Source organism: Sander vitreus, chromosome 5, assembly GCF_031162955.1.
Source record: "Sander vitreus isolate 19-12246 chromosome 5, sanVit1, whole genome shotgun sequence".
NCBI classification, from domain to species: Eukaryota; Metazoa; Chordata; class Actinopteri; order Perciformes; family Percidae; genus Sander; species Sander vitreus.
The window spans coordinates 14,154,495-14,223,824 of record NC_135859.1 but is presented as its reverse complement, the minus strand read 5'-3'; the positions used below and the strand labels follow the sequence as shown (position 1 = coordinate 14,223,824).

Here is a 69,330-nt window from a genome sequence, read left to right as displayed (position 1 = left end):
ACTCAAGAAGCACCATAATTATACGTGCAGGCCCTGTCCCACACACCTAGATGTCTGGAAGGTATTTTTTTATTAAATTTATTTGTGGTATGGCCAGGCAAGTTGTGTTGTTGTTGGCACAGTGATGTTGCTTTTTTATCGCAGTTCACAGTATTCCGTTTATTCATGCAGTTTCATTTCCATTTGTTTATACATCCAGGATGGTTTGGTGTTCCGCATCCATGTGGCATACCATCGTGAGCCTCAGGTGCTAAGGGAGAGTGTGAATGCCGAGGGCCTGCTGGTTGTAAGGGACAACGAGGAGGCTCACGCTCTGGAGATGGCCACCATTCACAAGCCTCTACTTACCAGCACATTGCATGGGTAAAATAAAAACCGTAACACAAAGTAGTATTTGTCTGTTTGTGTGGGAAAGCAGGGTCGTAGGGTTCCTACTGGTTCCCTCAGTCTGGTCAACACTACACATTGCTGTGAGAAACATTAAAAAGTTATTTTTGGTTATATGTTTTCATTTTCTTCAACCTTTGTCCTACTTTTCGTCCTTTCTGTCACCATATTTTGGTCTCTTTCCTGTTTCTTTTTTTTTTTTGCCCTGAATGCGCCATTTTCTCACTTTTTTGACCCATCTTATACATTTCACTCTGTTGTTGATAGGCTCCAGCAGCAGCACCCATGTTTTGGGGCGGTGTGTCGCCTCGCCAAACGCTGGCTGGGGGCTCAGCTCTTCAGTGATGACATCACAGAGGACACAGCAGACCTGCTGGTGGCGTCGCTTTTCCTGCAGCCTGCACCCTTTACTCCACCAGGGTAGCTACCGCTTCTACTTTTTACCTTTTTTTGTTTGGTCCACCACACAGTCTTTCACAATTTTTTTTTGTCACTTCCCTTCGTTCGTTCAGTAGGTCATAGGAATGAATTTCTGTCTTCTTCAGTTCTCCTCAGGTCGGCTTCCTTCGTTTCCTTCATCTGCTCTCCTCCTTTGACTGGAGGAACAACCCGCTGGTTGTCAACCTCAATAACCAGCTCGCAGGCAAGCTCTCTCTCTCTCTCACACACATACACACACGCACACACACACACACACACACACACACACCTTTTTACTCTGTGTCATACAAACAAATCCCCCTATGATCTTTTTTCTATATACACACTACTTAACATCCTGCTCATGAGCATTGCTGTTTCAACGCCAACTTTGATTGTTGTTCACCTCTCTGTCACATGCAGCCACCGACTACACGGAGATCAAGAATGACTTCACTGCCACCAGGGAGTCTCTGCCTGTCTTGTTTATAGCTACACCTAAAGACAAAAAACAATCCATTTGGACCAAGCGAGCACCTAGTGTACAGGTCAGTGGACACAAATAAAAGTACGCAACTCCCACAACAGCACATTTAATGGATTGGCACTCAATGCTGAATTAAATATTACAATAGGACAAAAAGACAAAAATGGAATCAGATGGATAATACCATCAGATAGATCACAGGCTTATAAGTTATTTTTTTACTGTTTTTTTTGTTTTGTTAGACTTGTAACACAGAGAGAATCACAAACAACGGTGTAGAAAAGAGTTGCATGTTCTCGGCAGAGAGCAGTCACATAGTTTTCCGATCCTGGAGCCTTTTCTTAGTGCACACTGGTCTCCTGGATCACACTGACAAGATATGACACCAAATTAAAGTAAGATATTGATCCATGGACAGATCATAAGTGTATTACACTGAACATATTGACCAGATTGATTTCAGGAGTTGAGAGCATTCCAGATGGACTGTGTTGTTGCATTACATACCACAGGCAGGTAGCCGTGCTTTTTTCTTAGAGCTGGAAATTGATTGTTCTGAAGTCTTTGCAAAATTCCATGTAAAACATAGATCTGGAAAAGCAGAAATATTAGGTATCACTTTTAATACACATCAGAATACCACTAGAATATCAGATAATGAACAACATTCTGAAGAATGTCTACGAGCACTGCTTACGTAGCTCACCAGTTGCTTTTCATCGCTGTACTCTGTCGTAGTGAAATAAGTTAAGTATTTAGCTTTGTATTCCTCTGTTTGAATGTGACCGTGGCTGTAAAAGAGTAAAACTGTAAAACAGTAATGTACGGAAAAGGTAAAAACACCAGCTCCCCATAGTGCGTAGCTGACCCAGATAAGCTTCCTGTGGTATCCCACCTCACTTCCCCCTACCAGCCCAGCATTAACACTGAGCCTCTCCCAGCAGTCTCCTTTATAACGTCTGTGGAGAACAGGAACTTTGTGCTCTGTGAGTCCTGACAGAGACGTCACTGTTGCCTCATCGCAATGTTTAGGATGATTTCCATTTTACCTTGTCTGGGTGCCTGGGTTGTATAGATCAGTTTCTTGTTGAATTCACATGCCCACCTTTGCGGACTACCAAAACTTTCAGAACAAATAACTGAGGTGAGTGACTGATCCTGGCTCAGTGTGTTGTTTGGAGTTGTCTCAATGCCTCTGAATGACCACTAGAGAGCAAAGTGGGATGGAGTGAATCCGTTCATAGAATACTTTTGATGTTATAACGTTTCTCTCAGAACACACAAGATGCTTTGTATCAACAAAATACATACGTGACCTTAGAAAATGTTAATAAGCTTTGCACATATCATGATTTTATACTGAACCAGAAAGATATTTCAAGTTAGTTTTAAAGTACATTGTGTATTTCCCTAGTGAATGAATGGGGTTATAATCTGGTTACAAAGTGTACTTGTAGGGAAGATGAGGTCAAAACGCTGAAATAAATGGGTTTGAGGAGAGCCTTTCAGTAGGGAGAAAGTCACTTACTCTAAGTATCCTTAAAAGGAAAAAGTACTTCAAATTAGCAGATAATAGTACAAATGGGATGATAATGTGGTATGTTAATGGGACGATGATGAGGAACATTAATGGGACGATAATGTGGTACGTTAATGGGACAACCTCATGATCTTACATTCTCAAAATGAGAAGGAAACAAGGTTCAAGGCACTATTATGCAGTTATGCCATGAACGCCATAGAAGAGGAGATCCCAAGTACGAAACGCAAAGATTCATTGCGTGCATTTACTCCGTGACCCTTTGCACAAATACAAAAAAAAAAAAAAAACGTAAGGGTGTGCTTTCATCAGACAGGTTGAAACCAATCCATTTTTTTTTTTTGTATTTGTGTGTCATGGGAAATTGGTACTTGGAAATACCAGTGCTAATTGTTAGCTTTACAACCACAATGGGGATCTACAGTATACATTCATATTATGACATGTCAAAATGTTTTCAGCTAAAACACTTCAGAATGTCCAAAGCTGCCGTGTTTAACCATTTCATGTTATATTTTGGCTGTTTGTTTTCAGATGCTGCAGCGTGTAGTGATGGTGGCTGCCGAGAGTCTTAAGTTACTGGAAAATCAGCTGATGGACAGCAACCAGATACAAGATGTCAGGGTTAGTAAAAAAAAAGCACTCAAAAGCTCTCATTTAGTATTATCTCCACTATCTGAATGAATTAGGATTTAATAAATGTCAGCCTTGTGATGCACTCGTCTGTGTTTGTGCAGGTGGTCATGCGCCCTCCTCTGGATGCCTATGATGTGTTGATTCACCTGAACCCCAAGCAGGTTCCGCTGCTTGTTCAGGCAGTGGACCCCCCCACTGTCACCTTCAGCAGGGGCATCATGGCTGGCAATGTGACCCAGTCGGGAGGGGCCCTGCCCGTCATTGACTACAACCCCGTGTCCCTCTACATGGCAGAGCTCAGAGTGAGTTTTGTCTAAACCTACAGTTAAAAGGAAGGTGTGGTGTTAATAACGCATTGTTAACACTGGATGTGAGGAAAGCTGTGCAGCAGGATTTACGCATGCAAGTTGCAGCTAGTATGTGACGTCCAGCAGTTTCCTGACATTAAAAATGAATTACAAAGAAGAGAAACACCCAGGCTGTACTTACATTGTTCACAATGTAGGTAGATTTCCTTGAAACAATGTTTACATTTCTCGGCATTGCGCATAACCCGTATGCATAGGCATGTTTATCAGTCAAGATCTTGACTTGTTATTTAGCAATCTGAATATAGGAACTCTGTGTCTATTTTTCACTTAATTTAATTTATTTTCAGGAGGCTTTCGGAGACCTAGCCCTCTTCTTCTGTGATCCCCATGGTGGAACAGTAATCGCAGTTTTATGGAAGCCAAAGGCCTTCATCCCAATGCCCTTTAAGGTAAAGCCTAAGTCAAATCATATATCTAAAAGCATTAAAGGGGAACTATGAAGTTTTTTTTTTTTTTAAGCTTAATTTAGCTTAACTGAACAGCTTTGGAGTCATTGGAATGGGTATATGACTTTTTTCGGGTTGAATGGTGGTCGTCTCCCTCCCCCCTAGTGCCTGTGAGCGGAAAAACCACCCTTGCAAGTTTTGGCCGGCGAGCCGCCGGCCTCAGCATCAGGAAGTATTGCGTGATATCAGGTCTCGCGATGTAACGAATTGCTTTAGGCACTGCACAGATACACGCCCCCATCCAGGAACCGGCTAGCTATAAGAACAAGGTAGGGACTCACACTATCATCATGGCTGCGCCGGCAAAAAAGAAGCAGAAAGCTAGGAAAGCATTGCCGGAGGAACAGAGAAAGAGGAAACGGCAGACTGACTGACACTTACACAGTGTTGCCAAATATCTTTTCCGAAGCTGTAGGGGGAGCTCTATAGAGAAACCTGCGGGCAAAAAGTGAGAAAACAGCGAAGAAATTGCCAAAAATGCATAGCGCCCCTTTAATGTAGGAGAAATGCCTTTTGGACTGCCAACAGCTTGCTTTGTTGTGTCATGTGTCTCCTTCACCTCCATCATCCTCCATTCACTCACATTAACATCCACCACTCTGACCTGATGTGTTACACTTTTCTTCATCGCAGACGTCGCAGGTGTCTGCTCGGAGCGTGGTTGTGACTGGGGAGGAAGCAAATACAGTTCCCAACGTCGAAGCAATACTGGAGGACTTCCGGATCATGGGAAAGGGCTTGATCAAATCACTGGAAGCCAGGACTGAAAAATGGTCATTGTAGACAACACAGATGTGCACACACACACACACACCATTTCATTTTACCATTTGATATTTTGTACTAGAAACGGTGTATTGATACCTTTTTGTTTTGTTTGTGCCTGACTTGTAATACAGAACAATGGAAATGTGAATGCATTTTGGACATCTTGTTAACAATATTATGTGTTAATAATGTTGCTGTAAAAGACCAACCAAATGTTTGTTTTGGTGAAGCTCTATCTATCTAGCTCTAATAAATGCAAGTATTTTGATTTTATATTTGATTCCTCTTGCCTGCCTGCCTATATGCCTATCTATCAGTGGATGAAACTGTGAAACAACATGATTGGTACATAATCGGTAATTATGTTTATGAGTGGCCAAAATAATAATCAATAATAGTGGCAGCTTGCATGAATTCTGAATTCAGTTTTGTTGTTACAGTAGAGTTGAAATGATAGTCAATCCACAGAAAACGTATCTGCAACAATTTTGTTAATTGGTTAATCATGTAAGGCATTTTTCAAACATATTGACTGGCTCCAGCTTCTCAAATGTGATGATTTGCTGCACTGGGTTGCACAAAGGGGACAGTGGTGGCTTAAAGGTTCGAGATGCGAGCTTGTTACCGGGACGTCGTCGGTTCAATCCCCAGACTGACAGGATAAAATAAATCTGGGTGAGGAAAGTGAAAGAGCTACTGAAGTGCCCTTGAGCAAGGCCCTTAACCTCAAACTGTGGTTGTACTGGGCAGCGTGAATGTGAGGAGGGTGTTTCTGCAAAAGAGAGGCTGCCTCTCAGTGAACCTTCCCTGAATAAATCAAGGTGAAAAAAAAGCAGGAGGTTCCTGTGTGACTCCTTTATGAAAAGTAGTGGCAGTTTGAGACATATGTTGACTATTTGCCTTTAAAAAAATATATAGAAGAGCACTGTTTCACTACTTATTCTTCAGAAAACTGGCTGGGGCTTACTGCCATAGTCACGTATAATAATCATAATCACAGACATGGGGTGTCATAACTTACTTATATAGCAATAGACATACAGTTAAGTACACAGTTGTGTCAAAAGTATACTAAATATAAATTGACATATGCTAAACACCAAGAATCTGACATAAATTTGAAGTGCTGCTTTTCTCTTCTCTATAACTGAAAGTAGTGCTGCGGTGTCTCCAACACACACAATTCTTGGAATTGTCTCACCCGTCTGGTTTACCAGTACCTGGAGTACTAATGAATTGTCATTTGGTAGAGCGGGCCTTTGAGTTCACACAGTCATGTCTATACATATCATGTTTGGCTTTCACAATCTCAGTGACAACCAACAGGCAGTTGATGAAACAATAAAGCTTGTCATGGTAATCTTTAATGTCTTAATGCAGAGTATGGACAGAAAATATGTAGTTACTTTCATATACAGCAAAACTGTTGGCCCTCTGATAGGACCTGTGTGTTATATACCGTAGTAACTGGTATTTAAAGGTGTACAGTGTTTGAGACTGTTGCGTGACAATCTCTCTCACAATCTGCAAGGCTTGTTTTAAGATTTCAGTTGAACTTTCACTTACTGTTACTGAAAGAGCAATACATCTGTCTGAGATGCAGGTGAGGGTTGTGATTAGCACAAGTTTAAAATGTAGCTGAAGAGCAATGTGAAACTTGTCACTGTAACATTATGTTCTGAACACAGAATCCAGAATCTAGTATATATGCAAAACGTTTGGGCAAATCAAAATGCAAGAGGCTTATACAGTATATATACTGTATATTTGCTATGCATTATTGAAATTGGTTTGATGTGTTCAATTAAATGTAAAAACTTTTAAAAAGACAATTTGTTACTGACTATATTGAGTCTGAGGCATCAAATTATTAAATTATTATTAAACCACTAAAAACTGCCATAAAGTACATAATATAAGATGTGTTGCAATGTCTTACAGAAAACAAAATGTGCTCACGGTGCTTACAGGATTACAGCTGCCAGTGCTACTGCACAACTTAATATTCCGATTACGAATGGCGAGATGGTGATGCGTCACTTTAAATGTTGCTGCCGCAAGGAATTGTGAGAAAGTATTATCTCCTTTTCTTTCATAAAGGATGGTCCAGTGTATCATATGCTAAATGACATCTAGACATGAGCATTGAAGCATCTTTGCATATCACTTAGACAATTTGACGGGCTCTTATATGGCTGCCACTTAACTACTTCTGGCTCATTTCACTCCATTAGGAACCTAAGCAAATAAGACTATTTGACCACAGCCCTGGTGTTCTCTTGTTTCACTGTCTGATTGTCTGCTTGTTTCTGGCTCCCAGTGTTATTGTTCCAAGTGTTTACTTCTCCAATGTTTAATATTTCTTGTCTTTTTGGATTCAGCTTTTGCTATTAAAGCTTGCTTTTTTTGATCAATCTGCCTTACTCGTCTCCTGCATTTAGGTCCTCCTTTCAAACTCTGCTGCGTGACAGTACAATCAGACCAAGTATGGACCCAGCAGACTCTTTCAGTCAGGACCTGTTTTGTTTGTATGGGGAGTGGAAGAGAGCTCCTAGTAGGGAGTATAAGAGGGTTGCGCTAAAGATGGCACACCGGAAGGCTACCTCTGAGCCATGGCTCAGGAGCACTTTGCCTGAGTGGCTAAAGGACTTCTTAGGAACCCCTGATTCCCAGTCTGCTCATCCAGGCTGGTTCTCCATCAGCTAGCCACCAGTCTGCTGGCAACCAGGCTCCACGCAGGTCCATCAACCTTGGTATCTCGCTGGAAAGCTATAGAGCGTGAGTTTCCCAGTTGACATTCAGGCAGTCAGCCATCCTGCTCCAAAGCCAATGATTCCTCAGTCTCCCGAGCCTTCACTGCTGCCCAGCAATCCCAAGCCTCAGCTGCCCAGCGCCACAGAGACTCTGCTGACCAGCGACCCAGTCTCTGCAGCCCAGCTGTGTGATTGATGTCCAGCCCGGCCCTGAACCAGTGTCAAGGGTCACAGCCGTTGCTCGTCACTTCCAGAGTCGGTGTTCCCAGCCGACGTCTCGTCACTTCCAGAGCCGTGGTCCCCAGCAAAACTTCTCGTCACTTCCAAAATCGGGGGTCCCTGCGGAACATCTCGTCACTTCCAGAGTCGGGGGTCCCTGCAGAACCTACTCGTCTCGTCACACTCCCAAGTTTCTTTTGAGCTGCGGCAATCCCACGTTCCAGAGCCTCTGTAGTCATCCGTTCCTCTGCTTCAACAGTCATCAGTTCCTGTGCTTCAACAATCATGAGTTCCTGTGCTTCAACAGTCATCAGTTCCTGTGCTTCAACAATCATGAGTTCCTGTGCTTCAACAGTCATCCGTTTCTGTGCTTCAACAGTCATCCGTTTCTGTGCTTCAACAGTCATCCGTTCCTCTGCTTCAACAGTTCCTGTGCTAACATGTAACATGTAACATATAGCCCGCTCTTCATTTCTTGGGTGTGTATGAAAAATTAATTAGTATTTTAACTATTTTACCATCTTATTAACCTGCTGTATTAACGCCTCCCTCATGAGTGATGTAGCCTATTTCATGTTTTTATTACTGCTTGTTACTGCTTTGCATGGTTGAACGGTGCAAGAAGATGGCTCAGGTCTGTGTTGCTTGGCTGTGTTTTGATGCTTGCATGGCTTCTTATACTGAATGGGGATACTGTTGATGTGTAACTGTGCTAATGTTATGCTGCTTTCTGTAGTTCTGCATGGCTTATTGAGAAAGCTTATTTGTTGCTCTAGCTGTCTGTATGGTGTCTTGTTGACTTCTGTCTGTATAGTTTAAACTGTACTAATGTCTTGCTGTTTCCTGTTGCACTGGTCTAAAATCATCTGGCCAAAGGACTACAGTTGAAAATTAGCCGGCTGGCTAACACTGGCACATTTACAGAAATGTTGATTAATGTGTGCTGTCCTTTATAAAATAAAGAATAAGAATACGAATAAACAAAATATTAAAAGTGGTTAAAAAACCAGAACCTAACAAGAGATGAAAAAAGGGGGAGAGTTTCCAGTGCTACTTCTAGGACCCTACCCCTTCTCCATAACAATTAAATTAAATCATATTTATTATATATACAACTAGAACAACTATCCCAATGCTATCATGTACCACATGTCAAAATCATATGACTTAAACAATTACCTTATGCTCCCACCAACCCTTCCACGTCCCTATACCTCTTAAGAATATATTTTTGTAAATCTTTTCCTGTTATGTTGATTTCATTACTTTTGGGATCGAGGGTAGAGCTCAGGTTGAATCCTGGTGATGTTATCAGGACGCCATTTGTTGTCATAAGCATCTGAGCACAGTGGCGCAGTGGCGCTGCATCCTTTACTGAAGAGGACATTTAGCTCCATATCTATTACTGTTTCTTTGCAACTGTGAGACATACAGTATTTCACCACAATCACACACACACACACACACACACACACACAATACACTCACTCTATCATTTTTAACCGTGTGGCTGTGCCACATTGAACTGTATACTCAGGGGCCATCCACACGGAAACGCTTTTTGGTGTAAACACATGTTTTGCATCGTTTTGGCCAATCGTCCAAACAAATCCTGTAAACGCACTGCCTGAAGACGCGCTTTTTTTGAAACCTGGTCCCAGGTGAAAAAAATTCAAAAACGCCACCCTTGCGTCTTCATTTCGACGGCGAAGCCGCATACTTGCGTATCGACGATGTCATCGCCACACCCCTCGACCTCTAGCCTTCAACCTCTTATCCCGCAACGACGTCTCATAACAACAACAATGGCGGACCACATGCTTGTGTTCCTGCTGGAGAAGATATTGAGCCTATTAGGTTTACTAGGGCTGTTTGGTTTCTTCTTCTACTGTCTGTTTGTATACAGCGCACAAGCTTTATGCATAGACAGTAAAAGAAATGGAAAATGTGACGCCATAGATTTCCACGGAGACCAGTGATGGATATTAGAAGCATTTTTCCGGTGTTACTGCGCAGCCTCCAACAGAGCTTGAAGACGTATATGTGACGTGAGCAACCTGTCTGAAAGTTGTAAGTGTTCTGGTAGCTGTGCCAAGAGAAATCTCAATCATTCCCAATCTTGCAGAGACGGAGAGCGTAGGTGTATGTAAAATACAAGATCGTATTCCAAACGAGCCGCCATTATGGTCGGTTTTGAAATTCGGGAGAAGCCAGACCTACGTGACGTGTTCGTCCAATCAGCTGCCAGTTTCATTTTTTGGACGACAATACAGATTAGCGCTGCTGTTATGGAGACGTATTACGTCTCGCGCACGCGCAGAACGTACAGGACCTTATGCTTTTTAGTACCTTCCTGTAGCCCGTTTACATTCCAAGTCGCAATTTGTATTGTATTAGGAAGGTATTGAGCAATACTTTTATGAGCCATGAGTAATAAACTAATGGATAGTAAATTGATAAGACAAAAAACTAAGAAAGACACACACTTAAACATCCATTCATGCTCAAACACTCAGACATGTATTACTCTGCCCCCAAGAGATGTACATCATTCAGGTATATCAACTTAATGTACCTGATACCTTACATATACCTTAGCACATTTGGTTTTATGCAAATAAATCCCTATCCCAAACCCACACCTCCCACCCCTCCCCATCCCACTCACTCAGTAAACATGTTTCCCACCCACATATACACACAAAGGCACACACACCCTGCCCGTCACTCCAGGGAGAGAGAGAGAGAGAGGGAGAGAGAGAGAGAGAGAGGAGAGAGAGAGAGAGAGAGAGAGAGGGAGAGGGAGAGAGAGAGAGAGAGAGAGAGAGAGAGAGGGAGAGGGAGAGAGAGAGAGATTCCACAAATTCACAGCACAAATTGTAATACACATACTCTTCATAGTGGTACGAACACACTGTTTTTTTAAATTCAACTTTCTTCTTAAATTATAACCTCCTTCTTTGTCTAAGCAGCATTGTTTTTGTATGTTACCCTGAAGTGACTTGTTATATTTTGCCTTACATTTTAGCAGATCTATGAACTTCAGTTCAGAGCATCAGTATCAGTTCTTCAAATTGCAGTGTTTGTTGCTGACATCATCTCTGTCTGCCTTGAGGCAGTATGCCAACCTGTTCTGTTTATCTGAGAGATATTAATCTTTCTTCACCTGTCTGTGCCTATTCTGTCTCCTGCACCTGATGAAAAACAACTGAACACTGGCACTACTACGGGAGACAAACACATCTGGTATGCACATGGTACATATGTCCATCAATCACAAATATGAAAAAAACAATGATCACTGCTATTTCTGAAGGACTTCAGGGTTATGAAAAAAACAAATATGAGAAAACATTGTCTCAAAGAGCAAAGCCTAATTATTAGAACTTGTAATTGCAGAAAATTGACAGAAATTCATGTTGGTTTTACAGCTTTGTCTTAATGTTTGTGCGTACCGCCATTCTTTTCCCTTTCCCTGAGCCAAACAATTCCAGGAAAAATGGTTTAAAACCATGTGGTCCAAAAATGCAGCTCCTCTGGCTTCTAGATAGGATTCCTTCTGGAAGCCCGAAGAACTAAACTGAGTCAGAAAAACAAAAGAAAAGTAAAAAAAATCTATCTTTGTAGAAGATGGCAGCCCTGGTCAGGTTAAAATGTTTACGAGAAATATGCTAGTACAAATTTGACAAATGAGGATTAGGATTTTGAGATACATAAAGGGATAACAGTCCAGTATAACTGATAAAACTTTTAAAACAAACAAAAACAGTATATTTTAATATCTGCTTATCACTGAAGCCTATCGAGCATGCACTGGGTAAAGCAGGGAAACAACCTGGGAGGGTCAGACAGGCTAACACCAAAAGATGCCTTGCACTAAAAGTCCTACCTGTGGGAACTCTTCAATCCAGTTGACCTGCAGGTTACTCATGTATTCGCATATTATTTTCTCACTCCGCAATTTTTTTTTTTATAGGACATTTTTTAATGTGTAAAGCCTGTTTAAGTTCTCTACAGCAAGTAATCTAATGCTCGCCACTGTCAAAATGAAATAGGCATAGCAAAACAGAATAAAAGAAATTCAAACTGAGTAATGAAATAGTATACTGATTCCTTCTGATAAAGTCTGTGGGGTTTTAAAACTGGAAATATTCTCACACCTTGAACCATTGAAACCAGACAAAGAAGGTATAATATGTGGTATGTATGACAAAAGAACCGGTCACAGAAAACGAGGTGAGGGACAGAAAGGAAAGATGAGAAGGCCCAACATGTATGTGAAATAGGGGACATCTAGAGTCAGGGGTATTTTGGATTTATATTATGTTCATTTATAAAGTTTGCCGTTTGGTGGACTAAGGTGGATAGAGGCTACATTAGGTGTATACAGGATTTTGCAGTACAGGTACTCTATAAAGTATGTTTATCCATATATGATTCATTTGCATAATCTAAGACAGGTAGTGATTGCAAATGTATAGAGTAAGAGATTAAAGAAAGGGGAAATGTAGGATTCAGTAGATTAAGGACACTGAGTTTCTAATGATTAATGTTAGGGGCAAACAGATAAACTTGGATTTGGTTTTAGGTTAAGATCAGATCAGGCAACACTAGTCTACACTGTAAATCAGGTTTGACCATAGTAAGCGTGCAAAATCACAGTATGCCGTGCATGTGTGTGTGTGTGTGTGTGTGTGTGTGTGTGTGTGTGTGTGTGTGTGTGTGTGTGAGACAGAGGGTGAGAGAGGGAGTGGACCAATGAGAAAAACAGACTGAAACACCGTGAGTGTGTGTGTGTGTGTGTGTGTGTGTGTGTGTGTGTGTGTGTGTGTGTGTGTGTGTGTGTGAGAGACAGAGGGTGAGAGGGGGAATGGACCAGTGAGAAAAACAGACTGAAACTTACCGTGACAAGCAGGGAGGCGTGGTGCAGAGAGTGGAGGCGAGTCCAGGGTTGGCACCAGCCCAATCAAAGGCCATCCTGGCTCTATAAAAGGAGCCCAGTCCTCCCAGCTTCACAGCCACTCAGGAAAAAACTATCCAGCTACCGTGCCTGTCTTCTCACTGTCTCAGTCAGTAGCAAGAAAACATGGGCAGACATAAATTGTTTTTGGACAAACTGTCCCGGTCCTGCCAGATCCGAAACTTGCTGCTTCGCCAGGCCCTGGCAGAGTGTCTGGGCACCCTCATCCTTGTGGTAAGTGTTTGTGCAGTGTTTGTGTGTGTGTGTGTGTGTGTGTGTGTGTGTGTGTGTGTGTGTGTGTGTGTGGGCATGGAAATTACATTGCATCTCATGCTGAAACAGATAAGTTTAAAAAACAAAAAACATTTTATGAAGTGGTTACAACGCTCATACTTCGAAATATACTGTACGTTAATAATAATAATAGTTCAACCGTGTTCCCTCTCAGTGTTTTCTTTTCAATAAATAATAACTTCTAAACTTATTAAACTACAGACTGCACTTTTAAACTTAATATAAACTTAATAATTGCAAAGAGGAAATCTTAAATGGTAGCTCATCATCCAACTTTGCCCCAATCATAAATGAGGTTTCAGGTTAAAATGAAGAACATTGTTGCATGGCAGGAAAAATAGAATAGACAATTTTTTTGCTCATTGATTAAAAAAGATCCAGATGATGGGCTATCTACATATATAAACGTATTGTGTAAAATTTATTTTACAGTTAATAGTTTAAATACTAGTACAACGACCTGTTAGTGGGCAACCTAAATGCTCTTGTATTGGCTTAACATTCACAGGGAGGATGTGCTGAGTTTACTGACTCTGACTTCTGTGATTAACACATTTATTACGGCATAGAAGCATGCTAGTTTTAATTGAAGTGAACCCTCCAACAGAGCTTAGTCAGAATTTCAAGTCACTCAAATATAATGTATAAACAAGTAAATTATGTAAACACAGATATGTGGTTGAAAACTGCCTATTAACTACTACTTACATAAGAGCTTAGGACTGAAAAATTCAATAACTGTTATTAGTCAGACGTTACAGCATGTACTGTGACGACTGATGGAACAGAAAGGTCTCAAAGGTCATTTAGGTTTCACAATAGGTGAAAAATATCAATACCAGCACTGGGAGAGTTAGTGGCAGAATAATAGGCATCACATCACAGACATGACTGACATAATTTTCCTTCCTCTATCGGAGATTACAGAAGTTTCTCTTTGCTGACCATCCTTTTTCTCCAAATATCAGCCTGCCAATACATGTTTCCCTAGTAACAGAGCAAAGCAAACTATTATTAGTAATCAACTACTAGTGTAGGATGGCCTGGAGCGATAGGTGAGGTGTGTGTGTGTGTGTGTGTGTGTGTGTGTGTGTGTGTGTGTGTGTGTGTGTGTGTGTGTGTGTGTGTGTGTGTGTGTGTGCCTCTTGTATTGACATATGTCACTAGCTCTTTGCAACTTGTCAGGCTCATTAAACAGATTGTTTTTTGACTCAGTTCCTTCCCGAAGCTGTTTTGCAGAGGCGCTTTCATTGTGTCTGGTGCTTAGCACCGCCCAAGACAATTGTGATTGGTTTAAATAAATGCCAATAAACCAGAGCACATTTTTCTCCAATCCCGGAATGCTGTGTAGACTAGCCTGACCCTCCTCCGCAGCTCTGTGGAGATAGGTCTGGCAATGCGAGACTAATCTTACTGTAACTGTTTTGTTAACCCCTCAATGCACTTTCACAACATGCACTTCATTTTCCACCTCAAACCACTGTTCCCTGCTTTGAGTAGCCGTAGGGGAGCTTCTGAGGCTCCTCATCCTGAATTTGAAAAGATCACACAGGTAGTGATTTTAAGACAGCAGCAGATTTTTGCCTTCAGCTACTAAACAAATGTGTGTTTCACTAGGCTGACTGCTGTGGTTTTTTTTTATAAGCTTCCCGACTGTGCTAAAAGCTGGAAGTAGCTGCATGGATGCATTACCAGCTGAATCAGCCAATTTAATGTCGGTAGAGAAGGTGTTGGAGTGCAGTTGACTAATTACAACATTATGACAGCAACATAGCAAGTGGCTGGAATTCCTCACCGTAGTGAACACACATTCACTGGTGAATTTGAGCACTACAGAGTTAGGTAAAATACTCATTGCTCCCAGATTTAATGTCGGATTTAAATAAGACCTTTCAAGTGGAATATGATCTAAGTAAGGAATTTGGCACTCACAAGCTAATGGACCATCATTTCAAAACGTCCCAGTTAGATAATGAATGCCATAAATATATTCTTTGTAAATCTTTAGTTATTCACCTGAGGAACCGAGCATCTCTGCCGTATTGCACAATCCAAATATTCTTCAAAACTTGCCATATTCAGTGTGTGCTTGCCATTTCTGCCGCTTCGTCGGATGTCTTGCTTGTCAGGCTCATCCTGGCAATGTACTTCCGTCCATCCAGACTAGCTGGGCAGTAACAGCGACAGTTCTCCCCCAATCAAGGTCAACACAGTGACCTTTTTTGTAGATACAGTATACTGTACTCCTGTGAGCCATTACGAACACAATAGAGCTCAGTTAATTCTGAGTACAGCTCATTTAATGGGCTTTTGTTCCACTGGTTTCACTGATAATGTTCACAGTGCCTTATTTCACCCCTCACCTTGACAGTGATCGGCAGACAAAGCACTAAATGTATCCTGTAAAAAAGTATCCTTTTTTTATTTATACAACACTGAGATACTGAATACAGCTGGTGTGTGTGTTGCGCAAAACTTTGCACTGGGAAATTCAAAAGCCCTAAAGAATACAGATTTTCTGTCTTTTCTTGGTTTTTCTTTAAAATCACACATAAATATCCCACACATCACACATCACATCATCCGATAAGTTGTCTTGTGGCTCGGAGGTAGAGCGGCGCCCATCAACCATGCGATTGGTGGTTGGATCCCAAGCTCCTCCAGCCACATGTCAAAGTGTCCCTGGACAAGACACTTGAGAATAAAGTTTCGTTCTTACAACAGAAACAATCATAAAGCTGTTTTGCGCAGAAGAACGTATTGGGACCTAGCGTAAACATTTCTTCTCTCTCTCCAGATGTTTGGCTGTGGTGCTGTGGCCCAGCTGGTTTTGAGCAGTGGTTCCCATGGCATGTTCTTCACAGTCAACTTTGCATTCGGCTTCGCTGCCATGTTAGGCATCCTGGTCTGTGGCCAGATATCAGGTACACTAATACTACTAGTATTTTATTGAAGATTATAATACATGACTCATTGGTTTTAGTATAGGTGCATGGGAATTAATACTTTCTGAGCATTAGATTTTTCAGACAAATTCAAGTAGCAGGAAAACTATTTAACCAGCTTTGCCTTGATGTATTAATCTGGAGTCTGAGTCTATATTTAGATAATGTTCATATCTATAATATGTACTGACATACTGTCACCATGTACATCTGCAGGTGGCCATCTGAACCCTGCGGTGACCTTTGCCCTGTGCCTGCTAGGAAGAGAGCGCTGGAGAAAGTTCCCCATGTACTTCCTCTTTCAGACAATCGGTGCTTTCTTTGGTGCTAGCATCATTTTCAGCATGTACTTTGGTAAGAGATGACTCCAGATATGGAGCCAAATTCAAATAAATGATGTTGTTACAACCCTATATGAACCGATTTGTGTCTAAGTGCTTCATTTAAAAACCTGTCTAAACAAAACAAAACATTATGTTATACAGTATTTTGTTGTTTGCCTCTCTTTAGATGCCCTGATAAAACATCCTGGATGTTTCAATGTGACTGGTTCTGATGCAACAGCTGGGATCTTTGCTACCTACCCTGGAGAACATCTTACCCTTTTGAATGGCTTCTTTGATCAGGTACCCTTTTGAAATGTGGAAACAGCACCAGCATCATACACAAAATTTTTATTTTTACAAATATAGCCTAGGTGATGAAACTCCAACGATTTCCTTTTCGATGTACCTCTCTCGAACATAGATGATCGGCACAGCAGCGCTCATTGTTTGTATCCTGGCTATTGTGGATCCACACAACAACCCCATCCCCCAAGGGCTGGAGGCCTTCACTGTGGGATTTGTGGTTCTGGTCATTGGATTGTCTATGGGCTTTAACTCTGGCTATGCTGTCAATCCTGCCCGAGACTTCGGACCACGTCTTTTCACCGCTATGGCTGGGTGGGGCAGCGAAGTTTTCACGTAAGTGCACAGACTTTAAGCCATTTCCACATTGTTTATCTCCATGTAAACTTTCCTTCGCAACACTCTCATAGTGATGACCTTATACCCTCGGAACAAAGTAAAACCCTTTTTTTGATTATACATAATTAACTCAATTTTCATCACTCCTCAGGGCTGGACAAGGCTGGTTCCTGGTACCCATTAGCGCCCCATTCATTGGAAGCATCATCGGTACGTTAATCTACCAGCTGATGGTTGGCTTCCATACGGAGGGAGAAGCACGTGACCAGAAAGTCGCAATAGATGAGAGTGTCCGACTCACCAATGTCACCACCAACGATAAAACCAAAGACAATGCCAAAGAAATACACTGAGCGTGTTAGAGAGCTAATGACTCTAACGCATGCACATTCTGTAAATACCAACACACAGCAGCATTTCCCCTTCAAGCCACAACTATTTTTTTACAAACAATCTTTACAGCTGTTGGGGTATCCCCCAAGTTAGCTGTGTGTTTGTGAAAACAGGCCACTATCTTTACATTATAATGTAATTGGATTATATTGTAGAACTTCAGAAACCCAGAATGCCATTCATTATTTTAGGAGATGTACATTTGGATCTTAGAGTCTATAGCACTCCAGTTTGAACAGTATTGTATGCTTTATACCAATGTAGTTTTATATAACTTTTATGTTGACAGATGAACATCTTTCGCAAACAACGTCTATGTATTGTGTCAGTCCAGAACCTTTCACTGAATCTCACATTTAAATTTGGGGAAATTGGGAAACAAATAATTCTAAATTCAACGTAAAAGTTAAAATATTGCAGAATATTTTATTGTAACATCAACTAGCAAACTTGATCATTTACCCTTTGTATAGTCTTGCATTGCCAAATATATCTCCACAGCGCTGTGAAGTAAGGTCTCGCCCCCCCCACATATTCTTTGTAAATCTGTACAATCATTCCCTGAAAGAACTAACCAGGCCTGCCTTATTGCACGATGCAAATTTTCTTCAAAACCTGCCATTTTCAGCATGTAGCTTGCCAGGTCGAAGGTTCTGGTTGCTCTTTCTCGAAGCGACCAGAGTTTAGAATGGCAACACAAGGAAAGCGGAAGGTGATGAGGGGCATCTGGTGGAACTTCCGGCAGCGATCCAGACTACCCTTTGTATGAACTAAAATTATCAGGGCCTTCTAGCCTTCTAATTTCATGCTTGGAAAAATCTTCTGATCTCCATCCTCATAGATTTGTCACGTGTAGAGGTCAATTTTCCATAAGATTTAGGGGTACACAATTAGGGAATGGCTTTTTCTTTGCTAGCAAAAAATAATTCCTCTATTAAATGTTACAAAAAATGTAACTGCTGTTTTGTAACCACTTTTCCCCCATGTATTGTTGTCCACATTCATACATCATCTAAAACTCATATTTTCTGTTTTTATTTTTGATATATATTTTTTTTTACTTTATATATTTGTTTATTACTTTTTCATCACTATTATGTAGTCATATTCTGTTCAGTATGTACATGTTGTGTTCTTTATCACATTGTGAAATGTTAACAATATTTAGGTGGAGGCTTCAAATAAACTCATTGGGTTTTCTGCCTCTTCCTGCACTGTACTTCATGTTATGTTCGTTTCATTTGTCATTTTAAATTGTGCAAAATAAAAAACTGAACTAAAACTTCTCAGATGTGTGTTAACAAATGAAAATTATCTTCTATGTACAGCACAATATTAACTACCTGTCTTCAAATTGTTATTTAGGCCTTTTGGTGTGCTCATACCTGGACTCCAAGGTTGGGTGCTGAACTGGACTGTGTGAGCACCTTGGTCCATTGTACGTAGGTTGAGGGGAAATGTTTTTTAACTGATACAATAAACTTCTCTTTTTGATTGTTGCATGAATGTGGATGGTACGTTGTACATTTTTGTTACTGTTGATTCCCGTTTGTCACTAATGCTTTTCATTTTCAGAGGGGTTGGGCTGTAATCAGAGCACAATTCAATTGGATATACTAGAGAGTTACACTGAACTGTAAACAAGTGTGGTTCAAAACAGTTTGCAGTTGTTGCAGCAGTACAAATGTATGATATGTTAAAGTAATGGAACTAAGTGCTTGTCCATATTACAATAATAGAATATAGTGCAAGAGTCAATGTAACATATTAACATTATATTATGAAATAGAGACTAAAATGCAGGTGCAGTAGGGTAGCAATATAGTATAGAATAACATAACATAACACAAGACTATATGTTATATAATCTGCAGAATATCTGCAGATTGAAATAATTTTTTGATTCCATTTGGTCTTCACATTCAATAGTTTTTTTAAAAGAAAGTTGGGTCACAACACTGGTATCCAAAAGTGTTGTGCATTTACAGGAGAACTGACAAAATGTACCAGCATAGCTCAGTATCCACAGACCAGAACACGGCTATCCCAAATTTCTCTTCTCTTCAGAATTTGGATTCTGGCAGGCCAATGAATCAGTCAATCAAAACAAAACAGTTTTGGACAATAATTTCCAACAAGTCTTAACATGTCACCTTGCATGTGTGGAAGAGATTACCAGGGTAAGTCCCTGAAAAGCACTCAAACTGCATTCCTGTCGAATCAGACAGGTTTAAACACATTTGCTTTTAAAATAGAGACTAAGGCTGCATTTCATTAGTGGTTCAACATGCCTTAGTTCACTTCCACTCAGCACTTGCCTTTGGAGGAAATCCCCACCGTCATCATAAGTGTTGTTTTTTTTTTCAAGATTTTTTTGGGCATTTTCGGCCATTATTTTGACAAGACAGCTGAAGACCTGAAAGGGGAGAGAGAGTGGGGGGAATGACATGCAGCAAAGGGCCACAGGTCGGAGTCAAACCCGGGCCCGCTGCGTCGAGGAGTAAACCTCTATATATGTATGTGCGCCAGCTCTACCAACCAACCCAAACAACCAGCTATCCAGATGCCCCATGAGTGTTGTTTCATTTGTCTAAAAACCTAAAGTGAACTTGGTGATATCGACTGTCGATGGGCTGAGGAAGTGAGTGATCAACTGTGGTCACTCAAGAGGTTGATATCACCCACAATGCATTGCAGTATAGCATTTGGTGCAAGAAAACACATCCATGGTTCGGTGACAGTAATGTACAACCGGTAAATCTCTAATTTCTGACCACCCAAGAAGGAGAAGATGAATACATTGATTAAATACATTTCAACTTTTTAGTAGGTAGTTCCTAAAGAAAAGGTCATTGTTAGCTTGATATTTTATTTGTTCTAATTGTGTGATTTCTTGATTCTCAACATTATCGGTAAACACATGGTAGAAATTCTGTTTTTGCAAGATATTATAAACCCATAGCAATAATAGTTATGATTAATCATGATACATATCACAGTCCCTCCAGAAAAACGCGATTATGCGATCGCATAATTCAATGCATAATCAGCCAAAGTCCGCATATTTATGCGGGGGCCGCATTTTTTCAAATATGCCGCACTTTCGCCGCATAAATTGCCGGTTTCCATGCAAAATATGCGGGGCTTGCATGATTTCATAATCCCCGCATTTTTGTTGCAAAAAAGTCACATATATCTTAGCAGAAAGTTGAAAAAGGTTGCGTTTACTTCACACAAGAGCAGCCATTTTCCCCTGTTGCCATGGAAACGTTATGAAGTGACGTAATTACGCGACGTGAACATCATCGAAAAGCTGCAAACCCCGCGATGAAGCCATGATGAAACAGCAGTTTTTGCAAGTTCCCGCAATTTTATCACATACAATTTCATAAATATCCTGCATATTCCATTGCATTTTTTTTAAGAAAACGTGCCGCATAATCAAGGATTTTTGCCCGCAACAATCACAAAAAAACTCCTCTGGAACTTTTCTGAAAGGACTGATATCACAAACTTTCTAAGTCAGAAACTCATGCCGCTAATTGCCAAGCCTCATTGAAATAACTCTCTCAGGTATTTCTGATGATTTGTAGAAAGTAGTAATAATAATCTTAATAATAATAATAATAATAACTGTATAAATAGTATTTGTAAAGCACATTTAAGAACATACAAGAAATGCACCACAAAGTGTTTCACAATAAGGAAATTGCATGACATAGACAGAATGAACATAAAAACAGGGATAGAATGCCATAATGGCCTTAAAGGAAAATAAGAAGGAAAACACATTTGAAGCAGTGGTGCAAAGTCTAGAACTGGTGGTCGATCCGTATAGTTTGGGGCTGAAAGTGAACAAGGGCAAGTGCGTTTCATTTTAATCCCCCACTCCTGCCTTGCCCACTTTCCCTTTGAAAATGAAGGAAGTCGTTCCAAAATATCTAGATGTTTTGTAAGATTGTCAGGTGTACACAATCTGCAGTTCATGGACTAAAGTGTGCAAAACCACCAGTATAGTCCTTTAAAGAGCTGATCCAAGCAGCACATACCAACCTTGTGGCAGTGAACATGTGTTTTCTATCTTGAGCTCCCTTGCAATGTACAGTATGCTGCCTGAGGCCCTGATGGAATTCTACCATTAGATCAGATTTGATATATTATGGCTGTTTGCTATATATATATATATATATATATATATATATATATATATATATGTATATATATATATATATATATATGTATATATATGTATATATATATATATATATATGTATATATATATATATATGTATATATATATATATGTATATATATATATATATATCTTGAATTATTTTGAAGTCTGGATTTACTTCTAAGGTAAGTACTGATCATTGGCATGTGCGAAAAACAGTAACATCTACTGCATAGACCTTACTGGTGAATAAATGTCTGTAAATATACTATCCAGTGCTGCCAAAGCTTTGCCAAAAGATAAAATTAAGTTGTATAGCAACAAAAAAGAAATACTAAAGAAAACACTGATTATTTCAGAAGGTCCTCCTCAGCTTTATAAGAAAAGAAGAAAAGATGCGAGAGGAAGGCTGAATGTAAAAAAAAAAAAAGACCCCTTGAAGACAACGCTTTCATGCTAAACCTGTATCATACCCTCAATATAGCCTCTCACATACCAAGTATATTCCTTTTTACAGGATCTGGTCCCAAGTATACCTGTAAAACCTCCATGATATCCCTTAAGCCAGGTTGTTCATGCCAGAGTCTCATCAAAGCCATTTCACCTGGCTATATTTCAGTATTGTATAACACACTTTCACAGGAAAAACAAGCTGATGGATCTGTGGAAAACACCAGCAGTCTTCAACCTTTTATTACAATGTCTGGTATACAAAGAAAGAAAGAAAGAAAGAAAGAAAGAAAGAAAGAAAGAAAGAAAGAAAGAAAGAAAGAAACTGTATAAGAGGTGAACTACTCTGGTAAGTTCAAACAATTTTCACCACATATTTTACAGAGCAATAAAATGTATCTTACACAGTTGTATGGAGTGTCTGGTTCAGGCTGGGACACTAATGGCCTGTTTTGTTCCACATAGTATAAAACACCTGGGTGAAGAGTTAGTGCCATGTGCAGGCCATTTGATAACAGCAGTTTTTACTGTGAACCTGCAGTGAATCCAAATAAGAGACAGCTACAATGGGGCAAAAAAGTATTTAGTCAGCCACCAATTGTGCAAGTTCTCCCACTTAATAAGATGAGAGAGGCCTGTAATTTTCATCATAGGTACACTTCAACTATGAGAGACAAAATGAGAAAAAAATTCCAGAAAATCACATTGTAGGATTTTTAATGAATTTATTTGCAAATTATGGTGGAAAATAAGTATTTGGTCAATAACAAAAGTTCATCTCAATACTTTGTTATATACCCTTTGTTGGCAATGACAGAGGTCAAACGTTTTCTGTAAGTCTTCACAAGGTTTTCACACACTGTTGCTGGTATTTTGGCCCATTCCTCCATGCAGATCTCCTCTAGAGCAGTGAGGTTTTGGGACTGTCGCTGGGCAACACGGACTTTTAACTCCCTCCAAAGATTTTCTATGGGGTTGAGATCTGGAGACTGGCTAGGCCACTCCAGGACCTTGAGAAATGCTTTTTACTGAAGCCACTCCTTCATTGCCCGGGCGGTGTGTTTGGGATCATTGTCATGCTGAAAGACCCAGCCACGTTTCATCTTCAATGCCCTTGCTGATGGAAGGAGGTTTTCACTCAAAATCTCACGATACATGGCCCCATTCATTCTTTCCTTTACACGGATCAGTCGTCCTGGTCCCTTTGCAAAACAGCCCCAAAGCATGATGTTTCCACCCCCATGCTTCACAGTAGGTATGGTGTTCTTTGGATGCAACTCAGCATTCTTTCCCCTCCAAACACGACGAGTTGAGTTTTTACCAAAAAGTTTGTATTTTGGTTTCATCTGACCATATGACATTCTCCCAATCCTCTTCTGGATCATCCAAATGCTCTCTAGCAAACTCCAGACGGGCCTGGACATGTACTGGCTTAAGCAGGGGGACACGTCTGGCACTGCAGGATTTGAGTCCCTAGCGGCGTAGTGTGTTACTGATGGTAGCCTATGTTACTTTGGTCCCAGCTCTCTGCAGGTCATTCACTAGGTCCCCCCGTGTGGTTCTGGGATTTTTGCTCACCGTTCTTGTGATCATTTTGACCCCACGCGGTGAGATCTTGCGTGGAGTCCCGGATCGAGGGAGATTATTAGTGGTCTTGTATGTCTTACATTTTCTTATAATTTCTCCCACAGTTGATTTCTTCACACCAAGCTGCTTACCTATTGCAGATTCAGTCTTCCCAGCCTGGTGCAGGTCTACAATTTTGTTTCTGGTGTCCTTTGACAGCTCTTTGGTCTTGGCCATAGTGGAGTTTGGAGTGTGACTGTTTGAGGTTGTGGACAGGTGTCTTTTATACTGATAACAAGTTCAAACAGGTGCCATTAATACAGGTAACGAGTGGAGGACAGAGGAGCCTCTTAAAGAAGAAGTTACAGGTCTGTGAGAGCCAGAAATCTTGCTTGTTTGTAGGTGACCAAATACTTATTTTCCCGAGGAATTTGCAAATAAATTCATTAAAAATCCTACAATGTGATTTTCTGGATTTTTTTTCTCATTTTGTCTCTCATAGTTGAAGTGTACCTATGATGAAAATTACAGGCCTCTTTCATCTTTTTAAGTGGGAGAACTTGCACAATTGGTGGCTGACTAAATACTGTTTTGCTCCACTGTGCATCAACAAGTTCAATATGCCATCTTTGAGGAACTTCTTGATTCATATCCATTTACAATCCTTTTTTGGAAACAGAGTGGCACTAACAGCCAGATGTCATTTCCACAACCCCTATCATCACGTAGACCAGATGTTAAATTGGTCGATAATTGGCCATCAGTGACCATTTCCTCCCTATGCAGAGCTCTCAGGCAATAGGAGGACAGATAGAGGAAAGATGGCCTCATGTGTAAACTCTGAACATCCTGTCACGATGATAATTAGGCTGTAATCTAAACAGCAGTCCACGCCCATACCCACACATTGATGCTGTGATATGATATGGAAAACTTTTGACGACTGGAGATTTCTGCAAGAACTTTTCTGCGATTGGATGGCGAGCACTTTTGTTCTGGAAATTGCTCAGAAACCCCCTTGAAGGGTAACTACCTTTTTTTTTTCAACCTGGACCCCAAATCAGCATGCATTTGTGTCTACAATTGGGGTAAGCTGTACAATTGCTCCATTAGGTTACATTGCAGCTCGGTTTACGCCGGCCCATCACTGCGATCATGCTCAACATTGCAATACTGGACCAATTTCAAAGATTTTTGGTCACATCAGTCTATTAGACACGAATGCATGGGGAAATGGGGTCCAGGTTGAAAAAGTAGTACTACTAGTAGTAGTAGTAGTAGTACTACTAGTAGTGCTTCCTCTGAGTTTTCTCCATCGCTATCTCCATAAGAAAACAATGGCACAGCCAGTGCAGAGTGGCTTTACCGCAGATATCATGTGTAGGTGGCTTACAGGTTAACACTAGTCTGACACTGCGGGGCAAAAAGGTAGCTATGTCGCCCAGATGGCCAGTCCAGGCCTGCAGATACCCTTCAGTCAAGCATGTTGTCCACAGCCCTTGTGAAGAAAGCACAGCAGCAGCCGTTCTTTCTCAGGTCACTCAACAAAATCAACCTCCTCCAGAAGCTGCTTTTATCCTTTTACAACTGTTCTGTCCAAAGTATCATCTCGCACAACGTTCTGGTGTGGATTAGCAGCTGCACCACTGCTGACAAAAAGGCGCTGGACAGAGTCAGGAAATCAGCACAAAACATAATTCACACACAGCTCCCCTCACTCACTGACATATATCACATCAGATGCCTGCAGCGGGCAAAAAACATAATTAAAGACTGTTCCCACCCAGGGCACAACCTCTTCACTCTGCTGGAAGGCGTTAGAGATCTTTCCAGGGTCACACTTCCAAATTTTTGAATAGTTTTTATCCAAGTGCCATAAAACACATGAACTCATGACCCATATGGACTGCACTGCACTTCATGGACTATGTTTTCTTTTAGCTACTTATCAATTCATATAATGTATTTACTTATTTATTTATTACTGTGTTCATATTGCTTAGGTCTCTTTTTATTATGTCTTTATTCATGTTTTACTATGTTGTCTTGGCAGACTATGTGTCACCACCAGGGGAAGTGCAATTGAATTTTGTAATGTGCAATGGCAATAAAGGCATTCTAATTCTAATTGAGCAATAATACAATTTGCTTTGAACGTAAATGTAAATGAAATGTAATATTCAATGTGTCAATCGTCTTATTATTGTCTTCATTGTCTTATAAGCTGTGGCAAATTGTTTTTGTTTGTTTTTTGCCAATAAAACACAATAGCACACTAAAACGTATCAAAATTCATCAAACATTTTTAGTATCCCCATGCTGTGTTGGGTATTTCATACAACTATTAGCAAGATATCAATATTACTCTTACACCAAGATGCCTATTGTTACGTGCCGTAGTGTTTCGTTTGTGTTTTCCGCCTGTGTGATTCTCTTCAGGTGTGTGCTGGTTACGTCAGTCCCACAGCTGAAGCCGTTCAGCTGCATTTAGGGAGACGCATGAGTGGCCGAGCCGGTGACAAGGAAGAGAGCTTCAGTGGAAGCCAGAGTAAAACTCCAGATAGCAAACAGTCATTGAAACTATGTTAATTAACATTCCGTTAAGTCACCGAATCAACATGGACAGCGTGTTTGTGAAGCAATACTGCGGTTGTGTGAACCGCCTCTTTTTGTGTTGTGTCTTTGTTTAAAGACTTAGCTGTTCAGTTTCACCTTTGGTACTAAATATTTGTCTTCTTTTTGAAGTTAGTTTTCTGTCCATTATTACTGTAACAATATACCATGTCTGTTCTAAATTGAACTGTTTCCGCTTCTCCCTTGGTTTCCCCCGGGGTTTATTTCATTGTTAGTGTCTCCGCCCCTAGACACGATAGTGACATAACCATTATGTTTTTGGCTCAGTTTGCCTGTCTGTGTTTCCTGTTTTGGCATGGATCACAACAACTATCTTTAAACCAATGACATTTTTGCTCATAACTCCTGAAATGTGCAGTGCAGAATCCAATATTATTATTTTTTTTGGACCAACAATTATCTATCCAAATTTTTTTTACTTTCCTTCCAACAAATTTTGTTTAATCTTTACTGCTTCCTAAACTATCATTGCAATGTGCCAAAGCAGGATTGGACAGGCATCTATCAACCCCAAGCAATTCTACAAAACGTGATTGCATTTCATCCTTCCATATGTGGAAAGAAGGTATGCATCCTTCAACTGCTTTTAGTTGTAATCGGGTCTCCAAAAGTTTATTCATCGCATTCCAAACTTTCAAAAAGGTTTCACAGCTTCAATTGTCAGCAATAATAAATGCAATACAATGCAACAAACATGGCTACAGAGTTAAGTGTGCTAAAGTTTGTGTGAAGTACTGACTAAAATTGCTAATGTTTTTTATGTTGTGACATTCACATAAAAAAATAAACAGTGGTGTTTTTATATATAATTTCCTTTATCATTTAACCAATGACTGTGATGAAGACAGATTTAACAAAAACAACAAACCCGTTCTCACAAAGCTGTTTTTCTTTCTAAAATTTGAACAAACAATGAAGAGTATCCATTGTGCATTGCTGAGGAAAAAATAAAAGATGCCAAGTAATCCAGGGTCCTTAGAACACATGTTTATTGTTGCTCTTGTTCATTCAATTCCCTTTAATCTAAGTCTCATACTAAAATGTCATTCACACCCCTTCACAAGGCCAAGGGATTTTTAAAGTTTCTCTTTTGCTGATTGGTATTTATATAGAAAACACTTCACTTTTCTCAGTAGTCAAGACAGCCTGATGAATTCTGCATCATCAGGCAACTGTCTCATGTGGTATAGCTGCGGTGCTTAGGGATGAGCCGGATATAACTGTGGTTGCTTTTACGGTGTCCAGGCTCTGAGAAACCACTGTTCTTCCAATAAAACTTTATACAGGAGATTGTGCACTTCTCTCATGTCCCAAAACAAAAAGGACAGCAATACAAACAAAGTTCTATTCTTTAAGTTTAGAGCATAGATCACTTAAGCAATGCTACTTGGGGGGGGGAACCCAGAAACATCATAAAATAACTTTTACCAGAATGAAGAAACCACTGTAGGGAGACTGTGAAACCAGATATGCTATTGTGTTAAGTGTGTCCTCTCACATGCGCATTTTATTCATACTCCCACCATCATCAGTATCACCCGTATGCCAGATATGCAGGTGAGGCTGTGTCAGACAAGTCTGGGCACTTACAGTACAGCCTGTCAGACAGTAACACATTTATTATGGTTTCAGTTTGAGCACGCTGGATTTGAAAGGAAACAATATCAGGATGTTTGATAGAGTTCACATAAACCACATTAGATGCACACTGTAGTCCAGTGCAGTGGAGGGGGACAATGATATGGTTATAATCCCTACACTATTCCCCCTACACTCAAATTACAGTAAATATGAAATTAGCACTTTACCCTCATAGGCATTGTTTTTTATTTCAAATCCAATGGAGTACAGAACCAAAACAAAAAAGGAAAACGTGTCACTTCCAAATACAAATAATGCGTTTTACTTTAAACAAAACGTATAAAGTAATCAAAGTATGATAAACCTAATGTCCTAATGATACTGTATATACTCAGCAAAACAAACGTCCTGTCACTTTCAACTGCTTTTATATTTTAAGCAAACTTAACATATGCACATTTGTGCATGAACATTAAAATATTTAACAATTAAGACTGAACAATTCATTCACAGACGTGACTAACAGAAATGGAATAATGGGTCCCTGAACAAAGGGGGGGTCAAAATCAAAAATAGCCCTCAGTATCTGGTGTGGCCAAAAGTTGCATTAAGTACTGCAGTGCATCTCCTCCTCATGTACTGCACCAGACTGGCCACTTCTTGTGGTTGTTGTTGCCAATATTCGGATGTACCGATCCTACGCAGGTGTTGTTACACGTGGTCTGCCACTGCGAGGACAATCAGCTGTGCTTCCTGTCTCCCTGTAGCGCTGTCTTTTAGGTGTCTCACAGTAGGGACATTGCAATGTATTGCCTTGGCCACATCTGCTGTCCTCATGCCTCCTTGCACCATGCCTAAGGCACATTCACGCAGATTAGCAGGGACCCTGGGTGTCTTTCTTTTGGTCAGTTTGGAGTCAGTAGAAAGGTCTCTTTACTTTCCTAATTTTCTTTTAACTGTGACCTTAATTTCCTACCGCCCTTAAGCTGTTATTGTCTTTTCGACCGTTCAACAGGTGCATGTTCATTAATTGTTTATGGTTCATTAAACAAGCATGGAGCACATTGTTTAAACCCTTTACAATGAGTCTCTAAAGTTATGCTGATTTTTACAAAAGTATCTTGTCCTGAAAGACACAAAAAAAGAGTTTAGTTTATACAGATTCAAGGCCAATCACACACAAATATTAAACAATTGTTGATGCTAAATGATTCCTTTGCATAAAAATAAATAAATAAATGTAATAGGGAAAAAAAGAAAATAACCATTTTTTCTCATCAGGCATTTAGATGGTTTGGAACGGTGTGGGTGCCGTGTGCTGTTCATTAAACTTAGTGCCCTGTCATTAGTATAAACACTACCAGCAGGGGAGTGTCAGCTCTAGGTTTGGTGCACTAACATGTCTATTAAAGCATAATATAACAAAGGCAAAAGTACTTGAATTAACCTATACAGCAACACCCATGTCCCTCCCAAAAAAAACGGTGAAACAGCCTTTGGTTTTCTGTTGTAAACCGGTTCCTCCCGCTGGGAGGTTTCCGTGCCACTGGGAATGTCATGTTCTCTGCATGCCTGATCATGATAATAACGGTACAAGTCAACTGTGTATATCCCATATATTTGCTAGTTCACAGTATAAAAATACTTTTGTTAAAAGTAACACACAGCACAAATTAGTGGTTTATCAGGTTGCCACATACAGATGCAAAAAAGTAAATACCGATAGTTAACAAAACAATCTCCACTGGAGGTTCTGGAGCTTTCAACTATATCATACGGTCTTCCCAGTGAAATGCTAAGATTGAGAGGTCCCAACAGTGTTGAGAATAATGGAAAGTTTAAACATCAAGATTAAAAGCTCAAGTGGACCTTAAGGGAATACTGTTTCGTCAACTGCTGTTTCCAAGGAGATATAACAGGTCCAGGTCAGTTATAAGCACTGTCTCTATTAACAATTTAATTTAATAAAGGTTTATTTAATGTCAGTACCAAGCAAAGTGCATTACAGTAATGAAATCTACTGTCAGTCAGACTACAGACATTCCCTACATAAACAAGATTTTCTACTGAAATATCTTACTCTATACAGTTGTTATATAGAGTACACGCTAAATAATACAGAATTATGTTAGGAAAACAACTTTCCTCAATCAATGTTTCTTGCAACACATCAAAGTTGCAACACAATTGTATTATCCTAAAATAGCCCAGTAACTGCCATTATAAGGGTATGGGTCTCAGGAGCCAATGTACTGTATATTGTGATATGTTGTAAGACATATAAACCATGTAATGTTAGCAATCATGTATTATGTAAAGAGACATCTGAGCTAATCCCACAACAGTGTCTTGACAAATTGGGGCTAGATGATAGTTTAGACATAGTCAAACAAAGATTAGGTTCTTATTAGGTATTTATGTAAACAAAGGCCTAAGCTATTGGGTACATTGTTGAGCCCTTGAATTATACTTATATAAAGCCGAAAAACAATGACTCAATTATTATATTTTACAGTCCTTTCATCCAACAAGCAATCCCTCAAATCTCAAAACAGCAGACGTCAGGACTCAGTATTTTGGAAAACTCATGGTCCTACATACTCGTTTCTCAACTTTTTCTATTCTGGCAGCTTCAGAACAGCTTTTATCTTCCTGTGGCAGCTAAGTCTTACAGAAACAGTCTGACACTGATCCATGAACTTTCCATTTTATGAAACCGTTTGCTTACTGTCATTTCCATGCCAACAGAAACAACACACAAAAATACTTATTTTGCCTTTCCTCCTTTCTTCGTCCTTTAGACGCATTCAGAAGATAACATACATAAACTTGCACAAGAAACCATGCGTGCTTGCATAACCACACCTATGTTCAAAGATACAGTACAGCCTTCAGGCCTCGTACAGTGGAGTGACAGTGCCATCTTTCCACTCAATCAGGATTTCTCCTCGTAAAGTGGGGGAGGAGTGTGGGAGGCGCATGGCATGCTCTATCAGCAGGGCTCTTTCACTGGCCGCTGGGGATCCAGGAACACTCACCTCTGGCCTCGGAGTGTATGACTTCAGAACACACACCACCTTCTTCCTTCTGGCACAGCAAGACAGAAAAGGACAGAAAGTGGTTGCTTTGTACCACAACTCTTTGAAATGTTTTGCACAAAATTTCTTCCATTCTCTCTATGTTCTTTTTTGAATTTCCTTTGAATTTAAGAGATTTGTATTGGATGTGGGTCTCCAGTGTGCAGGGTTAGGTAGACCGGTCATGTCGTTTCAGTGTGCCCTTGTCCGCCTTCTGTTTTGTTTCATGTTCTTGGGTTACAATAAATGTATTACTCTGAAATGTCAAATGTTGTGAAATGCCGATTGCACATCACACCAAAGTGATGCCTAAAATTGCTAAAACTAAAAAACAAACAAATGTATTCCATTACATTAAACAAACAAGCACATCCTAGCCTTAGAGAAGCTGGTACCAGTAGACAAAGTTTGTCTATTTTACCATAATAATACAATAATAATAATTGATAAGCAAAATGATAATGGAATGTTGGTCATTAAATTAATGAAGCCACTTATCTTTTCAATAATACAGATATACAAATAAAAATGTGCACTTTTGTGTGTACTGTGTGTGTTGCCCTCACCTACTGGAGTAAACATTGAGGATAAGAATCACAGTCCCCAGGACCAGAGCCAAAGAGCTTAGTACCAGCATGGTTATCTTCCAGCCCATCCCTATGTACACAGGCCAAGCAACACGTCATTTTGTATTTACCTCTTTTGAAGTTATGATTAATAATTAAGCTTTATTGCAGACACAGGTCCATATAATACATTATACAATATACATAGTATAAAAAAGAGATATAAAAATACATAACAATTGCATTTTAGCCTATAGGATATACAAGCTATTGCACCAATGTCGTCAGCTTTTCAGAGGGCTGACTAGAGCTTCAATTATGTGGTTCTCTGACTTGTCCAGGCGAGACATAAAACTAAACATCAGTTGTCTTAAAAGTGCCTCACAAGTTGGCACTCTAGTGGACACAAACAAATGACTAGCACTATGCCACCTAGGGACACGAAGCAGCAGCCTCATTGCATCATTGTATGCTACCTTGAGTCTCTGCATACTCTTTTTCTTATAGTTAGACCACAATTGAGCAGTATACAGGGGTGTGATGTAGGTTCTAAACAGAGCACTTCACAGAGTCAGAGCACAGAGAACCTCCTTATAAGCATGTTAGCTTGAGAGTAAATTTTACAGCGCTGTCGGTAGAGGTCTTTGTCATCCGTCCAGTCATCAGATATGACATGACCTAAATATTTAGTTTCCTCACAGACAGCAAGAGGACTATATGACAAATAAAAAGGTCGGAAAGGTTGATTTCCTGTCGTCGTCGCTTCTAACTATCATTATGTGACTTTTCTTAACATTATACTTTATGTCATAATCAAGACCATACTGAGAGCACACCTTCAGCATCTGCTGCAGCCCAGCTCTATATGGACAGAGCAGGACCAGATCGTCTGCAAACATAAGATGATTAACAATAGTGTTGCCCACAAGACAGCCAGTTTTTATCCTATTTAGCGGATTTGATAATTCATCCATATAAACATTAAATAAAATAGGAGACAGAATTCCTCCTTGCCGCACTCCGTTACTAACACAGAATGGAGCAGAAACAACATTGTCCCATTTAACCTGAAACGTTTGGTGGGCATACCAAAACGCTAAAATTCTCACTAAAAATGTAGGGGCACCTCTATCTAGCAATTTTACAAACAATCGTTCATGATTAATTCTATCAAATGCCTTTGACGCATCAATAAAGCATAGGAATACAGATGAATTTAGGCTTGTGTACCTGAACACAATCTCTTTAAGAGCATAGATACACAGGTCAGTTCCATGTTTTCTTTTGAACCCAAACTGATTGTCAGTAGTAAGGACATACATTTCTAGCTTTGTTAACAGTATTCTCTCCAGTACTTTAGACAAGATACTGGCTAATGCAATTGGTTGATAATTGTCAATACTGTTGAGCTTACCAGCCTGGTCTTTAAGCACAGGTACTAACATTACAGACATAATAGCATTTGGCAGGACACCATGAACCAGACAACCATTAAAGCATATGGAGAGCAGAGAGAAGAGCTTATGGCTGGCATACTTTAGATGCTCCGCAGTAATGCAGTCCATACCGCAGGCTTTGTTGTTATCCAACATATGAACGGCATCATAAATATCTGCTGCCCTAACTATCATATCTGCTCAGATCAATATGTTCATGATTGATTCTAACTAAATTGCTTTTAAGACAATTAAAAAGGGCACTGTAGTGCTGACACCAGAGCTCAGCTATTTCTTCTGGGCTACTGACCCCTTCTTCTTCATGCATTTGTTAAATTTCTGTCAAGCCTGAACCTAAACATTACATCCATTTGAAAGCCCTTTGCCAACATTGCAACACACCCAGCATGAACATCACTCTCAGTTTCACATTCCACCATCTCCACCTAGTGGTGGAAAAGTAACAACATCTTTACTGAAGAAGAAAAATTGACACAGCCTCTATGTCAGCCTTCCTAACCTATTGTGGATCAAATATTTCCACTGATAAAATTAGACACACACTACCAGTCAAAAGTTTGGGGTCACTTAGAAATTTCCATTCCACTCCATTAGACAGAATACTAGCTGATCTGAGTGGGTGGCTGATCTTTAATGCAATATATACTCCTAAAGTCACTACCGGGAAATGTAATCTTCGATCATATGGGCAAATCATGTATGACATTCCCTGAACGTGAACTGTTTTCGGTGAAAGTGCCTTTACATTTTTTGCTCCATCATCCTGGTATAAACTGCAGAAACATCTTAAATTAGACTACCTACCAACATTGATACAGTTTAAAATTAGGATAAAGGATTACTTGAGTACAATATGCACATGTGCTGCTACTGAGTGCTGCTGGTGATTATGTGGAGATGTTAATTTGCCAACCTTTTTTTCTGTTTTATGTTGTCTGTTTTTGCTGTATATTTTAAATATGGAACTTTTGTACTGCTGTCTTGGCCAGGACTCCCTTGAAAAAGAGATTCTGAATCTCAATGGGATTTCTCCTGGTTAAATAAAGCAAAGAATCTACATTGCCCATTTTCAGCAACCATTCAGGGCACATTCTGTTTACTAATCTGATATCATTTTAAAAGGCTAACTGATAAAACATTGGAGAACCCTTTTGCAATTATGTAAGCACATAATGTTATCTGAAAACTGCTGCCCTGGTTAAAAACAAACAAACAATGCAACTGATCTCAGCTGGTATTCTGTCTATAATGGAGTGGAATGGAAATTTCTAAGTGACCCTAAACCTTTGACCAGTAGTGGACATTCAATATTTTATTGATTTACCAAACTTACCGTAATCCATACGGAAGAAAACCATGGTGGGATCTGCAGGGGATTTGGTGCTAAGGGACCAAAGAGGCACATCCATTACTGGATATGTTTCTGTGACCTCCCCGGCCATTATACCTCCAACTGGAAGTGGAGAAAAAAATAAACAACTAAACAACTTGAAGCAAGGACCAACACTCAAACATTACTGGTTTGAAGTCTTTGCCCTTTTAATTAAAGAAGTGATAGTTATGTTCCTCCATCTTTAGTAGTGAGACGCAAATCAGTTCATGTAGGACCAGCCCGATATAAAAACAACATGACTCAGCATTGCGGCCCTGCTGTGGCTGGCTGCCTTCCACGAAGATGTTGATTCAAGTCAAACACGGCATGACTGAATTAGATCCTCAGGCTAAACGCATTATAATCTAAGATGCAGGACATGGCAAAATACATCATGCAACTGATCAGATATAACACAGACTTTTAAAACACATCAAAATATATCTTAAAGTGCTCATATTATGCTTTTTGGCTTTTTCCCCCCTTTCCTTTATCATGTTATACATCTTTTTTGAGAACGTTATAGGTTTACAAAGTGAAAAAACCCAAAGGCCACCCCAAAGGGACTTACCATCTCCAACAGAAAACACTGTTCACAAACAGCTCTATTGTAGTCCAGCCTTTACTTCCGTGACGAACGTGCGTCATTTTGTAACACACGTTATAATGCTCGCCTAGCTGCTAGTGTGGTACACCATCATACTCTGCTTCTGACTGGCTAGTAGTTAGGCCTGTCGCAATATGCAATAAATCAATTAGTAGCATGATAAATAAAAATGAGCTTGGTCATTTTTAAATGGAAATTATTTATTGTTTTTGATTGTGTTTGGTTTTTATTCCAGTGCATTTTTTGTTAACAGAGACTGAAAGTCCATTTTATTTATTGTTTTTGGTTGTTTTGTTCATTTGAGGATATTTAAAATGTCTTCCAGTTCCAGTGTTAAATATTCTTTAGAAATAAAAGTTTATTGATCTTTGAAAAGGTGTCACTGCATTATTATGCCATTATCATTATATTAGATGAAAATGGTCTCAGAACGACAATATTATCATTTATCGCAATAATTTCTGGGACAATTTATTGTCCAGCAAAGTTTGTTATCTTGACAGGCCTACTTGTTGTCCTTACCTAGGCACTGAGCATGTGCGACTCCCAACAAAGACAGAACAGAAGTGAGATGACTCACTCTGTAGCTAAAACAGAGAGCTGAACACACAGGGTGAAAAGAGGAGCTGCAGCAATGTGCAGTACAACAAAAATATGGTGTTGTTTGAAAATTAAACCATGTAAACCTATTCTGGTACAACCTCTATATACAGTGCATACGGAAAGTATTCACAGTGCTTCACTTTTTCAACATTTTGTTATAGCCTTATTCCAAAATGGATTAAATTTATTTTTTTCCTTAACATTCTACACATAATACCCCATAATGACAACTTAAAAAAAGTTTGAGATTTTTGCAAATTTATTAAAAATAAAAAAAACGAAGAAATCACTTGTACATAAATATTCACAGCCTTTGCGATCAATCTCAAAATTGAGCTCAGGTGCATTCTGTTTCCACTGATCAACCTTGAGATGTTTCTACAGCTTAATTGGTGTCCACCTGTGGTCAATTCAGTTGATTGGACATGATTTGGAAAGGCCCACACCTGTCTATATAAGGGCCCACAGTTAACAGTGCATGTCACACCACAAAATAAGCACGAAGTCGAAGGCATTGTCTGTAGACCTCCGAGACAGGATTGTCTCGAGGCACAGATCTGGGGAAGGGTACAGGGGAAAAAAAACCTCACAGTGGCCTCCATCATCCGTAAATGGAAGAAGCTTGGAACCACCAGGACTCTTCCTAGTGCTGGCCGTCCCTCTAAACTGAGTGATCGGGGGAGAAGGGCTTTAGTTAGGGAGGTGACCAATAACTCGATGGTCACTCTGACAGAGCTCCAGGGTTCCTCTGTGGAGAGAGAACCTTCCAGAAGGACGACCATCGCTGCAGCACTCCACCAATCAGGCCTGTATGGTAGAGTGGCCAGACAGAAGCCACTCCTTAGTAAAAGGCACATGGCAGCCCGCCTGGAGTTTGCCAAAAGGCACCTGAAAGACTCTCAGACCATGAGAAACAAAATTCTCTGGTCTGATGAGACAAAGATTGAACTTTTTGGGGTGAATTCCAAGCGTTATGTTTGGAGGACACCAGGTACCGCTCATCACCTGGCCAATACCATCCCTACAGTGAAGCATGGTGGTGGCAGCATCATGCTGCGGGAATGTTTTTCAGCGGCAGGAACTGGGAGACTAGTCAGGGTTGAGGGAAAGATGAATGCAGCAATGTACAGAGACATCCTGGAAGAAAACCTGCTCCAGAGCGCTCTTGACCTCAGACTGGGGCGACTGTTCATCTTTCAACAGGACAATGACCCTAAGCCCACAGCCAAGATATCGAAGGAGTGGCTTCAGGACAATTCTGTAAATGTCCTGGAGTGGCCCAGCCAGAGCCCAGACTTGAATCCCATTGAACATCTCTGGAGGGATCTGAAAATGGCTGTGCACCGACGCTCCCCATCCAACCTGATGGAGCTCGAGACGTTCTGTAAAGAGGAATGGGCGAAACTGGCCAAAGATAGGTGTGCCAAGCTTGTGGCTACAAGTATTGAGTAAAAGCTGTGAATACTTATGTACATATTATATTTGTTTATTTCTAATAAATTTGCAAACATTTAAAAAAATGTTTTCATGTTGTCATTATGGGGTATTGTGTGTGTGTGTGTGTAGAATATTGACAAAGTAATTTAATCCATTTTGGAAAAAGGCTGTAACATAATGAAATGTGGAAAAAGTGAAGCACTGTGAATACTTTCCGTATGCACTGTACAATTATGAACATGAAAATAAGCATAATGAGCACTTTAAAAGAATATAGTTGTGGTTTTGCATGTTTTAGCCCACAGAGTACGGTTAACACTTAATTTTCTTAATGTCAATCTTAAAAAAAAAAAAGTTTGCTATGGTGTAAAAAAACTTGCAAAGGGTTTCAAAACGTTCTTGGAAGAAGTAACCCATCACAATGAATGGTAAGACGGGTATCCTGTAAAGGCTCCTAGTTGGTGTGTTCAAAGACATCCAAACATTAAAGCTTTGAAGATCAGCAACCCTTCTAATGCAAGAAAAATGACCAAATTCATTATCCTGTTCATGATGTCCATGATTTTTTTTGTGTTCTGGTTTTGATTTTCTGACAACATAGCTTGTCAAAGAAATGCTTTTTAGCATTAATGCGTAGATGCCAGCGGGTACATGTATGCACCACCAAGTAGGGTTTTGAAAATGGTCCCTTCTTGGAACTGCAAGACAAACTATAACTCTAGTTAGTTATAACAAAGATAAACAGATGGAAACTCAATCTAAAAACTCATGATTGATAAATAGTTAATGTCAAATATTTACACTGTTGCCGACAAAGTGTGTAATTAAGGGGGGGTTTAGCAAAGCTACTGGCTGACCCTTTATGTTACTTTTATTAGAGTCACACACAGACTGCAGCATATCATTCGCTCTGCAGAGGGGATTGGCTGCGATCTGCCGTCCCTCCAGGACCTGTACCCAGGTAGAACCCTACGATTGTGACCCTGGACACAAACTTTAAAACACTTCCCAATCAGGACCAAAATGCCACATAAACATCCCACAGACCCAGACAATAAACCTTCGGATTCTGATTCCGTCGGAAGACAACATTCAGTAAACTACTACTAGATTTTTTTAGGTCCTTACATGGTTCAGCCTGTCTTTGTATATCAGAGATGGCACTTGGAAAAATCCCAGGTTCCAAAGATTTACCCAGATGGTGATGAAGTTGGTGTTGGTTATGTTTGCTGTCTCTCCCATTGCATAGTGTCTGGTTGTCAAGTGTCCGCCACCTGCTGCCAGGCTGGTAGAGATGAGCCAAAAGAACATTCAGCTAGCATTAGACATTTTATAGACTTACTCTGAACATATTCTACAATATACATGTCCTCCCAGGTTTTTAGATCTGATAAAGGTAATCTGATTAAGGTACTACCAGATGTTAGGTAACAATATTCTTACCTGCTTATGTTCCCTCGAAAGGAAGACCAAAGAAGATTCTTGTGTGGCACTAAGATGTAGCCCCCTTCCTTTCAAAGTGAGGTGTCCTTTTTTGGAACAGGACCATACCTGGCTGTTTGCCCCTCTGCCTGTATCCACCACTGCCACTCCGGCATCAGACTCGTCACTTCCAGCCCGAAAGACGCAGCGCTGCAGGAGGACACCTTCATACTGCTCTCCTGGTGCAGTTAGACACTCCCCAGTGTGGTGACTGCTGAGAGCCTGGCTCTCTGGTAGCCAACGCCATTCCTGTAGGGCCGAATATGGGCTGCAATCACCCAGAGATACTCTGCCTCCCAAAGTTCCTTCATGCACCTGCAGACATTTACCCAGCAGCTTGTTCTGAATCTTTAAGCCACATGCCTCTGTGGAGGGAACATAAGAAAATGCCTTGTCCAAAATCTTAAACTCATTATTATAACGTTAAAACTATCAGCCATTGTTGCTATTTGGGGAGAGAGCTAGGTGTAAAGGTAGAAAAATAATGGACCTTTTTCACAGCAGACATTTTTGACTTGTCATAGTAGGAAAAGCACAGCTGAAATTGATAACCTTAACGATGGCTCAATTCCATCAAGTGTCCCAGTAAGCTATTTCAGTGAGTCAGCATGCACAACACCAGGGCCTCTCCTAAGAGGAATGCAGCCATCATTAATGGTTTTGAACACACCTGTGCTATTCCTACTATGACATGTCAACATGTTTGCCGTGAAAAAGGTCTATTAGGTGGGGGCGGAATCATGCAATTCAGGAGATTTTAGTTTAATTTCTATAATTATATTATAGGGCAACATGTATGTGATATTAAATTCTGCAAACCCAGGAACCAACATTGTTAACGTCAATGAGGTAAGATATTGGGGAAAGTACAATGTGCATAAAATGCTCTAACATTGGATGAGACTTAGCTAGCTAACTAGCTAGGGAACATGAGAGCAATATGGTCCCAAGGGAAAGTAAGTTAACTTTCTTTGGTTTTCGGCAAACGTGTGTGTAAAATATTACTTCAGAGGTTTAAAAAGTTGTTTTCTTGGAATCCTTAGCTCTAATCGGTTCAGCATACAACTGAAACAGAAAAAAAATGCTACCTAAAATACGACTAACAGTATGCAATGCAACTATTTGGACAGCTAACGTTAACGTAGAAAACGTTGCCATTAGCTACGTTAGTGGCCGTTTTTCTTTGGCTTCGAATCGCTGTATTCTCAGTCATCTGGAAATCAAACGACCAACTGCATTATTATATTAGCTAGCTAACTGTAACAGCATTAACTTTCTTACCTTGGAAAATGACTAAGACAAGCAAATAGACACACGGCAGGCTTCTTCCCATTGCGATGACAGGCACAGATAGTTTGGGGTCTCCCGTGGCAATAAAGCCTGCAACAGTAACAAGTGCAAGTGGGCGGTGACGAAAGTCCATGCAACCTCCCTCTATGCATCCATCACTTGGACAAAGGAATGGAGGATCCATGCATTCCTTCTCATAAATCTTCAATGCAAATTTCCTTTAACATGCTTTGTTAACTGTCCAGTACTCAAATCAATGTCTTGATATTAAGGATGACTTTGGTTGTTTTGAAAGGCTCTTGCCCATTGTTATTTATGCTCTCCGCCTTTAACAACAGTAGATGGTCACTAGGCCTTTTTGATATAAATAAAAAAATCCCTGTGGGCCACTGTTTATGCTGTGTTCATTTGTTTACTGTTTTGCATATTTTTCCACAACTAATATACACAACTCATAGACACTCCTTGTTTACCACTATGGCAGGCAAGAAAATGTGTTTACAACCAGTGTGCTACAACTCCATGGACTACCAATTAGATTTATAGAGCATAAATCTGTTATAAGGAGAAAACAGTGTTCCAAGCTGAATAGGATTGCCCACTCGTTACTGTGAGGAATGGGTCAGCTTTTGGGGCCTGCATGGTCACATGATGTTTTTCTCTATCATGATGCACCACAAAGTATGTGAAAGGCCTTGATCAAAATAAACAACTTCTTTATCAACAATTTATTTTTATAACAATAATATTAAACACATTGCATTTAATATTTAAATTACATTAAAAATTTCACAGCCAATTAAAAGGCAAACAAAAAACTGAAGTTCCCTTTTTGCCTGCAACTCTTACAGTAACTTGTTCTGTGTAAAACAGTTGAGAAACTGTGAAACTTGGTTTGCACCTTGCTTGGTCAACTTAAATCTTGCATATAGAAGGAAACTAGTTGTGTTAAAGGGCAATGCCATGAATGAATAAACATGTTGGTACTACATTAGAACAAACACTGTGCATAGTAATTCTTTTTTTCCATATAGCATAACTTTGAAAAAACAACAGTTATTTAAATTAAACAGTAGTGCAAAAACAGAATACATTTTCACATTTGTAAATAGCAAATACTATGCAAATACATTTGGGGCGTGATGGTGCTAGTCATATTTGTCTATTTAAGTAAGCCACTAAAGGGCAAAGAGCTGAACTTGTTTCAGATGGGTTTTCTGGACTAAAACTTAACAAATGTCCAGCGCGCTGTATAACTTTAGATTCTGTGATCCACTTATTCACAGTTCTTTATACACATACTCACTGTAATGTTCCACCTATGAGTCAGAGACAAGAGTATGCATTAACTGCTTTATTAAAGCACTCAAAACAGTGTCGAGAAAACCTACATACTGTATGTTTTGCAATGTCTCGCAACAATGCACTTGCTCAACAGCCCCGGTAACAACAACAACAGAGATTACAGCGGTAACAGTTTTTTTTTTTGTGATTAACAATTTTTTATTTAAATACAAAACATACACAGACAAGGTGGGTGGCAAGGATTCAAGACCATTCAACAAAATAGTAACAAAATAGACAATAAACCAAATAAACATATGTATAAATGACAACACCATAAGCCCATCATACACATCTCTCTACAGCACAAAGCTTCCTAGGAGCCCTCCAGAAAGTTCAGGTACTTTCCCCATTTTCTAGTATAGACATCCAACCTGGCAAACCTTTTATATGACATTTTTTCAAACGCCGCCACCCTAGCCATCTCACAAGCCCACTACTGGATTGCCGGCACCCCTTCATTCTTCCATCCTCTTAAAATAATCTGTCTGGCTTTCATCAAACTAGTCTGGACTCAGCTTCTTATGTGTTTATCCATCCTGTTTAGGATTGACCCATCTCCCAGAACAAATAATCTTGGGCTGAATGGAACCTGGGTCCCTGCAATGTGACATAGGTTATCATTCAATTCAATTTTATTTCAATTCAATTTTATTTATTGTATCAAATCATAACAAGAGTTATCTCAGGACACTTTACAGATTAAGAGTAGGTCTAGACCACACTATAATTTACAAAGACCCAACAATTCCAGTAATTCCCGGTCCAAAATCCCCGGACCTTATCACAGGACCATAGGACATGAAGTAGTTGGCTGTCCTCCATCTTACATTTCCAACAATTTGGTATGCCTTTCAGATCAATTCTAAACAATCTGGAGGGAGATTTGTGTTCTTTTTGAAGCTCAGCTTTTGTGCTCTGACCCAGTCCTACCAAGAGTGTCCTGAGAAGGGTAAAAAAGGGACATATAAGAGGGAGGATCTTCTCCCTGTTGAACTAGAGGTGGAGCAGTAGGGGCTTGTTGCTGCATTAAAGATGAAGCTGCAGTTGAAAAACCATATGAGGGGGCCTGTTGTGGCCACTGATTATTACAGCCACTTATGGTTCCATTTTGAGTGGGATCTGGTGCTGGGTACCCATAAGCACCTGAACCTGCAGGTACAAGATAAGGACCAATAGGGAAAGCAGGGGGAGGGAAGTCGCTGTAACTTGGGGCCCCAGCTGGGTAAGGCCCCACAGCCTCACCAGGGTAAGGGCGGGCAAAGCTAGAAGGAACGATGACCAGTGGAAACACCACCTGTGGGTCAATGGCAAAACTGATGTCCAAATACACCTAAGAAACAGAAACGTGAAGAAATAAAATCTGTCTACATCAGAGAGGATTAGAATCAATTAAGACTAAGTTGATTGTGCTGTCAATTAATACACTCTAAATGGTAATAAAGCATTTTATACTGTAACTGTATAAGCTGTTGTGCTGTTATATTGTTGTATTAATGGTTGTTGAAGTGTGTGAAGACAAGAATTGTCTGTGTTACATTACTTAATTGCCAATATTTGCAAATGAAAGCAATTACTTTATTTCTGAGTTGATGCAACATCACTATTACATTATTTCATACCTTGAGGTAATGGTCAACTGAGATGATTTCACAATGATGGAGTGTGGGAATGGCATCGGCAGGAATCTTCAATTGGCAGGAGACAGTTTCCTCTGAGTTCAGTGCGATAGTCTCGCCAACTATTTTGCATAGAGTTTGGTCACTAGAATTGGTGGAGCCACTGGCGCGGTACACTGTTTTCTGCTGTAAACGGAATTTAGGCTTCACTTTTTTGGAAGAGGAGTTGCAAATCTTGGCAACAACAGATAAAGTGTCACCTATCAAAAACAAATCAGAAGATCTTATTATACACATTTCTATAGAAAAATGTTACCACACAAATATTATAGGCTACATTACACATACACTATATGTGTAAGCATGTAGTAAGCTGGGGTGACTTTACCTGGAGAGCAAATCTTTGTGTTGACGGTAGCAGACAGTTGGACCTGACCTTTGGAGAAAACCCCGATTTCTTTAGCCACTGAACCAGACTGGGGACACTAGAATGAAAATCAGAACAAACATTTCATATCAATACGGCAACTCATATGGCTGAAATTCAAAGTTTAAGAGAAAAGTTGCTTGCTGTCAACCTTTGAATGAAGCCATCCTTGTCCAGGTTCACATGATAAAAAGTGAACTTTTTAATGTCACAAAATGATTGGTCCCTGAATAGGTTTAAAATAGAGTTACTATATGCTCTCTCTTGATTGCAGTCTGTGTAGTTTGTGTATATGTATGTATGCACTATGTGTGTTGAATTTCTTTAAACAGCAGATATTGTTTGTTTGTCCAAGACAAATTTCCTTCAGGACAATAAAAGTCTATCTTATCTTATTCTCTAATGGGCCACATTCAGTGTTGGGGAAGCTACTTTGAAAGCATTGCTTTGCAAACTACCAATTACTTCACACTGGAAGAACTACAGCAAATCAACCCATTTACTGTTTATTCAAACTGGTTTGTGGTGAGTGTGTGTGTGTGTGTTTGCTCAACATATTACACGTGATCACATCATAGAGACTCTCAGATTACAAAAGGTCCTGCTGCCTGCTTCTTCCATGATATAGTACACTGCTGTAATGTCAGCATTTTCTCCATGCCAGACTTCATGAAACATGTAACTCTTTGTTTTCTTTCCCTCAACTCTTCTATTCCATTCTTTTAGTTGTAGCCAAATGTTTTTTTTTAACAGCCAGTAAGTGCTGCACAAATCATAAAATATTGAAGTTCATTTGGAAAGTGGAAATAGTGTATCAAATTCATAACATGTATCATATTGTAGTGTCCTATTTACCATTACTTGGCCAAGGTGTGAAAGGGACTTTGAAACAAAATTGAGCTCTGTTTGTACTCGAGAACACCTCAGCCAGCCCCTGGACACCTTGGCTTCAAGCATGTAGACAATCTTTCCATGAATCCCCTTGAAGGATGATGGCATATCCCTGTAAAACACAACAAATGCACATATTTGTAAAAGCAAACAATGACACAGAGAGTACGGTAGGGTTCCACACAGCAAAACACCAAGCAAATTTTGGCCAGCGAAATATTGAAGCTAGGTAGCATAGGTAGCGAGCAGGTAGTTTGCTAGCAAGCTATCGTTGCTATTGTAGCTTGTGAAATCTGTGTTGATACAAGCGTCAATGTTCGCCAATAAAACATGCAATCAAACAAATGCACAAGTAGCCTAGCTGCCTGGCTAGGCTTACAATGAAATCCAATGTCCAAACATGCTAGCGATTAGCCTGTCGACTAGCTGAAAAGTTTGAGTGTTTAAACTAACATACACAGTGATCTATTTAGTGGTGTATGTGCCCTGACTAAGTTTGTGTGTCATATAAATCACAATTCGTGTTGATACAAGTACCAATGTTCGTGTAGAAACATTTTAATCACGTACAAATTTTCATGATACATTGCTGATAACCTCCGTCATCTTGGTCAGATTTTTTTGTAACTCCCGCCTCCAAACACAAACACGCAGACCTGATTGGTTCTCGAGTGGTCCTCATTTGAATAAAGTTAAACTTTCGTCAACTTTGTTTCGCTTGCCTCGGCGATTTGCTCTCATCTCGCCCAGTCAGGGCGATTTTCGTCTCCATTCAACCTCAATGAGAGCAAAGCGAAATTTCGCTGTGTGGAACCCTACCTTATGCTATAGAAATACACACGTACCCCTGTGGAATTTTAAATCTGAACTTAAAGCAATGGACTCCTTGGGGAAGAACAGTGCCTGCAAAAGGAGTGAGATTGATTAATACTTCATGTAAAGTCCTCATAAATGACAGAGCCTATATTTACTCAGTTTTGTGTACTTTGTGTTACGTGCTCAATGAGGTTGTGTGATTCATGTGGTTTCAGAAAGTGCACAACTGTAATCAATCTGTGTAGTAGCCTTGACTGTTTCAGGCTGTGTTTAGAGATGGAGAAATGGACCATAAGATTGTATAGGCTACACAAGTTCATTCAAAATGCATTTTATGTGTTTACTTGACTCAAGGAAAGTCCGCAGATACTAATAGCCTATGAAGCAATACGGGCGCCTGATAAGCTCACCTGGTTGAGCGGCCGCCCATATAGGTTTACTCCTCGATGCAGCAGCTGCGGGTTCGACTCTGACCATTTGCTGCATGTCATTACCCCCCCCCCCTCTCTCTCTCTCTCCCCTTTCAAGTCTAAGTTATCCTATAGAAATAAGGGCCTAAAGAAATGCACCAAAAATACTGTATAATCTTTAAAGGTCCCATGGCATGAAAAATTCACTTTATGAGGGTTTTCAACATTAATATGAGTTCCCCCAGCCTGCCTATGGTCCCCAAGTGGCTAGAAATGGCGATAGGTGTAAACCGTGCCCTGGGTATCCTACTCTGCCTTTAAGAAAAAGTAAGCTCAGATGGGCCAAACTGGAATCTGCTCCTTATGACGTCATAGAAGCCAGGTTACCTCCCCTTTCTCTGCTTTGCCTGCCCAGAGCATTTGGCCCACCCATGAGAAAGAGAGAGACATTGTGGCTTGAAAACAAGCAAAGCATGGCAGTTGGTCAAGGCCACACCCCCACCCTCCACCTTGCCCCCCCTCTGTCCTCCTCATTAGCATTTAAAGCTACAGACACAGAAATGGCACATCCTAAGTAAAGCTCATTGTGGGACTGGCTCTAGTGTAATTCTGCACCAAACCTGAATTTCGGGAAAGAGAATTCAGATACAGTATTAGGGGACCACTAAGGCCTATATAAAAGCATCCAAAAAGCAGCATGTCATAGGACCTTTAATATTTAGCAATACGGGTAGCCTACATACGGTAGAACTTTACACAATTTACAAGGCTATAAGGGCATAGGCTATTAGGCTACACCCATCTTATCTAACTAACGGCCATAACTTAAAAAACAATAAACATAAACTGTTGTTGTTTAGACAAACAAGAATATCTCAAACTGACACATTTATTTGACCTACCTTTGGAATTTTCTGCAACTAAGTACTCTCTTAGTTTAAAGTATCTCTTGTGGGCTTTGTAAGATGGGCCGTCGCCTCCGTTGCCTTCTGTCCAGTCTACATGCGCTTCCCCTTTGGCTTTCACCATCACACCCTTCACTTTGGTTTTTTTCGTCAAAGTGAAAGTGACTGTGCCTGCGACAGTGTCTCCTTCAGAAAAAGTTGCCTCTTCATTGAGAGCTGCACAAGCCAGACATAAGTCCTTAATCTGAGACATTTTAGATATATCGGCCAAAACACGCTCTGTTTCCCAAACTTGTGGCTAAACGGTATGAAGCATTGACTGTCTGGCTCGGCTTCGCCTGTAGACTGAGGTCACAAAAAAGCTTCCAATATTGCCACATGTTGGACTTTAACCGTGTATTACAACAGACGTTTACGCAATCCAGCCAGGTATCATAACAACATAATGCACAACAGGCTTATCAGTTTTACACAATTTAAGTAGCCTATATAAAATTTAGCTTAAGGGATCTTATTATGCGTAATGTGCATTGTACTAATTACAATGTGTTAATTAATACGCTACTTAACTGGTATAAGTGACATTTCAAATCATTTATAAAGACAAAATAAAGAAACAGGTCAACAGGACGACATTATTTAAGCGCTGTGCTAACCTGAGGCCTAGAAATGCAAACATGCAAAATAATTAAGTAGTTATAACACATGTTCACACTCACTGAAAGTTTCACAGAGATACTTTCACTGACAGTTCTTTATTTAAATTTACAAATCAGAGAAAGGCAGTTTATGAGTATAACAAATCAAATTTTAAAAGTACTGTGTAATTAAGTAGAAGTAGTTGTCTGGTGTTACTGGTAAAAATAAAAATAAATGTATAATTAGCCTCTTAGTTGACTTTACTAAAAAAAGAATAGTCGCATGTCAATTTTCTTTTAACTAGACTCAAGCAAAAGAGTGAGTTAGCGAAGGGGGGGGGGTTCGGCTAAACAGGTTATGTTTAACTTAACGTACTCATTCGCGTTATGTTAGCTAAGGCTTACTAACATGAGTTGGAAAGAGTCGGGTACATAGTTAGCTAACAGTTAACGTTACCTAAAATAGGACGAACAGTATGCAATGCAACTATTTGGACAGCTAACGTTAACGTAGAAAACGTTGACATTAATTACATTAGTGGCCGTTTTCTTTGGCTTCGAATCGCTGTATTCTCAGTCATCTGGAAATCAAACGACCAACTGCATTATTATATTAGCTAGCTAACTGTAACAGCATTAACTTCCTTACCTTGGAAAATGACTAAGACAAGCAAATAGACACACGACAGGCTTCTTCCCATTGCGACCCCTAGGACGAAGCAGTCCAGGTGAAATGAAATGAAATGAAGGAAGGGTCCCAGAGACCCGAAAGATCGAGGCATGGGTAGTAGCGGAAGGGACGCGTGTGAAGACTTTTGTCGCTTGTGAGGTGAACCGTTTAGCTCACGTGACGGTAGTGCAGCGTGCAGAGTAATGCTGAGTAATGCTTAGTGTTCTTTTTTTGTTTTGTTTTTTGGGGGGGGGGGTTTTCTGTTATTTATTTTTTTTACGACTAGTGCACCCCGCAGTTCCACGACGACGACAACAACGCCGTCGCCGAGCAGCCTAAGAAGGCTACGGGTTCACACATTCCAGGCAATAGGCCCCCTGCGCAGCTCCCGCAGACGTATCTCCGGCAGCCGGCGCAGACGGTGTACGTTTTGCGGTCATTGCGCCTGGGACAGAGTTGACACCTCTTCCTCTCGCCGGCCGCTCTCGGCGCGGGCGGTTCCTCCTCGCCCTGTCGTTGGCCTTCAGCGGCCCTGATCGTCGCGGCTCTGACGAGCGAGGCGGACGCTTCTGTGCGAGGCAGACGCTTCCTCCTCTCGATGAGCGGCATGATGAGCACCCGTCCCAGCTGCTCGAGGAACACCCTCCGCCTGCTGAGCTTGCCACGCATCCACGCGGGCCTGAGCTCTCGCCAGATCACGAAGGCTGGATGTTGTGGAACACGGCGAGGGGCCAGCGTGCGGTCTTCCTCCGGCAGCTGTACGTGGCCATGAGCTTATCCAGGTTGTCCACGCCGCCCTTGGTGGCGTTGTAGTGGAGCACGATCTTGGGTTTGGCGCGCCCGCTGGACACAACGAGTCGCGCATCCCCCGCGTGCAGCGTGCTCAGCAGCAGCACGTTCTTGTTCCTCTTGGGCACATAGGACACCAGAGCGGCGGTGGGTGTGAAGGCGAACCTGGACGAGGTGACTGCGCGGCCCTTGGTGTCGAGCAAGGCGGCCGGCAGCTTGGGCTTGTTTTTGCGCATAGTGCCCACCAGGGTAAGGCGCCTCTTGTCCAAGAGCCGCCACGCCAGGTCGTTGGAGGTGAAGAAGTTGTCGCACGTGACGTTGCGAGGGCCCGCGAGCCCCTCGGTCACGTCCAGCACCACCCGGGCGCCCTGGTTCCTCTCGGACGTGCCGCACGTGGACTAGCCCGTGTAGACCTGCACATTCCACGTGTAGCTGGACTTGGCGTCGCAGGCCACCCACAACTTGACTCCGTACCTCGCAGGCTTGCTGGGCATGTACTGGCGGAATGGGCATCGACCTTGGGATATGTGGCACAAGAAGAAGAATGGAGGAAGAAGAAGAAGAAGAAGAAGAAGAAGAAGAAGAAGAATGGAAGAAGAAGAAGAATAGAAGAATAAGAAGAAGAAGAAGAAGAATGGAAGAAAGAGTTAAGCACGGGAAACACACACACAATATAACAACAATTGATGATGATGATGATGATGATGATGATGATGATGATGATAACAACCGCGAAAGGGGACCAGCTGCTTGTCCACGGCCACGTCGGGGCCCGGGTTGTAGAGGCCAGGAAGCCGCCGCGCCCACGCGTCACACACGTCCCGTATGGCCGCCAGTTTGTCCGAGGACCTGTACACGCCCGAGAGGATCAGCAGCCCGAGGTAGCCGCGCAGGTCCGTGGCGTCCATCGTTTTCCAGTCGTGGCCACATTTCCTCAGACCCTCCAGGTTCGTGGCGGCCATTACGATCTCCTCTATGTCCCGCGTGACAAACAGTTCGAACGCGGAGACTATGTCGTGCACGCGGACCGTCGCATACTCTGTGGGTCCCGGGCTCTGGGGAGCAGCGGCAGCAGCAGCAGCAGCGGCAGCAGCAGCAGAGCGTCTGTGCTCATGTTGTAGTTGTTGTTGGTGTTGTTGTTGTTGGTCTTCATTTTCGTTTTCCATGCCACAGTGATGAGGTCGAGGGCCACTGGGATGATACGTTTTCGAGGACCACTCAATTTTACCGTCTTTTGACACAAACGATTCCTCTTCTTGTTCTTCTTCTTCTTCTTCTACTACTTCTGTTACTACTCCCCTGTTGTCATCGTCTTCTTCTTCTTCTTCTTCTTCTTCTTTGTCTTGGCCACCCTCTTTGGCCAGGTTTCCTTCTTCTTGTCCTTGTTCAATGTCCTCGTCTTGGTTTTTCTCGTCGTCTGACGCACAGTCGCCCGTCAGATTCACATTCTTGGTCCTCCAGTTTTCTTCTTGTTCTTCTTCTTCTTCTTGGACATTGTGTGCGGTGCTGGTGAGTAGCCGCTGCAGGTTCACATCTAGAGTCACACAACGGGCCATGCTGGCTTTGCACCTGGCTGCTAAATCAAGGAGCAAATGCCCACAACAACAAAGAAGACAATAAATGTGTACAGTATGTGTGTATAATAAAAATGTTTAGTATACCGAGGTCAAGCCAGGACATTCCCTTTCCCTTTTCCTTTCACTTGCCCTTGCCCTTGCCCTTGCCCCTGCCCCTTTCTTTTATGTGTTGTTTGTCTTCTCTGGGACCCGAACGGACTAGGCTTGTGTGTAGTAGAAACCGAACGCCGTGAGCAAGTGGGATCTCTGGGACCCGAAAGCACTGGGCTTGTTTGTGTGTAGTAGAAACTTAACGCCGTGAGCAAGTGGGGTCTCCGGGACCCGAACAGGACTAGGGCTTATGTGTGTGTGTAGTAGAAACTGAACGCCGCGAGCAACGGGGGTCTCCGGGACCCGAAAGCACTGGGCTTGTTTGTGTGTAGTAGAAACCGAATGCCGTGAGCAACGGGGTCTCCGGGACCCGAAAGCACTGGGCTTGTGTGTGTGTGTAGTAGAAACCGAACGCCGTGAGCAAGTGGGGTCTCCGGGACCCGAAAGCACTGGGCTTGTTTGTGTGTAGTAGAAACCGAACGCCATGAGCAAGTGAGGTCTCCGGGACCCGAAAAGCACTGGGCTTGTTTGTGTGTAGTAGAAACCGAACGCCGTGAGCAAGTGGGGTCTACGGGACCCGAACAGGACTAGGGCTTGTTTGTGTGTAGTAGAAACCGAATGCCGTGAGCAAGTGGGGTCTTCAGGACCCGACGGGACTAGGCTTGTTTGTGTAGTAGAAACCGAACGCCGTGAGCAACGGGGTCTCCAGGACCTGAAAGCACTGGGCTTGTGTGTGTGTGTAGTAGAAACCGAACACCGCGAGCAACGGGAGTCTCCGGGACCCGAAAGCACTAGGGCTTGTTTGTGTGTAGTAGAAACCGAACGCCGTGAGCAAGTGGGGTCTCCGGGACCCGACGGGACTAGGCTTGTTTGTGTAGTAGAAACCGAATGCCGTGAGCAACGAGGTCTCCGGGACCCGACGGGACTAGGCTTGTGTAGTAGAAACCGGACGCCGCGAGCAAGCAGATGGGGTCTCAGGGACCCGAAGCACAAGGACAGGGCTCGGTCAAAATCTAATCTAATCAAATCAAATCAAATCAAACTGACACTGAACCGGTCCCCGTGACCCCAAGGACAACACAAGGGTTAAAAACGCTCCACCGTCGTGTTCCCGTCTAAAGGGTAAAAAACGCAGAAGTCTGAAGACAGCAGTGTGGAGAGAGACGAGAAAAATGCGTTCAGGTAGTCTGTTGTTATGGAGTAGGCTACAGAAATTATAGGCTCCTGTTATCTAAAAGATTTTCAATGTAATTGGTTGTTATAGTTTGATGACCATATGTAGGCTATTCATTTGAGCCAGCTGCCAGAGTAGGCTACAACATTGCGGATGAAGAGAAAGAGAGAGAGCGAGTGCCAGCGGCCAGCGGGCAGAGGAGGGTCTGCTTCAGCCTCCTCTGCCCTCTGCCTCTTGCTCTCAAGCAGCGGCTGAAGGGCTGCGAGGCGACTGTGTCGGTCATCATCAGACAAACATGCAACTCCACCTCCTCGTCTGTCCAGACAAAATTGTCAGCTTTTGTTGTTCGCTTCGACATGTTTTGGTTTCGCGCTACTGATGAGAGAAATAGAAGGAAGGTTCTACACAGGCACGCAGACTTGGTGGTGTTGTTTTTGCAGTGCCACCTAGCCGCCTGGCGTGCATACTACATCAAATTTCACACAATTTTTGCTTCACCATATGCACGCAGATTCCCCCACCCCCAAAACTCTCCTCTAAACGCGGAATAAAAATTGAGGACGCAACGCCACTTTTGCGTTTTCTCTTCAGATCGTTTCCGTCTAAACATAGCCTTATTAAGCAACTGTAGGAAGGCATTCGGAAATGTCAACAGATGAGCGCATCAGCGGTTGTCACAGCTACATAAACAAATTTCCGCACACAGGAAGACGGATGTTAGGGTAATATTTAAAATTTATTTTAAACACAAAAAAACGAATCTTTGCATCAAGTGAAACAGGCCCATTGGCTACCTACATAATAAGCTGGTGTATTTTAAAATGTTCAATGCCTTATTGCGCTGATGTGATCGAGCCCAACCCGAACCCGAAAATCATTTCTAAATATCTGTCCGAACCCAGCCCGGCCCGTTGGGCTCAGGTCGGGTATCCATCCTCTAACAGGCACAGATGGTTTGGGGTCTCCCGCTCAACAGCCCCGGTAACAACAATAACAACAACAGAGACAGACCTGAGGCCTGTACTACGAATCAAGATCAACATGCCCTGGACTTATTTCAGTTATCCGGCTTCACTAACCCTAACAACCACAGTCCTGCAGAACCTGTGTCACAACGTTGGTTAACAACTAGTTCAATCAACCCAGGGTTTCCCAATCCAGCGGCACGCGCATTCACATAAATGAGGCGGTGTGTGCACAGCATGACCAATCGCAAACATCTACCAGAGCCGCATATTTTATATAAGAAGAGCAAACTATAATTTTACATAAATATGAAGAACACAGACACGGTTTTGCAGGCAAAATGCAATACAGTCGCTGCTTCCTAAAACAGGAAGGAAACCTGGCAAAAAAATAGTCGACGCTGTAAATGCGTAAATCACAACACTTATCAATATCACTTCCCCATCAGTCAGACACTAGATCTGACCATAATTACACTTGTGCTTTCCATAAACTGCCGTTGCTTTAGCCTATTATTTCAGTTGCAACCCTAGCAGTGGAAGCAACCGTGAGAGCAAATAAAATATATAAAAACATAATTCAAACCGATGTGCACATTCACAACACATGGCTCAAGATGCTGATAGCCTATATGTAATTCCCTCCCATTAAAATCTATTTATTTCATTAAAATACCCATCGGGGAACGTTAATGGGGTTGTCGGTCTCTAAATGTTTTAACTTTTATGAGCGCATCCCTCTCCCCCTCTCTCCCTCTCCGCGCACCAAGCTCCGCCTGATCTTCTAAGAACGGTGACGCCGTTATCAATCGAGTATTGATTGGTCAGTAGGCGGTGTTTTTACACCAGTTGATCTCTAATCTCCAACATAACCTGCTCCCGACCAGGTTAGGTGTTCAGCATAAGTTACCACGGCGATTGAACCCGGTAACAAGTGATCCACCGTTGTGGTACAGAAAACCCTGGGTTGAACCTGAAGTTACCTCGTTAACGCCAAATCTTGCTTCGTAGTACAGGCCTCAGCCCCTCAAGTCAAGATTATTTGTGTTCTTTTTTGTGATTAACAATTTTTTATTTAATTTTTAAATAAAATACAAAACATACAACTCGCAACACGTCATCACCACCCACCCAGACAAAATAAAGAAAAAATGTAACTACAATATTAAAGACCATTCAACAAAATAATAACAAAATAGACAATAAACCAAATAAACATATGTATGAATGACAACACCATAAACCCATCACACACGTCTCTCCCCAACACAAAGCTTCATAGGAGCCCTCCAGAAAGTTCACATTGGTATGTCTTTCAGATCAATTCTAAACAATATGGAGGGAGATTTGTGTTCTTTTTGAAGCTCAGCTTTTGTGCTCTGACCCAGTCCTACCGAGAGTGTCCTGAGAAGGGTAAAAAAGGGACATATAAGAGGGAGGATCTTCTCCCTGTTGAACTAGAGGTGGAGCAGTAGGGGCTTGTTGCTGCATTAAAGATGAAGCTGTAGTTGAAAAACCATATGAGGGGGCCTGTTGTGGCCACTGATTATTACAGCCACTTATGGTTCCATTTTGAGTGGGATCTGGTGCATAAGCACCTGAACCTGCAGGTACAAGATAAGGACCAATAGGGAAAGCAGGGGGAGGGAAGTCGCTGTAACTTGGGGCCCCAGCTGGGTAAGGCCCCACAGCCTCACCAGGGTAAGGGCGGGCAAAGCTAGAAGGAACGATGACCAGTGGAAACACCACCTCTGGGTCAGTGGCAAAACTGATGTCCAAATACACCTAAGAAACAGAAACGTGAAGAAATAAAATCTGTCTACATCAGAGAGGATTAGAATCAATTAAGTTGATTGTGCTGTCAATTAATACACTCTAAATGGTAATAAAGCATTTTATACTGTAACTGTATAAGCTGTTGTGCTGTTATATTGTTGTATTAATGGTTGTTGAAGTGTGTGAAGACAAGAATTGTCTGTGTTACATTACTTAATTGCCAATATTTGCAAATGAAAGCAATTACTTTATTTCTGAGTTGATGCAACATCACTATTACATTATTTCATACCTTGAGGTAATGGTCAACTGAGATGATTTCACAATGATGGAGTGTGGGAATGGCATCGGCAGGAATCTTCAATTGGCAGGAGACAGTTTCCTCTGAGTTCAGTGCGATAGTCTCGCCAACTATTTTGCATAGAGTTTGGTCACTAGAATTGGTGGAGCCACTGGCGCGGTACACTGTTTTCTGCTGTAAACGGAATTTAGGCTTCACTTTTTTGGAAGAGGAGTTGCAAATCTTGGCAACAACAGATAAAGTGTCACCTATCAAAAACAAATCAGAAGATCTTATTATACACATTTCTATAGAAACATGTTACCACACAAATATTATAGGCTACATTACACATACACTATATGTCAATTTCCTTGGTGGAGGTTGCTGAGGTAGTTAAACAACTCCACAGTGGCAAAGCCCCAGGAATTGATGAGATCCGTCCAGAAATGCTTAAAGCTCTGGGTGTGGAGGGGTTGTCTTGGTTGACACGCCTCTTCAACATTGCGTGGAAGTCTGGGACGGTGCCTAAGGAGTGGCAGACTGGGGTGGTGGTTCCCCTTTTTAAAAAGGGGGACCAGAGGGTGTGTGCCAATTACAGGGGTATCACACTTCTCAGCCTCCCCGGTAAAGTCTACTCCAAGGTGCTGGAAAGGAGGGTTCGGTCGATAGTCGAATCTCAGGTTGAAGAGGAACAATGCGGATTCCGTCCTGGTCGTGGAACAACGGACCAGATCTTTACTCTCGCAAGGATCCTGGAGGGAGCCTGGGAGTATGCCCAACCAGTCTACATGTGTTTTGTGGATCTGGAGAAGGCGTATGACCGGGTGCCCCGGGAGATACTGTGGGAGGTGCTGCGGAGTACGGGGTGAGGTGGTCCCTTCTCAGGGCCATCCAATCTCTGTACGACCAAAGCGAGAGCTGTGTCCGGGTTCTCGGCAGTAAGTCGGACTTGTTTCAGGTGAGAGTTGGCCTCCGCCAGGGCTGCGCTTTGTCACCAATCCTGTTTGTAGTATTTATGGACAGGATATCGAGGCGTAGTCGGGGTGGAGAGGGGTTGCAGTTCGGTGGGCTGGGGGATCTCATCGCTGCTTTTTGCAGATGATGTGGTCCTGATGGCATCATCGGCCTGTGACCTTCAGCACTCACTGGATCGGTTCGCAGCCGAGTGTGAAGCGGCTGGGATGAGGATCAGCACCTCTAAATCGGAGGCCATGGTTCTCAGCAGGAAACCGATGGAGTGCCTTCTCCAGGTAGGGAATGAGTCCTTACCCCAAGTGAAGGAGTTCAAGTACCTTGGGGTCTTGTTCGCGAGTGAGGGGACAATGGAGCGGGGAGATTGGTCGGAGAATCGGCACAGCAGGTGCGGTATTACATTCAATTTATCGCACCGTTAGACGAAAAGAGAGCTGAGCCAGAAGGCAAAGCTCTCAATCTACCGGTCAGTTTTTGTTCCTACCCTCACCTATGGTCATGAAGGCTGGGTCATGACCGAAAGAACAAGATCCAGGGTACAAGCGGCCGAAATGGGTTTCCTCAGGAGGGTAGCTGGCGTCTCCCTTAGAGATAGGGTGAGAAGCTCAGTTATCCGTGAGGAGCTCGGAGTAGAGCCGCTGCTCCTTTGCGTCGAAAGGAGCCAGTTGAGGTGGTTCGGGCATCTGGTAAGGATGCCCCCTGGGCGCCTCCCTAGGGAGGTGTTCCAGGCACGTCCAGCTGGGAGGAGGCCTCGGGGGAGACCCAGGACTAGGTGGAGGGATTATATCTCTAACCTGGCCTGGGAACGCCTCGGGATCCCCCAGTCGGAGCTGGTTAATGTGGCCCGGGAAAGGGAAGTTTGGGGTCCCCTGCTGGAGCTGCTACCCCCGCGACCCGACCCCGGATAAGCGGATGAAGATGGATGGATATATGTGTAAGCATGTAGTAAGCTGGGGTGACTTTACCTGGAGAGCAAATCTTTGTGTTGACGGTAGCAGACAGTTGGACCTGACCTTTGGAGAAAACCCCGATTTCTTTAGCCACTGAACCAGACTGGGGACACTAGAATGAAAATCAGAACAAACATTTCATATCAATCAATTCAAACTTAATTTTAGTTTAAGTTTAAAGTTTAAGAGAAAAGTTGCTTGCTGTCAACTTTTGAATGAAGCCATCTTTGTCCAGGTTCACATGATAAAAAGTGAACTTTTTAATGACGCAAAATGATTGGTCCCTGAATAGGTTTAAAATAGAGTTACTATATGTTCTCTCTTGATTGCAGTCTAAAGGTTGTTAGGCCTACATTAAGTTGTAAACAGAAATAATCAATTATGGCCCAGCCGATTATCGATGCAGCATCGTCCATGTCCGCATCGCGATGCATCGATTATTTGATTAATTTCAACACCTCTAATTGCTTTGCAAACTACCAATTACTTCACCCTGGAAGAACTACAGCAAATCAACCCATTTACTGTTTATTCAAACTGGTTTGTGGTGAGTGTGTGTGTGTGTGTGTGTGTTTGCTCAACATATTACACGTGATCACATCATAGAGACTCTCAGATTACAAAAGGTCCTGCTGCCTGCTTCTTCCATGATATAGTACACTGCTGTAATGTCAGCATTTTCTCCATGCCAGACTTCATGAAAAAACTGTTTTCATACTTACTGTAACTCTTTATTGTTTTCTTTCCCTCAACTCTTCTATTCCATTCTTTTAGTTGTAGCCAAATGTTTTTTTTAACAGCCAGTAAGTGCTGCACAAATCATAAAATATTGAAGTTCATTTGGAAAGTGGAAATATCAAAGTGTATCAAATTCATAACATGTATCATATTGTAGTGTCCTATTTACCATTATTTGGCCAAGGTGTGAAAGGGACTTTGAAACAAAATTGAGCTCTGTTTGTACTCGAGAACACCTCAGCCAGCCCCTGGACACCTTGGCTTCAAGCATGTAGACAATCTTTCCATGAATCCCCTTGAAGGATGATGGCATATCCCTGTAAAACACAACATGTACTTATTTGTAAAAGCAAACAATGATAAGTACGAGTACTTATGCTATAGAAATACACACGTACCCCTGTGGAATTTTAAACCTGAACTTAAAGCAATGGACTCCTTGGGGAAGAACAGTGCCTGCAAAAGGAGTGAGATTGTCATTTATGAGGACTTTACATGAAGTATTAATCAGAGCCTCTATTTACTCCGTTTCATGTACTTTCTAGTAGTGCTTAATGAGGTTGTGTGATTCATATGGTTTCAGAAAGTGCACATCTGTAATAAAAAGAAATAAAGGCCGAAAAAGTGCCCCAAAAAAATAATCTTTAATATTTAGCAATACGGTAGCCTACATACGGTTGTTACACGACAGGCATAGGCTACGCCCATTTTATCAAGCTAACGCCCATAACTTCAAAAACAATAAACATAAACTGTTGTTGTTTAGACGAGCGAGAATATCACAAACAGACACATTTATTTGACCTACCTTCGGATTTTTCTGCAACTAAGTACTCTTTTAGTTTAAAGTATCTCGTGTGCGCAGTGTAAGATCTCTCATCGTCTCCGCTGCCTTCTGACCAGGATACATGCGCTTCCCCTTTGGCTTTCACCATCACACCCTTCACTTTGGTTTTTTTCGTCAAAGTGAAAGTGACTGTGCCTGCGACAGTGTCTCCTTCAGAAAAAGTTGCCTCTTCGTTGAGAGCTTCACAAGCCAGACGTAATTCCTTAATCGGAGACATTTTAGATATATCGGCCAAAACACGCTCTGTTTCCCAAACTTGCGGCTAAACGGTACGAAGCATTGACTGTCTGGCTGTGCAACTGGGCGTAGCTTCGCCCGTAAACTAAGGTCACAAAAAAGCTTCCAATATTGCCACATGTCCGACTTTAACCGTGTATTACAACTGACGTTTAAGCAATCCAGCCAGGTATCGTATAACAACATAATGCACAACAGGCTTATCAGTTTTACACAATGTAAGTAGCCTATATAACATTTAGTTTAAGGGATCTTATTATGTGTATAAGAGATCTTATTATGTGTATTGTGCATTGTACTAATTACAATGTGTTAATTAATACGCTACTAAGCTGTTATAAGTGACATTTAAAATAATTTATAAAGACAAAATAAAGAAACAGGTCAACAGGACGACATTATTTAAGTGCTGTGCTACCCTGAGGCCTAGAAATGCAAACATGCAAAATAATTAAGTAGTTATAACACATGTTCACACTCACTGAAAGTTTCACAGAAGACACTCACTTTCACTGACAGTTCTTTATTTAAATTTACAAATCAGAGAAAACACAGCAGTTTATGAGTATAACAAATCAGATTTGCAAAGTATTGTGTAATTAAATAGAAGTAGTTGTCTGGTGTTACTGGTAAAAAATAAAAATAAATGTATAATTAGCCTCTTAGTTGACTTTAATAAAAAAAAAAAAATAGTCACATGTTGTCTATTTTCTTTTAACTAGTCTCCAAGCAAAAGAGTGAGGTAGAGAGGGCAGGTATAAACTAACAAACACTGAATAAATAATCAGTCTAGGCACTTGAACTGAACAAGGCACGTGAAATTCAGTCAGATCACAAAGACAAATACAGAATAACACAGACAATACAATCATAAGAAATACAGAAAGACAGAATTGGAAAATGATTTAATAAATACATTAGGATAATAGGGATGCACAAGAAAATACAATTATGTAAAGCAGTTACAAGAATAAGTTTGAAGGTTTAAAACCAGATTGTCCAAGAGGCACAATTGAGTTGATTTTAAGAAAGTGTTGTAATTTGTTCCAGGAGTCAGGTGCACTAAAACTAAAAGCAGTGTTTCCAAGTTCAGACCGAGCTTGTGGAACATGAAGTAAAAGCCAGTTAGTGGAGTGAGTCTGATAATGTCCCTCTGAGTAACAGAGAAGTTCTGTAAGGTAAGATGGCAGTTTTCCAATTCAAGCCTTATAGATAAAGAGATACCAGTGAGTATCACGTCGTTCTTGGAGAGAAGACCAGCCAATACTTTCATATTTATATATATATATATATATAAAATACAATGATGTGTACCATAGACATGACCGGTTATGAATCTGAAGCCGGAGTGATAGACTGAGTCCAGAGATTTAAGAGTTGAAGATGATGCAGGTCTATAAATCACATCACAATAGTCCAAGACAGACATGAAAACTGCCTCAAAAACCCTTTTGCTACAAAACATGGGCTACACAGTGTATCCTGATGATGAAGGTTTAAGTAATTATGTTAGCATCTAGACAAAGCCAATTAGCAACCTGAACTGACCAGAAAACAGCCATCATACAATGCAAAAGTCCTATTTTCGTATGCAACTGTTTACATACAAACAGTAAATATGGAATTAGTGCTATTAACATTTCAAATTCACAATTTTAATTCAACAACACTCATAAAGTGTTAAAGACACAATATAGGTGAATGGATTTCACATTCCAAACTATCCTAAGTATTAGTATTTTACATCATCATTCATAAACTGATTCAGTCATAAGCAATGCATACATTCTATTATTTTGCAACAAAGTTGTCAGTAGTAGAAGATGGGAAAAGGAGTGAATATGCTGGAGGAGCTTCATCCGATTGAGACAGGAAGTCTGTGTTCATCATTGGTGCAGAAGGCAGCAGGGTGTATGTCGGAGCAGTTGGGGATGTGTTGAAGGGTTGAGGAGGGGATGGGTGGATATCTGGGGCAGGTGGGGGTGGTTGAAATGTTGGGGCAGTAGGCGGTGGGTGAAGCACAGAAGACGATGATGAAGAAGAAAATGGAGATCCATACAGAGCAGCCAGCGGTGGCACTGGGTTATTGTAGGCCCCATTAATGTGTGCCGGCTGAGCAGGGTACACACCTGGTGGACCAGGATACGCCGGTGGGTTATCTGGGTGCATTTGTGGTGGTGCCGAGGATATTTGGGCTCCTGGGTATCCATAACTGCCTGAGTGTACGGATACAGGATAAGGACCCATAGACACCGCAGGGGGAGGGAAGTCGCTGATACTCCGGCCCCCAATAGCCCTAGCTGGATAGGGACCCATAGACACCGCAGGGGGAGGGAAGTCACTGATACTCGGGCCCCCAACAGCCCCAGCTGGATAGGGACCCATAGACACACCAGGCTGAGGGCCAGGAGATAAGTCTTGAGGAATAATGACCACTGGGAAAATGACCTCTGGATCGAAAGCAAAGCTGATGTCCAGATACACCTGAGAAAAAAAAGATATGACAGCCTAATTAGCACATTATGCTCTACTTTTAAAATAGAATAGCAAGAGAACATCTGACAGTCACAATGAATTTGGAAAACTTTTAACAGTATTCAGGGTCATCAAAATCTCATCATTACAAAATCTGTTCAAAAATGTCTTCGTCAATGGATATAGCTTACTATGCTTTACCATAAATATACACGGTAACACCATTGCATACCTTTAAATGGTATTCCACTGAGATAATATCACAATTCTGGACTGTTGGCATCTGATCACGAGGAATCTTGATTGCACACCTGACATCCCTCTGTGTTCGGGATTTAATACAGTTGTCTACCGCTTTGTGGATAACGCTGCTCTCGTGACTGGTATGGCCATTGGCATGGTACACCACATCCTTGATTAAACTAAATTTGGGTATCATCTCACTGGATGAAGAATTGTTGATTTTCGCAACAATCACCATTGTGTCACCTATGAGGGGGAAAAAAAAACACACAAAACTATTTTTTAATCAATTTTAATTGATTCTAATTCAACTGCCACATAGGACAATGCAGTGTGCTCCAGAGTGTGTATTATATAAAGGCAGTTTAATATTATGCCTGTGAGGCACAATTTACTCATGTTCCATCAACACTGCTGAATGCAACTGTTATTCATGTTATTAGTTAAACAAGTGCTTCTCCTGCAATGACATGTCAACATGTCTGCTGTGAAAAAAGACTGTACAGTGGATTCAATTGCTTGCTTGTTGGCAAAAGTAATAAGTGATATTGCTATTTTGCATGGCTGTGACAACCATCACTAACAAAAATGGTTTTCAGTAGATCTCCTTCCGTGACAACAGTGTTTTAAAAGGAATTTTACTACCTTGGGCATAGGCTGTCCTGTCAACAATGACATCCATGTGTGCATGTCCTTTTGAGAAAAGCCCCACGTCTTTCTTTGTTGAACCAACTTGGCGTGACTAGAATGCAATAAATAGGGAAAACAATTACTTTTGATCCTTCTCCATTATTAGGACAATAGAGTGCATGAGTTAAAAGGACCAGTGTGTAGGATTTAGTGGAAGTCAAGTCTCACCCCTTCCAGTGGACCCCATGGGGCCTTATTTTGTACAAAATATGTATGGTAGCGTACGGGGAAGAGACAAATACTTTTCTGATCCCATTTGAATTGAGCCATGAATTGCACATATTTTGTGTGTCAATTTTGAAGATAATTTTGCAAGTGAAGAAAGTCACAGTTTGTCGTAGGTTTTGTCGTAGTACTACTTAGTTTTGTGTGAAGCCGCTCAGTGAACTACATATCTTATCTCGCACCATAAGACATCAACTTTCTTGCTGCTCGGCACACATTTAACGTTAAACACCTAACGTGTTTTATCCAGCGTCTTTATCAGCCAAGAAGCGAAAGACTGAGCAAGACCTAATATTGCTCATGTGAGTAACATTACATCCAGATACGAAACACACGGGCATCGTAGCTTCAGTGAGACGTCACTTATGCGACTCTGGGGCGAGTAGTGTTTCTAATCACGCATTTTCACAGTCGTATACTGTATATATTTTTTTCCGAAATAAGGTCCTGTGGTGGTCCACTGGAAGGGTAAGGACTTTGCCTCTCTATAGCGGTGAGGTTGCAGATTGCAACCAACTAATGAATACTGCTTCCTTCACCCTCCCTTTCCAAGCGTGTTGAAGAACCTACAGTGGCCTTCAGGTAACGTAAAAAATGCGAAAGGCACTCTCTAGAGCCAGTGTTTGTTTGTCCGCTCTGGGTTACTGTAGAAACATGGCGTTGCAACATGGCAGGCTCTGTGGAAGAGGACCCACTCCTTATGTAGATATAAAGGGCTCATTCTTAATTAACAAAAACACAATTGTTAGTTTCTGGTGATTATACACTAATGAAAACCTAATTATGAATATTATATTCCATTTCTGCCAATAGATCCCCCAAAAATCCTACACACTGGTCCTTTAAGTGTTTCAGTTAGAGAGCAGAGCAAGATGCTAAGGTCCCCGGGACCAGGAGTTAGTATCACTGCATGACCCCTTAATCTTTTGTCAAATTGTGTATCATATGTTTGAATATTTTACACACCATCAGAGAATGAAGGTTTGGAAAGGCCTTGGAGACAAAATGTATGTCCGTTTCTACTGTACGGTTAAGCTTCCAGCTCCTGGACAACTTGGCTTCCAGCTTGTAGACAATCTTTCCATGACTCCCCTTGAAGGATGAAGGGCTGCTTCTGTAATGGAGAACCAGCAGATACATTTTATGTAATCTAAAATGAATTAACACCAATAACCTGAATGGAGTTAACATCAATTAATAGAATGTGCAGGAGTAGGCTACTTCTCCGGGAACCATCACCTTATCGTGGTGGAGAGGTTTGTGTGTCCCTATGAACCTGAGGGCTGTGTTGTCTGGAGCTTTGTGCTCCTGGTAGGGTCTCCCAAGGCAAAGTGGTCTCAGGTGAGGGGCCAGACAAAGAATGGTTCAAAAATCCTATGAAAAATCGAGGAAGGGATGAAGTGACCCTGCCCGGAGGAAGCCCGGGGCCCCCGTCTGGAGCCAGGCCCAGATGGAGGGCTCGTCAGCGAGCGTCTGGTGGCCGGGTTTGCCACGGAGCCCGGTCGGGCACAGCCCGAAAAAGCTACGTGGCGGACATCCCTCCATCCCATGGGCCCACCACCTGTGGGAGGAACCGCTGGGGTCGGGTGCGCTGCCACATGGGTGGCAGTGAAGGTCAGGGGCCTCGACGGACCAGACCCGGGCAGCAGAGGCTGGCTCTGGGGACGTGGAATGTCACCTCTCTGTGGGGGGAAGGAGCCGGAACTTGTGCGGGAGGTGGAGCGCTACCGGTTAGATCTGGTGGGGCTTACCTCTACGCACAGTCTTGGTTCTGGAACCATACTCCTGGATAGGGGTTGGACTCTTTTCTTCTCCGGAGTTGCCCAGGGTGTGAGGCGCCGGGCGGGTGTGGGGATACTCACAAGCCCCCGGCTGAGCGCCGCTACGTTGGAGTTTAACCCGGTGGACGAGAGGGTCGCCTCCCTACGCCTGCGGGTTGTGGGGGGAAAAAACTCTGACTGTTGTTTGTGCATATGCACCAAACAAGAGTTCAGAGTATTCGGCCTTCTTGGAGACCTTGAGTGGAGTCCTGCATGGGGCTCCAGTTGGGGACTCCATAGTTCTGCTGGGGGACTTCAACGCGCACGTGGGTAATGATGGAGACACATGGAGAGGCGTGATTGGGAGGAACGGCCTCCTGATCTAAACCAGAGTGGTTGTTTGTTGTTGGACTTCTGTGCTAGTCATGGATTGTCTATAACGAACACCATGTTCGAACATAGGGATGCTCATAAGTGTACTTGGTACCAGAGGCACCCTAGGCCAAAGGTCAATGATCGATTTTATAATCGTTTCATCTGATCTGAGGCCATATGTTTTGGACACTCGGGTGAAGAGAGGGGCGGAGCTGTCAACCGATCACCATCTGGTGGTGAGTTGGGTCAGGGGGTGGGGGAAGACTCTGGACAGACCTGGTAAGCCCAAACGGGTAGTGCGGGTAAATTGGGAACGTCTGGAGGAGGCCCCTGTCCGACAGACTTTCAACTCACACCTCCGGGCGGAGCTTTTCGTGCATCCCTGTGGAGGCTGGGGGGCATTGAACCCGAGTGGACAATGTTCAAAGTTTCCATTGCTGAAGCTGCGGTGAGGAGCTGTGGTCTTAGGGTCTTAGGTGCCTCAAGGGGCGGTAACCCACGAACACCGTGGTGGACACCGGTGGTCAGGGAAGCCGTCCGACTGAAGAAGGAGTCTTTCCGGGATATGTTATCCCAGACGACTCCGGAGGCAGTTGCAAGGTACCGAAGGGGTTTCGAAGGGCTGCAGCCTCTGCCGTGAAAGAGGCAAAGCAGCGTGTGTGGGAGAAGTTCGGAGAAGACATGGAGAAGGACTTTCGGTCGGCACCAAGGTGCTTCTGGAAAACCGCTCGCCACCTCAGGAGGGGGGAAGGGGGAACCATCCAAGCTGTGTACAGTAAGGATGGGACGCTGTTGACCTCAACTGAGGAGGTAATAGGGCGGTGGAAGGAGCACTTTGAGGAACTCCTAAATCCGACTAATACGCCCTCTATGGTAGAGGCAGAGCTGGAGGATGAGGGGGGATTGGCATCAATTTCCTGGTGGAGGTTGCTGAGGTAGTTAAACAACTCCACAGTGGCAAAGCCCCAGGAATTGATGAGATCCGTCCAGAAATGCTTAAAGCTCTGGGTGTGGAGGGGTTGTCTTGGTTGACACGCCTCTTCAACATTGCGTGGAAGTCTGGGACGGTGCCTAAGGAGTGGCAGACCGGGGTGGTGGTTCCCTTTTTAAAAAAGGGGGACCAGAGGGTGTGCCAATTACAGGGGTATCACACTCTCAGCCTCCCGGTAAAGTCTACTCCAAGGTGCTGGAAAGGAGGGTTCGGTCGATAGTCGAATCTCAGGTTGAAGAGGAACAATGCGGATTCCGTCCCTGGTCGTGGAACAACGGACCAGATCTTTACTCTCGCAAGGATCCTGGAGGGAGCCTGGGAGTATGCCCAACCAGTCTACATGTGTTTTGTGGATCTGGAGAAGGCGTATGACCGGGTGCCCCGGGAGATACTGTGGGAGGTGCTGCGGAGTACGGGGTGAGGGGGTCCCTTCTCAGGGCCATCCAATCTCTGTACGACCAAAGCGAGAGCTGTGTCCGGGTTCTCGGCAGTAAGTCGGACTCGTTTCAGGTGAGAGTTGGCCTCCGCCAGGGCTGCGCTTTGTCACCAATCCTGTTTGTAGTATTTATGGACAGGATATCGAGGCGTAGTCGGGGTGGAGAGGGGTTGCAGTTCGGTGGGCTGGGGATCTCATCGCTGCTTTTTGCAGATGATGTGGTCCTGATGGCATCATCGGCCTGTGACCTTCAGCACTCACTGGATCGGTTCGCAGCCGAGTGTGAAGCGGCTGGGATGAGGATCAGCACCTCTAAATCGGAGGCCATGGTTCTCAGCAGGAAACCGATGGAGTGCCTTCTCCAGGTAGGGAATGAGTCCTTACCCCAAGTGAAGGAGTTCAAGTACCTTGGGGGTCTTGTTCGCGAGTGAGGGGACAATGGAGCGGGAGATTGGTCGGAGAATCGGCACAGCAGGTGCGGTATTACATTCAATTTATCGCACCGTTAGACGAAAAGAGAGCTGAGCCAGAAGGCAAAGCTCTCAATCTACCGGTCAGTTTTTGTTCCTACCTCACCTATGGTCATGAAGGCTGGGTCATGACCGAAAGAACAAGATCCAGGGTACAAGCGGCCGAAATGGGTTTCCTCAGGAGGGTAGCTGGCGTCTCCCTTAGAGATAGGGTGAGAAGCTCAGTTATCCGTGAGGAGCTCGGAGTAGAGCCGCTGCTCCTTTGCGTCGAAAGGAGCCAGTTGAGGTGGTTCTGGCATCTGGTAAGGATGCCCCCTGGGCGCCTCCCTAGGGAGGTGTTCCAGGCACGTCCAGCTGGGAGGAGGCCTCGGGGGAGACCCAGGACTAGGTGGAGGGATTATATCTCTAACCTGGCCTGGGAACGCCTCGGGATCCCCCAGTCGGAGCTGGTTAATGTGGCCCGGGAAAGGGAAGTTTGGGGTCCCCTGCTGGAGCTGCTACCCCCGCGACCCGACCCCGGATAAGCGGATGAAGATGGATGGATGGATGGAGGAGTAGGCTATTTCGTCCTGTTTGTGAAAATCAAGTACACTGTGAAAGTGCAAACATTATGTCATGGTAAGATTGTCTGTACTTACCCTGGTGGTATGGTAAAGCTGAATTTATAGACATGGGTTCCTTGGGGAACTAAAGTTTCTAAAAGGAAAAAGATTTTGGTGTTATTCTAGTGGTCTACTGCCATTACTAGCTAACGTTACTATATTGCAGTGGTAGAAGTAACACACTTATATTGTATAAGTATTGCATTTAATACTTCTACTCCACTGTACTACATTACAATATTGTTTATTATGTTCATAATGTGAGAGCTGCAATTCAACGCTGCTGTTATAGAATAGACTACAAACTAAAGTGAAAATTAGCTCCAAATTGACCAACTAGGCCTATACCATACTTTTACTCAAATTTTGAAAATAAGACTTTATTTTTATATATATTCAATTCAATTCAGTTTTATTTATAGTATCAAATCATAACAAGAGTTATCTCCAGACACTTTACAGATAGAGTAGGACTAGACCACACTCTATAATATATATATATATATATATATATATATATATTATATATATATTATATATAATATATATATACTCTTAAGATGTTGTTTCCTGCTGTATATCCACGTCTTTCAATAAAGCTTGAATACAAAATAATAATAATAATAATAATAATAATAATAATAATAATAATAATAAAAAACTTAACAAACAATCACGAACAAACCCGTAGGAAACAATATGGCAGGTCTACACCCTTCTCCTAATACATCCATGCCTACACCCTGATAGTTCCTGAATACCGTTAACGTTAAGGCATGCATAACTAACAAGAAGTCTACAGCCTACCATTAGAGTTCTCTGGGATCAAAAACTGCTTCAGCTTGAAATATCTCTTGTGTGCAGAGTATGTATGGTTGCGATCGCCGACTTTTTTCGTCCAACGTACATCAGCGTCTCCTTTAGCTTTAACAAACAGGCTTTCAACTGAGGTGTCCTTTGACAAGGCCAGCGTTACTTTTCCAGTGAGAGTGTCTCCCTCTGAAAACGTCCCGTACTCATTCAGCGCGTCGTAAGTCATCGTTAAGCTTTGAATCGCAGGCATTTTCGTAAATGAAAAATATACTGGTTAAATAAATAAACAGTCTAGCCTACTATCTGGACTGTGGGAGAACTACAAGACCATAGACAGAAGACCACCACCGTTTTCTTAATACACCCATAACCACCACTGGCTGTCGAGAAGACACGCCCATAAGAAAGTCTGCTCAAAGATCTCTACTGTCATCTAGTGTACAAAGGAGAGACTGTGGGCTCATAGGAAACAAGTGCGGACAACCCTATGCAACACATGGATATATGGTACATAGGAAGGAATAGTGATGTGGCAGGCTCCGTAGAAAACAGCTGATGGCCAATTACTGAATAAACTTAAGGGGCCATGATGAATGGCATCCTACTAAGAGGGTCTTGGAGACTTGCTGGAAAAGAGGTAAAGCCCAAAAGATAAGTTTTGGGTGGATAGGCAAGAACATAGCAGAGCAGATGAAAGTCCATGAAATTTTGTCCAACTGTGTTGTGGTCTGTGAGGCCAGCCTGGATGCTGCATAGTGCTTGTGTGGATCTTGAGCTCCTGAATATCAAGCACATAAATATAACAGCCGACCTTGTTTGAGAATACTACAGTTTTTAAGGATAGAAATTACAGTGATTATATACAGCATTTTACTGACGGATCAAAGGATCCTCTAACAGGGGCGACAGGGGCAGCAGTGGTGATTCCCAGTTACCAGACTGGAGTCAGTAAGAGAACATCAGATTATTTAAATGCATACACAGTTGAGTTACTTGCAGTTATGTTAGCATTACAATGGGTGGAAGAGGTGACAATAAAAATAATAATATAAAATAAAAAAATAAACAAAAAAAGAGGTGACAGCACATACAATACTCATCTGTAGCGACTGAGTGTCAGCACTATCAAGTATCAAAGCAGCATCAACCAGAAATCATCAAGACTTGTGTATGACATATTGTTTACTAATTCAAGGTTCGCCAATCAGGGTAAAAATGTAGTGTTCATGTGGGTATCTGCACATACAGGAATTCCAGGAAATGAGAGCGTGGATAAGTTTGCAAAGGAGGCGGTCAAGAAAGGAAATGAAATGTCGAAGTCGGAGGGAAAAGCATTGCATCGAGGGAAATATCCAAACAGTGGCAACAATATTGGGATAGTGCAGAAAAAGGGAGACACTTACGTGCAATACAAAATAACGTAGGAGGAGTGAGAAACAGCGGGGCTAACCGAAAAGAGCAAGTAATTAACAGTAAATTAAGAATTGGTCACAGCAGATTGAACAGTACACTTTTTATAATAGGAAAACACCCAACTAGGCACTGCGGTCTGTGTGAGGAAAAGGAGACAGTGGAGCAGGTCCTATTTTCATGCAGGAAATACATACAAGATAGAAGGGTCATGTTTGCTGGGCTACATACGTTAGGATCAGTGGTAATCAGGATCAAAGATTGCTTGAAAGTGGGGTCACCGTAAATGGGAGGAAACATATATTTACATTTTTGAAAAACACCGGTCTAATTAAAAAAATTGTAATGGAATAAAATAATAGAGGACAATTAATACCAGTAGGAGGCAGTAATGCAACGTATGGGATGCCAACTGCCGTAAAACCATAGACTGTTAATATTAATTCAATTAAAATTAATAATAATAAAAAATGTATATTTACAGTCAATGAGTAAAAACCAGAAGAAGAAGAAGAAGAGTGATGTGGAAGTTCGTAGGTTAGGCCTATTGCACTTACATCAGTGCTATGTAAAATAATGGAAAGAATGGTCACAGGCATTAGACATTAGAGAAGGATAGATGGTTTACACCTGTACAAAGTGGCTTCTGTAGAGGTAGAAGTACCATGGATGCTGAGCTTTCCCTTGACAGTGATATTAAGAAAGCCATGGTAAATAAAGAAGCCCTAGTGGCGGTGTTTCTTGACATTGAAAAGGCCTATGACATGTTATGGAAAAGGGCTAGTTATAAAGCTCTATGAGGCTGGAATCAGAGGGCGGACGCTTAATTGGATACAAGA

General features: G+C 41.9%; 7 protein-coding genes and 2 pseudogenes across 9 annotated transcripts in view; 3 read left to right on the top strand and 6 right to left on the bottom strand.

Moving 5' to 3' along the window:
• The window catches only part of nol6 (nucleolar protein 6 (RNA-associated)), a 16,194-nt gene extending 10,866 nt beyond the window's left edge, over positions 1–5,328 (top strand). Inside the window, exons 18-26 of the mRNA XM_078250496.1 lie at positions 1–61; positions 200–363; positions 655–807; positions 933–1,030; positions 1,231–1,355; positions 3,369–3,458; positions 3,572–3,772; positions 4,129–4,230; positions 4,921–5,328. The exon at positions 1–61 is cut by the window's left edge and continues 94 nt beyond it. Of these exons, the coding sequence (XP_078106622.1) occupies positions 1–61; positions 200–363; positions 655–807; positions 933–1,030; positions 1,231–1,355; positions 3,369–3,458; positions 3,572–3,772; positions 4,129–4,230; positions 4,921–5,070 (1,144 nt within the window). The 3' untranslated portion in view covers positions 5,071–5,328. The remainder of the gene's footprint in view (positions 62–199; positions 364–654; positions 808–932; positions 1,031–1,230; positions 1,356–3,368; positions 3,459–3,571; positions 3,773–4,128; positions 4,231–4,920) is intronic.
• Positions 1,385–3,269, bottom strand: LOC144517517 (cocaine- and amphetamine-regulated transcript protein-like; annotated as a pseudogene). The gene is made up of 4 exons (XR_013501944.1): positions 3,264–3,269; positions 2,001–2,175; positions 1,802–1,885; positions 1,385–1,663 (listed from the first exon to the last, which is right to left on the bottom strand). The product of XR_013501944.1 is annotated as a cocaine- and amphetamine-regulated transcript protein-like (transcript).
• A 7,699-nt stretch (positions 5,329–13,027) lies between the features above and the next one.
• Positions 13,028–18,873, top strand: LOC144518103 (aquaporin-3-like). The gene is made up of 6 exons (XM_078250501.1): positions 13,028–13,221; positions 16,079–16,205; positions 16,443–16,580; positions 16,737–16,852; positions 16,974–17,191; positions 17,346–18,873. Exons 1-6 carry the CDS (start codon positions 13,114–13,116, stop codon positions 17,545–17,547), a joined length of 909 nt encoding a protein of 302 aa, XP_078106627.1. The 5' UTR covers positions 13,028–13,113; the 3' UTR covers positions 17,548–18,873.
• A 9,351-nt stretch (positions 18,874–28,224) lies between these two features.
• Positions 28,225–39,959, bottom strand: LOC144517606 (uncharacterized). 2 transcript variants are annotated; one of them, XM_078249693.1, is made up of 7 exons: positions 39,875–39,959; positions 38,555–38,958; positions 38,240–38,396; positions 34,426–34,545; positions 31,636–31,726; positions 31,031–31,079; positions 28,225–29,118 (listed from the first exon to the last, which is right to left on the bottom strand). In XM_078249693.1, exons 1-7 carry the CDS (start codon positions 39,924–39,926, stop codon positions 29,101–29,103), a joined length of 891 nt encoding a protein of 296 aa, XP_078105819.1. In that variant the 5' UTR covers positions 39,927–39,959; the 3' UTR covers positions 28,225–29,100. The 2 variants fall into 2 exon arrangements, with proteins under 2 accessions (XP_078105819.1, XP_078105818.1); XM_078249692.1 differs by lacking the exon at positions 28,225–29,118 and having other exon boundaries at positions 30,358–31,079.
• Positions 34,835–36,788, top strand: LOC144517516 (uncharacterized; annotated as a pseudogene).
• Positions 39,960–40,681: 722 nt separating the features above from the next.
• LOC144518096 (arrestin domain-containing protein 3-like) lies at positions 40,682–46,640 on the bottom strand. Its single transcript, XM_078250494.1, has 6 exons — positions 46,293–46,640; positions 45,010–45,067; positions 44,129–44,276; positions 43,235–43,331; positions 42,850–43,106; positions 40,682–42,560 (listed from the first exon to the last, which is right to left on the bottom strand). The coding sequence occupies exons 1-6, from the start codon at positions 46,546–46,548 to the stop codon at positions 42,132–42,134; spliced, it is 1,245 nt and encodes a 414-aa protein (XP_078106620.1). The 5' UTR covers positions 46,549–46,640; the 3' UTR covers positions 40,682–42,131.
• A 2,399-nt stretch (positions 46,641–49,039) lies between these two features.
• Positions 49,040–51,803, bottom strand: LOC144517552 (uncharacterized). Its single transcript, XM_078249635.1, has one exon. The coding sequence runs from the start codon at positions 49,946–49,948 to the stop codon at positions 49,040–49,042; it is 909 nt and encodes a 302-aa protein (XP_078105761.1). The 5' UTR covers positions 49,949–51,803.
• Positions 51,804–51,975: 172 nt separating this feature from the next.
• On the bottom strand, positions 51,976–58,097 carry LOC144518097 (arrestin domain-containing protein 3-like). Its single transcript, XM_078250495.1, has 6 exons — positions 57,726–58,097; positions 57,316–57,373; positions 57,087–57,234; positions 56,195–56,291; positions 54,267–54,523; positions 51,976–53,983 (listed from the first exon to the last, which is right to left on the bottom strand). The coding sequence occupies exons 1-6, from the start codon at positions 57,979–57,981 to the stop codon at positions 53,564–53,566; spliced, it is 1,236 nt and encodes a 411-aa protein (XP_078106621.1). The 5' UTR covers positions 57,982–58,097; the 3' UTR covers positions 51,976–53,563.
• A 792-nt stretch (positions 58,098–58,889) lies between these two features.
• On the bottom strand, positions 58,890–67,455 carry LOC144518095 (arrestin domain-containing protein 3-like). Its single transcript, XM_078250492.1, has 6 exons — positions 67,076–67,455; positions 66,305–66,362; positions 62,601–62,748; positions 61,365–61,461; positions 60,709–60,965; positions 58,890–60,485 (listed from the first exon to the last, which is right to left on the bottom strand). The coding sequence occupies exons 1-6, from the start codon at positions 67,329–67,331 to the stop codon at positions 59,793–59,795; spliced, it is 1,509 nt and encodes a 502-aa protein (XP_078106618.1). The 5' UTR covers positions 67,332–67,455; the 3' UTR covers positions 58,890–59,792.
• Positions 67,456–69,330: the final 1,875 nt, after the last annotated feature.

Excerpts from the sequence above, each read along its gene's own strand:
- LOC144518103 (XM_078250501.1), top strand. The coding sequence starts at position 13,114 with ATGGGCAGACATAAATTGTTTTTGGACAAACTGTCCCGGTCCTGCCAG. Across the intron at positions 16,206-16,442 it reads GGTCTGTGGCCAGATATCAG|GTGGCCATCTGAACCCTGCG; the intron begins GTACACTAATAC and ends GTACATCTGCAG. Across the intron at positions 16,581-16,736 it reads CATTTTCAGCATGTACTTTG|ATGCCCTGATAAAACATCCT; the intron begins GTAAGAGATGAC and ends GCCTCTCTTTAG.
- LOC144517606 (XM_078249692.1), bottom strand. The coding sequence starts at position 39,926 with ATGGGAAGAAGCCTGCCGTGTGTCTATTTGCTTGTCTTAGTCATTTTC. Across the intron at positions 38,397-38,554 it reads TTTCGAGGGAACATAAGCAG|CCTGGCAGCAGGTGGCGGAC; the intron begins GTAAGAATATTG and ends CATCTCTACCAG. Across the intron at positions 31,727-34,425 it reads TTTCTTCCGTATGGATTACG|GGATGGGCTGGAAGATAACC; the intron begins GTAAGTTTGGTA and ends CTGTGTACATAG.
- LOC144518096 (XM_078250494.1), bottom strand. The coding sequence starts at position 46,548 with ATGTCTCAGATTAAGGACTTATGTCTGGCTTGTGCAGCTCTCAATGAA. Across the intron at positions 44,277-45,009 it reads AGATTTAAAATTCCACAGGG|GGATATGCCATCATCCTTCA; the intron begins GTACGTGTGTAT and ends TGTGTTTTACAG. Across the intron at positions 43,107-43,234 it reads CACAAAGATTTGCTCTCCAG|GTGACACTTTATCTGTTGTT; the intron begins GTAAAGTCACCC and ends TGTTTTTGATAG.
- LOC144517552 (XM_078249635.1), bottom strand. The coding sequence starts at position 49,948 with ATGGCCCGTTGTGTGACTCTAGATGTGAACCTGCAGCGGCTACTCACC.
- LOC144518097 (XM_078250495.1), bottom strand. The coding sequence starts at position 57,981 with ATGTCTCCGATTAAGGAATTACGTCTGGCTTGTGAAGCTCTCAACGAA. Across the intron at positions 57,235-57,315 it reads AGGTTTAAAATTCCACAGGG|GGATATGCCATCATCCTTCA; the intron begins GTACGTGTGTAT and ends TGTGTTTTACAG. Across the intron at positions 54,524-56,194 it reads CACAAAGATTTGCTCTCCAG|GTGACACTTTATCTGTTGTT; the intron begins GTAAAGTCACCC and ends TGTTTTTGATAG.
- LOC144518095 (XM_078250492.1), bottom strand. The coding sequence starts at position 67,331 with ATGCCTGCGATTCAAAGCTTAACGATGACTTACGACGCGCTGAATGAG. Across the intron at positions 66,363-67,075 it reads GATCCCAGAGAACTCTAATG|AAACTTTAGTTCCCCAAGGA; the intron begins GTAGGCTGTAGA and ends TTTTCCTTTTAG. Across the intron at positions 60,966-61,364 it reads CAGGACAGCCTATGCCCAAG|GTGACACAATGGTGATTGTT; the intron begins GTAGTAAAATTC and ends TCCCCCTCATAG.